This window comes from Sceloporus occidentalis, unplaced genomic scaffold (genome assembly GCF_023333645.1).
Source record: "Sceloporus occidentalis isolate IW3139 unplaced genomic scaffold, rSceOcc1.0.p SCAF_60, whole genome shotgun sequence".
Taxonomy (NCBI): domain Eukaryota; kingdom Metazoa; phylum Chordata; class Lepidosauria; order Squamata; family Phrynosomatidae; genus Sceloporus; species Sceloporus occidentalis.
In genome coordinates, this window is record NW_028317040.1 from 2,605,213 (window position 1) to 2,677,301 (window position 72,089).

The 72,089-nt window shown below is 40.9% G+C and overlaps 1 protein-coding gene across 1 annotated transcript; it reads left to right on the forward strand.

Annotated features, from left to right (window-relative positions):
- Window positions 1-26,161: 26,161 nt before the first annotated feature.
- On the forward strand, window positions 26,162-45,342 carry LOC149287474 (heat shock factor protein 3-like). Its single transcript, XM_089492819.1, has 12 exons — window positions 26,162-26,272; window positions 30,564-30,672; window positions 30,763-30,890; window positions 31,999-32,123; window positions 34,367-34,442; window positions 34,660-34,721; window positions 35,155-35,190; window positions 35,749-35,958; window positions 43,547-43,652; window positions 44,238-44,303; window positions 44,408-44,468; window positions 45,053-45,342. Exons 1-12 carry the CDS (start codon window positions 26,162-26,164, stop codon window positions 45,340-45,342), a joined length of 1,380 nt encoding a protein of 459 aa, XP_089348945.1.
- Window positions 45,343-72,089: the final 26,747 nt, after the last annotated feature.

The following is a 72,089-nucleotide window of genomic DNA, read 5'->3' on the forward strand; positions in this document are numbered from 1 at the left end:
AAAATAAAATAGTTCTATTTATTTTAGTGATTCACTAAAATGAAAATTCTGGACCAAAACCGAAAATTCAGGGTTCACTTAGCCGAAACTGAAAATGACCCCCCACACACTCTTAATAAAAGTAAGTTACACACCAAAATTGTACAAAAAATTATATATTATGATTGTTAACAGCAATCTCAGCCATACCCAGATTCCAGCATGTACTGGTTGGCTTGGCATTGTATTTTTTGTCCAATTTTAGTGTGTAACCACACTTTTATTAAAAGTAACACACCACAATTGGACAAAAAAAATCAACAATATGACTTGGCATGATAGGAGTGTGATTGCTTTTATACCCAGGCAACCAGTAAATGCTGGAACCTAGGCATGATGGGACTGTGATTGCTGTTAGCAGATTGCTGTTAGCTGTTAGCAATCACACTCCTATCATCCCAAGTCAGCCAGTACATGCTGGAACAGGGTGGCTGTAAGTGCAGACTCCATACTGCTGGCAGCATCAATACACAAGGGGGACAGCTAGCCAGGTTTCAGCATGTACTGGCTGACTTGGCATGATAGGAGTGTGATTGCTAACAGCAAACACAGTCTTTTTATACCCAGCAAATGCTGGAACCTAGGCATGATGGGACTGTGATTGCTGTTAGCAGATTGCTGTTAGCTGTTAGCAATCACACTCCTATCATCCCAAGTCAGCCAGTACATGCTGGTATAGGGTGGCTGTAAGAGCAGACCCCATACTGCTGGCAGCATCAATACACAAGGGGCCAGCTAGCCAGGTTTCAGCATATACTGGCTGACTTGGCATGATAGGAGTGGGATTGTTAACAGCAATCACAGTCCCATCATGCCTAGGTTCCAGCACTTACACATCCATGCTATCACACACACATAAATTCATTCATTCACAGATTCATTCCCTCAATCAGGCATACTCATTCAAACACCCTCCCCCCACCCCCTTACCTGCACTACAGCTCTCTCAATGCCGATCACAGACTTCAGCAGGGGGCGCGGCCTCCCTCGTTCTCCCCACAGAGGAGGCAGGACTGGAGCAGAGAATAGACCCTCCCACAAGTAAGCAGCAAGGCTCTTGTGATCCTGGCTGCCAATCTCACGCGGGCCGCACCTCGAAGTCCAGCGGGCCGCATTTGGCCCGAGGGCCGCATGTTGGACGCCCCTGGGCTAAAGTAAGCGTATGCAAGGGTTTTTTTTATTTTGTGCAACTGCTAATGCAATTTGGCTTTCGTGAATTTGCAAGTTGGACTCGCTCTTTAGTGAATAGACCCACATGCTTTTCCTCACTGTCACCCACTTACCTTCTGCTGCTTCTTCGGGAGTCCACCTCCGATCGACGCAAAGCTCTGCTTCGAGTCCAGCCACAACTAAGATGGCCAACCGTCATCTCTAACTCACTGCGCATGCTGCAACCAAGATGGTCGATTGGGAAAACAGACGACAGGCTGCGCATGCGTGAACCACAACTAAGATGACCGACTGGCAACTCTAACTCACTGCGCGACCAAGATGGCCATTTGGGAAAACTAATAACAGGCTGCGCATTCACGAACCACAATTAAGATGGCCGACCAGCACAGCTTGCAACTGATTGCACATGCCGCAAATTAAGATATCACCCTTATTTCTGCTCACCCTGGTAATAAATGGAAGGCAGGTTTTCTTTTGGTTCTGGGGATATTTAACGACACTTTAGCTGTCTTCCAGTTGCCTGTCAAAGAGTTTCTACCTCTAGTACTCTGGGCTCTGTATATCTGCTTGTGCTTTATCCATGTTTTGACCATTGGCTTGGTCCTGACTATCCTGCCTGCAGTTGCCCTTGCCCTTGGCTAGTCTTTGACCTTGCACCCATATTGATGTTTTGCTCTGCCACTGTTGCCTGTATCTGGGTCGTCTCTTTGGTGTTGCACTGTGGATCCACCGCACTAGTCTGTCTCTCCCTGCAATTAATTACACTCACCCTGTGCACAGTGGGATGGGTTGGCTAAACTAAAGATTGGGTAAAATAAACCCAAAAGACTGATGTCGCTTACCTGGAGAACACCTGGAAATAGGTAGCCTGGTCTAATGAATCAAATTTTATTTTACATTGCAGGGTGCGTGTTGCTTACCTGGAGAACACATGGCACCAGGATGCATCCATGGAGGCCCCAACTTGCAACTTACAGGACTTAAAAGGATCTGCTGCTAACGTCTTGGTGACAGATACCACAGCACACATTCAGAGGTCTAGTGGAGTCCATGCCTCGACGGATCAGGGCTGTTTTGGTGGCAAAGGAGGGACCTACACAATATTAGGCAGGTGGTCATAATGTTATGGCTGATCGTGTATATGACAATAATAGCATTTTGTGCTAGTTATACTGCCAGTGTATGGTGTATTAATTGCTTTATTTAGAAGTGAAAGCCCACAATATACATCTGTCCAATAAACTAGATTGTTTCTGACAATAATTTATTATGTAGTTGATAATGAAATGTACCACATATTGCACTTGGAGTATAACATTGTATGTAATACATTTTATTTCTGCAGTGATTTTTTTCAATTTTGGATACAGTTTTCCAATGATATATACAGCATAAGGAAATTGTACACTCTTGGTTGATTTTGGAATTGTCGGAATACGTTCTTTGCTTGGAAGAGAAATGAAATTAAATATATTTATACATAGTGATGGGTCCCCTTTAGTAAATTAATCATACAGATTGTGAAAGTACAAATGGTAGGTGTGCTAACTTGCTTAATGTTATACACCCGCTTTGAGTTCCATGGTTTTATATATCAGGACATAACAATCAAATGTTATCTAGCAGGCCTAGCAGGTGAACAACAACGCATGACATATTACACTGTGTCATTATTTATTCAACAAAAACAAAGCCAAAATGGGGAAGCCATGTGTGAAAACCTAAGTACACCCTTAATGCTTCAATAGGAATTAAGATGCAGGTGCTGTTCATGGTCGAATCAATTACTACAAGGTTTCCAGGTCTTGTGGCTCTTACCATGCTTGACGGTTTGCATTAAGGGTGTTTGTGCTGATAATGCTGTTTGGTTTTTGCCAAATGTGGCGCTGTGCATTATGGCCAAACATCTCCACTTTGGTCTTATCTGTCCAAAGGACATTGTTCCAGATGTTGTGTGGTTTGATCAGATGCAACCTTGCAAACCTAAGCTGTGTTGCCATGTTGTTTTTAGATAGAGGGCTCTTTCTCCTGGGAACCCATCCAAACAAACCATACTTGTTCAGTATTTTTCTAATTGTACTGTCATTCATTTAACATTTAACATGTTAACTGAGGCCTGTAGAGTCTGAGCTGTAACTCTTGGGTTTTTTGCAATTTCTCTGAGCATTGTACGTTCTAACCCTTGGGTGGATTTGCTAGGATGTCCACTCTTGGAAAGATTAGCAACTGTCTTGGATGTTTTCCACTTCCGAATAATCTTTATCACTACAGAATGACGTACTTTAAATTATTTGCAAATGGCCTTATAACCCTTCCCAGATTAATGGGCAGCAACAATTGTTTCTCTAAGATCATTGCTGATTTGTTGGAATAAAGGAGAAGCAGCTCTAGAGCTGCACTTCAACTTGAACTCCTCCTTTATTTGAATTCTTTTTTACAGGTTTATTGAACCTTAAGTATCATAGTAGTATCAACGTACTTTAATACATATTATTTGTTGAGGAGGTTGTCTGGACCATTAGAGTTTTCTTCAAGCAGCCAACCAGTGTGAAGAAAGCAATCATATTGAAAGCAATAGGAATACTTTCTGCACATGCGCATATCGGTCTCGTTAAGGCCCCTGACCACTCATCAAACTGGCGCTGGAGGTCACTGGCTTTAAGTATTTCACGTGGCCAGAAATGTCAATGAAAAAACTTCTAATTTTTCATAGGTTTTCTTATTGTTATGCTGTCAAAAGAGCAGCAATTTTGTTGTCGGTGACCTTATGAGTGCCCTTTTCAAAGTGAAGACCAATTTACAAATGAATATCAAAATGTTGACGCTCCAATACTTCAGTAGATATTCAAACATGAAAAATAAAGCATATAAAAAAAATATAGTGTATAGTGTCCTGATTTTGGAAATGCTGTCACGCACAGCGTAAGGTAGAACCTGTAATCAGGTAGAACAGCGTGTGCAAGTCCCAAAGACCGAACACCAGAGTCCAGTATAGAATAACCAATGAGCAAGCCAGGGTCAGGAAGCCAGAAGTCAGGATCGTTGCAGGGTAAGCCGAGGTCAGGAAGCCAGAAGTCAGAATAGTCGTAATGTAAGCCGGAGTCAGATGCCAGGAATCAAATAACAGGAACGCGTACTGGGATGACACTATACAAATAGGTACAACCATCAGAAGGCAAGGTGAATGGTTTCTGAGGCTCTTAAATAGAAAGAGGAAGTGCAGACTTCAATTAGCATTCTCCCGCCATAAATTCAAAATGCCGTTACGTCACTTCCGGTCTGCGGCCATCTTGGGGTTGGCGAGACCTCAAATTACGAAAAGGACCGGTAGTACCGGCTGGCGCCACTAGGTGGCGTGCGGAAGAGCGCGTACGCGCGGCAGGACCAGACCAGGATTCAGAAGGCGGCGGCTGCCGTGTGGAGTTGCGGGGTCTTCCCCGTCCTCGCGGCGGCAGAAGCTGTCTTGCGGAGGAGGGGGGTCTTCCTCTCCTCCGCGGCGGTTGAAGCTGCTGTGGTAGGGCGGGGGGTCTCCCCCTTCTCCTCGGCAGCTGTGGCTGTTGCGGTAAGGTGGGGGGTCTCCCCCTCCTCCGTGGCGGCTGAGGTTGCTGCGGCAAGGTGGGGGGTCTCCCCCTCTTCCGTGGCGGCTGAAGATCCGCGGACCCGGAGGGACCGGCAGCCAGGTACGTTACAGTACCCCCCCTCGAAGGGGCGACCACCGGGCGACCCCTGGCAAGACCCACACGTCTCCTAGCAAGGAAGGCACGTACCAGACGGGGAACGTTGAGACGAGCAGCGGGAACCCAGGAACGACTCTCCGGACCAAGTCCTCTCCAGTGAATCAAATATTGTACACTCCCTTGTTGTCTGCGCGTAGCCAAAATCATTTGAGGACAACGTCGAAGGGAATCTGCGACAGAGGTGCCCGCCGGTGGTGGTCTTCTGGTAGTAAAACGATTGCACACCAAAGGCTTCAGAAGAGAGACGTGGAAAACTCGAGGAATTCGGAGTGTTCGGGGTAACAGGAGTTCATAGGCCACCGGATTGATCCGGCGGATTATAGGAAAGGGACCAATGAAACGTGGAGCCAACTTCATAGATGGCACCCTCAGCTTGAGATATCTGGTGGATAACCACACCCTGTCTCCAGGCAAATACGCAGGGGCGTGATAACGTTTCCTATTGGCTTGACGTTCCTGTCGCCTGCCCGCGAGTCGTAGCATCTCCTGTACAGACGACCAAGTAGCCCGGATGGCAACCAGCCTTTCTTGTAGGGCCGGAACCGTAGAGACGGGAAATGCCCCAGGGAAAGGCTGAGGGTGTAAACCGTAGAGACAGTAGAAGGAAGAGACCCCTGTGGACTCTTGCACGGAGTTGTTACGGGCAAATTCAGCAAAGGGTAGTAGATCAACCCAGTTGTCTTGGTGGTTATTAATGAACAGGCGTAGGTACTGTTCCAGATGCTGGTTAGCCCTTTCAGCTGCCCCGTTAGATTGGGGATGGTACGCGGACGAGAAGGCCAGAGTAATGCCCAAGGCTTTGGTGAATTCACGCCAGAAGCGTGCTATGAACTGTGAGCCTCGGTCGGAAACAATCTCGGTAGGTAGTCCATGGAGCCGGACGATCTCGCGTATGAAGACATCAGCTAGTGTAGCAGCAGAAGGTAACTTCCTCAACGGAATCATGTGAGCCATTTTGGAAAAACGATCCACCACCATGAGTATGACTGTATGCCCTCTGGAGTTAGGTAAGTCAACAATGAAATCCATAGAAATGTGAGTCCATGGTGTGGAGGGAAGTGGCAAAGGGTGGAGCAACCCGGCAGGCGCCCTCCTGGAGGACTTGTTGGCTACACACTTAGTACAGGATCGGACAAACAAAGCCACATCCTCTGCCCAACCTGGCCACCAAAAAGTCCTGGAAACGAGATCCCTCGTGCGGGTAACCCCCGGGTGACCTGCCGTTCTGGAGCCATGGGACAAACGGAGAACCCGGGACCTGAAACGGACTGGAACGAACAGCTTGCCCGTAGGTAGAGATCCTGGAGCCTGAGACTGCAACCTGGCAATACGATCCACGAGGGGAGTGAGACAGGTGAGGTGAGTAGCAGCTAAGACCTTTGCTGTTGGCACAATATTCTCGGGTTCGTGATTCTCCTCATCAGGAAAGGTGTGCATCCGCGAGAGAGCATCGGCCTTGGCATTCTTGGACCCCGGACGGTAGGTCAATACGAAGGGAAACCGGGACAGGAACAGGGACCATCTGGCTTGTCGAGGGTTCAGACATTTCGCGGACTCAATATATTGCAAGTTCTTATGGTCCGTCAGGATCAAGGTTGGAACTTGTACACCCTCCAGAAGGTGTCGCCACTCCTCTAAGGCCAAAATGACAGCCAAAAGTTCTTTGTTGCCGATATCATAATTTCTCTCCGCCGGAGAAAATCTTCTAGAGAAATAGCCGCAAGGGTGTAGTGGACCGCTGTAGGAGGCTCGTTGGGAGAGGATCGCCCCCACTCCAGTCTCAGACGCATCTACCTCCAGGACAAAAGGTAGTAGGGGATCCGGGTGTCGGAGTACAGGAGCTGTGGTAAACTTCTCCCTCAATTGAGTGAACGCGGAGACAGCGGCCATCGGCCATACCATCGTGTCGGCCCCTCTCTTAGTGAGAGCCGTTAGGGGCGCCGCGATCTTAGAATAGTCTCTGATAAAACGTCTGTAGTAGTTGGCAAATCCCAAAAAGCGTTGTAGTGGTTTCAGACCCACAGGTTGCGGCCAATCCCTGATAGCACGAACTTTAGCAGGGTCCATCTCAAACCCCTCTGGGGTAATGACGTATCCTAAGAATAGCACCTTGCGAACCTCGAATTCGCACTTCTCCAACTTGGCGTAGAGCCCGTGTTGCCGCAAACGATCTAGTACTTGAGCAACCTGTGTGCGATGGGTGGAAAGGTCTGAGGAGTAAATCAAGATGTCGTCGAGATATACTACGACGAACTGTTGCAGAAAATCCCTGAGGCAATCGTTAATGAACTCCTGGAAGACAGCTGGAGCATTGCATAGCCCGAACGGCATAACCGTATATTCGTAATGTCCCGATCGTGTGTTAAATGCCGTCTTCCATTCATCGTCCTCGCGAATTCGAACAAGGTTATAAGCACCCCGCAGATCCAGCTTAGTATAGATTGTAGCTCCGCGCAGTCTGTCGAAGAGCTCGGAAATCAACGGAATGGGGTACGTGTTGCGTCTGGTGATTCTGTTCAATCCTCTGTAATCGATGCAAGGGCGAAGTCCCCCATCCTTCTTTTTAACAAAGAAAAACCCTGCTCCAGCGGGTGACGTGGAGCGGCGAATAAATCCCCGACGAAGATTCTCCTCAATATACTCTTCCATAGCTTTAGTCTCTGGAACCGAAAGCGGATAGGTCCGACCCCTGGGTGGCATGGTACCAGGGAGCAGGTCAATGGGGCAGTCATACGGTCGGTGTGGGGGTAACTTCTCCGCCTCCTTCTTGTTGAACACATCCGCAAAACAACGATACTGATCTGGCAGCTTTGAGGTTTCAATGGAGCTTAGTGTCACAGGAACAGTCTTTATAGGTGAGAGGCAGTGGTCCATACAAGTGCTGCTCCAAGCCGTAATCTGGTTCGTAAACCAATCAATCGTAGGGTTGTGATTGCGCAACCATGGATACCCCAAAATGATCGGCACCGAGGGGGAGTTGATGACCAATAACTGTACTGATTCACTGTGAACCACTCCCACCAAGAGGGTAAGAGGTGATGTGTGAAGAGTGATGTGCTCCTGAAGGAGCGGTCTCCCATCGATAGCCTCCACAGATAACGGGTCGGGCAAGGGAAGGGTGGGAACCAGGAACCGGTTACAAAATTCGGAGTCAATAAAGTTGCCGGCGGCGCCGGAATCCAGGAAAGCCACGGTATCCACGGAGCCCTTAGCCCAGACTATTCGAACTGGAACTGTCATACGGGTGATTTTGGTCTCAGGGGATGGTCGAATCACACCTACAGTAGGTCCCCTCAGCCTACCTAGGTGCGAGCGTTTCCCGGCCTCTTTGAACAGTTCTTCAGGAAATGCCCCGAAAGGCCACAGTACAGGCATAGCCCCTCCCTTCTTCTCCTGCTCTTCTCCTTTTCAGTGAGTCTAGCTGCCCCCAGCTGCATGGGTTCCTCCGTGGAATCAGGCATAGTGGATGGGGACGGAACTTGAAAAAACTGATGCACGGTGTCCCTCGCTCCTCTCTCCTGTCGTCTTAATCTTTCTCGTTGGGTTTGTCTTTCGCGAAGACGCAAATCCACCTGGGAGACATACTGAATTACCGCGTCCAGATCCGTAGGAAGGTCTCTAGCCGCAATCTCATCCTTCAGAGATTCGGATAGTCCATTAAGGAATGCAGCGACTAGTGCCTCGTTAGTCCAGTCAACTTCTGCCATCAGGGTACGACATTCAATAGAATACTCCTGGAGAGAACGAGAACCTTGACGGATGGAGAACAGTGATGCGGATGCCGTACTCCTCCTCCCAGGAACGTCAAATACTGAGCGCAGTGTCGAGACAAACTCAGAGTAGGACCGAACCGGAGGAGCATTTCTCTCCCATAGTGGAGAGGCCCATGCCAGAGCCTTGTCGGTGAGCAAGGAAATCACATAGCCCACCTTAGCCCGTTCAGTAGGAAAGGCGTAAGGTGAAAGTTCAAAATGAATCTCACATTGATTCAGGAATCCTCTGCATGCTGCAGGCTCACCACCGTAACGTTGAGGAGGAGGTAGATGAGCAGGTACAGAATGAACAGTTGCAGATGGAGGTGGATGGACCGCAATTGACGGAGGACCTTGTAGCGCTGGGTCGGTGCGTTGCAATAACGTCTGGAGAGCTTGGGCAAACTGATCCAGACGGTGATCCATCCCATCCAAACGATCCTCCGTGGAGCTCTGCTGTCCTACCGATGCAGGTCTCATGGTGGCCTTCTGATTCTGTCACGCACAGCGTAAGGTAGAACCTGTAATCAGGTAGAACAGCGTGTGCAAGTCCCAAAGACCGAACACCAGAGTCCAGTATAGAATAACCAATGAGCAAGCCAGGGTCAGGAAGCCAGAAGTCAGGATCGTTGCAGGGTAAGCCGACGTCAGGAAGCCAGAAGTCAGAATAGTCGTAATGTAAGCCGGAGTCAGATGCCAGGAATCAAATAACAGGAACGCGTACTGGGATGACACTATACAAATAGGTACAACCATCAGAAGGCAAGGTGAATGGTTTCTGAGGCTCTTAAATAGAAAGAGGAAGTGCAGACTTCAATTAGCATTCTCCCGCCATAAATTCAAAATGCCGTTACGTCACTTCCGGTCTGCGGCCATCTTGGGGTTGGCGAGACCTCAAATTACGAAAAGGACCGGTAGTACCGGCTGGCGCCACTAGGTGGCGTGCGGAAGAGCGCGTACGCGCGGCAGGACCAGACCAGGATTCAGAAGGCGGCGGCTGCCGTGTGGAGTTGCGGGGTCTTCCCCGTCCTCGCGGCGGCAGAAGCTGTCTTGCGGAGGAGGGGGGTCTTCCTCTCCTCCGCGGCGGTTGAAGCTGCTGTGGTAGGGTGGGGGGTCTCCCCCTTCTCCTCGGCAGCTGTGGCTGTTGCGGTAAGGTGGGGGGTCTCCCCCTCCTCCGTGGCGGCTGAGGTTGCTGCGGCAAGGTGGGGGGTCTCCCCCTCTTCCGTGGCGGCTGAAGATCCGCGGACCCGGAGGGACCGGCAGCCAGGTACGTTACAAATGCCTAATTTACACACATTTATTGATTTCTAACAATTACACTGCTGTTTTTTTCACATAATATGGAACAAAGAGCTCATAAAGATGCCACAAAAGTAATTTATTTCTGAAAAGAAGAAATCCCGTAAGTTGCCAGGTGAATCTGGACATTAGCCAGTAAGATACATCTTTAGATAACATAAATACCTCACTTTCTGTAAAGCAGACCACCCAGAGCATGCTGCAAGGAGCTTCAGGACACTTGTCATGCAGTCATTTGGGCACTAACCCCTTAGGGACAGAGGATGTATCCTTCCCTCTGCCTTTGGTTCTTCAAAAAATCTCTCAAGACCAACCCCTTACAAGTTAACGCTCTTTCTCCCATTTTTCTTAGCTCATCTTTACTAGTCCCTCTCCTGCATAATGTTTACTAGTGTGGCTGATCCATCCCTGTCAGTGGCACTTTTATACACCACATACAGTAATACGCCCTAACTTCCTATAGATTGTAAGTTTATTTGAGCAGCACCCTCCTCACCTGTTGTTTCTGTAAGTCAAATTGTTAATACTATTTACTGCTAGTTATGTCTTGTCTATCCGTTGTTCAGCGCTACGGAGTATGATGCCACTATATAAAATATAAATAATAATTTCACAATATTTATTTTGTAAACTTTTGGAGCCTAATAAATTGATATGTGATCACTGATTAATGACCAGTCTGACCAAAGGCAACCTAGAATGAAAAATGGAGTGTCCTTGAAATCTTGGAGAGGCATGCTTTTATTGAATCTTAAGATATTGACATCCAGTAAAAAAAGGAAAAATAAATACTTTAACCCTACACCAACTGCAAATCACAAAACATACTTGCACATAACCTGGGAAAGAAATCAAAATACTGCAATGTTTGTTATACTTAAAATCCACTGCAATCCACAGCACAGATTTTTTCATGTTATCAGCCTTTTTTCCCCATACAAAAGGATGGCTTATTTATATATAATATACACCGATCAGCCATAACATTATGACCATGTCAGGTAATGTTAATAACACTGCTAATCTTGTTTTCATGGCACCTGATCCACACTATTTTTTCATATTTAATAAAAACTATGATTGAGAGAAAGGTATTTCTTGTTTTTATTTTATTTTATTTGCCAACCCCCCCCCCCAGTAGAAAAGGGGCCAATGTATTAGGGACCCAGTTTCTTGGAAGGATAGGTCATTCGCAGATGTGATGTAGAAAACCATAGCTTATATCCCCTTCATGCTCTGTGGGAGACAGCACGTCATTGGTTAGCACACCATGTTTGTATACTAAGGGCTCGAAGGAGGTTCCTTTTGAAGTAAGTCATTGTGTGTTTTAGCTGATCCAAACAAGTCTTAGTTTCAGATAACGATATGAGGAGAGGAAAATCAGACATCACGGTTGGGTGAAATCTATAAGATCCAAAAAAGGAAGACATGGCTGTAACTTGATGTACCTGGTTGTTAGAGGTTAAGCAATACAAGATAAATCTCTTATAAATTTCCTATAGAAATTTGCAAGATCTATAAATCTTTGTATGTTTTTCACACACCAAGGTATAGGCCAGTTGGTTATTGCAGTTACTTTTTTGAGATACATTTGCAGACCCAGGGGTAACCCAAAAAAACAATAATGTTGAAGACACATTTCTCTAGTTTAGCAACGATTAGCCATAACATTATGCCCACCTGCCTAATTTTGTGGAGATCCCCCTTTTGCCGCCAAAACAGCCCTGATCCGTTGAGGCATGGACTCCACTAGACCTCTGAAGGTGTGCTGTGGTATCTGGCACCAAGAAGTTAGCAGCAGATCCTTTAAGTCCCATAAGTTGCGAGGTGGGGCCTCCATGGATGCATCCTGGTGCCATGTGCTCATCCACGTAATGTAAAAGAAAACATGATTCATCAGACCAGGTCACCTTCTTCCATTGCTCCGTAGTCCAGTTCTTATAGAGAGGTCACCATGTGCACCCTATCTGATCTGCGGCTAAGCAGCCCCATATGCAACAAACTACGATGCACTGTGTGTTCTGACACATTTCTATCAGAACCAGCATTAACTTTTTCAGCAATTTGAGCTACAGTAGCTAGTCTGTGGGATTTAACCACATGGGCTAGCCTTTACTCCCCCACGTGCATCAATGAACCTTGGCTGCCCACGACCCGGTCGCCAGTTTACCGATTTTTCTTCCTTGGGCCACTTTTTATAGGTACTGACCACTCCAGACTGGGAACACCCCATAAGAGCTGCAATTTTGGAGATGCTCTGAACCTGTCATCTGGCCATCACAATTTAGCCTTTTTAAAGTGACTCAGATTCTTACATTTTCCCAATTTTCCTGCTTCTAACAGACCTTTGAGGGCAAAATGTTTGCTTGCTGCCCAATATATCACACCCACTATTGTTATTCACTTCACCTGTCAGTCGTCATAATGTCATGGCTGTCACTGTGTATTTTCTCTTAGCCATTATAGAATATAATAGATAACGACAGATGTTCAGGTAACCATGGAAAGGATTGTTGAGGAACCTCTGGAAAGCCCTTTTTGTTCCTCTATGAGATTGTAGGGGCCTTTCATAAAGACTTTGGCTGCTTGCATATGGTCTAGAAATATAAGCGGAAGAGTCTTTTACTGGTTTTTTTATTTAATGCTCTGTGATACACATAAGGACCAACACCAAAAGGTGCTGGCAACTGGTGAAGATGTGGAGGGATCGCTGAAATCTTTGTTGAGGTTGTCATCTATGCATTCTCTGAGGAATACAAGCTCTTGTCCTAGTAATGGATATATATATATGTATAAAACATCCAAAATTAGTTACCGGCACTCCAGGGACTTCTTTAAATAATCATTCGAGAAACTGCAGTTTTCTAATCAATGTTTCAGTCTGTTTCATGTCCTGATGAAAGTCTAATAAACAGACTGAAACGTTGATTAGAAAACTGCAGTTTCTCGAATGATTATTTAAAGATGTCCCTGGAGTGCCGGTAACTATTTTTGGATGTTTTATGATTTGCTGTTGCAGCTACTTGGCACCGGGCTAAAAAAGTGGTAATTGGTGTGCAATTGTTAATTTTGGACTTTATATATATATATATATACAGGTTTGTGTGGTCATAAGTTGGTAAAGGAAAAGAAGGCTCTTTGCAAGTCAGAAATATGATACCGTGACAAAAAGACACTTTTTAACACATTAGGCAGAGAAAAACCCTGTGGCCTAGTTTATTGTGGGCTCATCTTTTCTGAGCCAGGGTATACCTAATATAACAGAAAAAATAGGATTGGAAACCAAATCAAAAACGAGATATTCTTTATGATCAACCTAACACCATTTCCAAAGGAACTACCTCTTTTTGTATTAGGCATGTCTTCAATGGGCTCTTTTAACACTTCTCCTCCTTTGAATTAAACTGCCCTCCTGCACTTTGTTAAATCCCTTTGTGTATTTAGGTGTTTCTAAATAAAATTTGATGTCTGAAAATGGATGGCCTAAAAACAAAATGAAAAAGCTGTTGAGTTGTTTTTGGTGTAATATCTTCTATTTCTACCTGGTCTATTATTTTAGTCACAGAGTCAAAAAATATACTAATTAATTTGAAAACACTCTCAAAATCCTAAAGAGGGTGAAAAAAAGTGCACAGATTCACTACCTTATTCAAGCAATGTACATCTTGCACACTACAGAACTGCGAACATGAAATTAGCATAGACCATGGTCTATGATAAAGCATAATTTTTTTGCATAAAAAAGCACTTGGCATCACGGATCTCCCTAACCAGCCCAACATTAAGGAAAGCATCGTAATGCATGGGTACCAGTTGCCCAGGGGCCCAGCGTTCTAGGGGCCCCGTGGTGAATTACATTGCTGCTAGCAATGTGATTCACCACGAAGCCCCGAAAAAAATAGTAGCGATCAGAGAGGCCACCTCCCCTGGGGCGTTCTTTAGGGGAGTGTAGAGGCAGCTGCACGATTGTGCTGTCCTCAACCAGCCCTGCTCATCGGGCGCCCCGTGGACAGTATGGTGGTCTGGGTATGAGGTGTCCGATGAGCAGTGCTGGTTGGGGAGATCACAATCCCACTCTATATGCACCAACATTAGGGAGTGCGAGGTCTGTCAATTCAGACCTCGGCTTCCGTGCTCCCTTACCAGTACGCGCCGGCAAATGATGCAGAGCGCGGGGATATGACGTCACCCCCGCGCCCTGCATCAATAGCCGGCACATAGTGATGAGGGAGTACTAAAGCAGAGGCCTGACAGACCTGTGACAGACCTCACGCTTCCATGACAGCATGGAAGAAAGATGATGATGTATGATGAGAAAGGTAAGAGATGGGGAGAAAGGGTTGTAAGGACTGTGTATATAGATGGATAGTATGTAGAGGGGAGGGGGGGTAGATAGTAAGAAAATGGGGGGTGTAGATAGTGAGAAAAGGGAGGAAATGTAGCTAGAGAGAAAGGGGGTGTCACAGAGCTGGATAGTCCGATCGACTACCCCTGCTGACTTGTGCTCCCTTAGCCTGGGACACACACTTTCCCTGGTTTCCCAGTCACTAGCCGAGACTCAGTGTAGGGTATAACCAAAACGAAGACTGATTTATTTCTCACACACAGGGGTGGATATATCCAGCGAAACACACATTAACCTAAAACAAGATATTGGGATACAAACCACCCCTTAATCTGCCTCCCAGAGACAACAGGGGCAGTAAAGGGATTAACAATACAATAGGGTCCCAACCTCCACTATGACTAGTGATGGGAAGTTCGGATCATTAAAGTGAATCGGATCATTTCGATTCGTTCACTGAAATGATCCGATTCATGATCCGGATCTTCGGATCACTCAGTGTGCCTGCACGGAGTTACTGTTTTCCAGTAACTCCGTGCAGGCACACCAACGATTGGCCCCGCCCCTTTCATTATGAATCTCCCCCCCCTGCCTCCAGTGATGTCAATGAAGGCAGAGAGTCGTTCAAAGATTCGGATCTTACAGGGATCCGAATCTTACAGTGATCCGGATCACTGTAAGATCCGGATCATTGTAAGATCCGGATCATTGTAAGATCCGGATCTTTGAACGACTCTCTGCCTTCATTGGCATTCTAATCATTCAGAGAATGTCTCTGAATGATTAACCCTTAACCCTTAACACCCCATTAACCATAACTGCCCCCAAATTAACCCTAAACACCCCATTAAGCATAACTGTCCCTAAATTAACCCTAAACACCCCGTTAAGCATAACTGCCCCTAAATTAACACTAAAGACCCCATTAAGCATAGCTGCCCCTAAATTATCCCTAAACACCCCATTAAGCATAACTGCCCCCAAATTAACACTAAAGACCCCATCAACCATACCAATTTATTAGGTAATTTATCTGGAGTACATGCAATTAATTTAGGGGCAGTTATGGTTAATGGAGTATTTAGGGTTAATTTCAGGGGCCGTTATGGTTAATGGGGTCTTTAGGGTTAATTTCAGGGGCCGTTATGGTTAACGGGATCTTTACGGTTAATTTCAGGGGCAGTTATGGTTGATGGGGTATAAGGGTTAATTTTATGCTGATGACTGAGGGTTAATTTAATTAATTTCATCAAGTTAACTGTAGGTGCAGTTATAGGTAAAGGGGGGCAAACTCAGGGGAATCTAAATCCTGGGGGCAGTGTGAACATTATTAATGTATTTATTTATAAAAGTATGGTATCAGTAATATTCTCTGAATGAATAATTTGAATCTTCGGATCATTCGACTCTTCGGATCATTCGACTCTTCGAACGACTCTCTGACTCTATGAGTCATCGTTCCTGTGTGAATTAATGAGCTGTAACCTGACCCCAGAGTCTGTGTCTGAGTGCTCTGCAGATGACTCACAGCTCTAGGATCAGGTTACAGCTGCATGATTCACAGACTGAACCGCTACAAATGAATCGTTCAGTCTAGTGAACCGATTCATCCGGATCACTAAAAAGAACCGGATCAAATGAACGATTCGTTCATGATCCGGACATCGCTAACTATGACTGGCCAAATCAGTTCCAAGGTTTGGCCGGGGTAAATGTCTGTAGTGGTGGAACAGGGGGGGGGGGGACTGACTTATACAACATTAAACTAAAACAATGGTGGTCACTCCCTGGTTGCAGATCCTAGCTGTCTGCCGAAGATAATCCTCTCAGCAAGTGATGGGATGATATACTGCTGGGGGTAGTCACAGAAGTCTTTACAAAGTCAGGGCCCATAGTCAATAGGGAGGATGCTGACAGTCAGGCCTCTCCAGTGGCCCCAATGACGGAAGGTTCCGTCACAGGGGATAGTAAGAGTACTGAAATAAAGAGTGAGAATGAGTGAGAGAAGGAATTAATGTGTGGATGAATAGTGTGAATGAGTGAAAGAATACATTATTGTGTGAATGAATTATGTTTGGGGACAACGATGGCAAGCCCTATGTGTGTAACCTGGGTGCTGGTCAGGTCCTGCGTGGGCAGCGTGGACGCCAGGGATGGCTTTGGGGTGTGCAATCTGTGAGCTATACCTGTAATTTAGGGGGTTTATCTATACCTTTAATGCTGAGTTTTTATGTGAATTTCAATTGATCTATACCTGCAAAGCTGGGTTTGTGTGTTATTGTAGGGTATGCAGGGTTTGGAGCTTAGCGCAGTGAGACACCAGATATGCAATAGAGGCAAACAGGCAATATAAGGAATATCAGCAGGTTTATTCCAATGAATAGTAAAAGGCATAAACGGTACCGTGTAGCAATCCTGAGGTCAAGGGTAGAAGAAGTATATCAAAGTCCATAAACATGCCGAAGTCAAGGGTAGGAGAAGTATATCAAAGTCCATAAACAAGCCGAGGTCAAAAAGTCCAGTAAATCCAAAAGGGGAATCAGCAAACAGGTATCAGCAAACAGGTATGCAGGGACTTGAACAATCAAGTAATGAGGCATAGGTGCTGTGGGTTAAAATAGCCCTCTAGGAATCAGCTCCTCCCCACCAATAACAGACCCATCCCTCCTCAATATGTCCAATGGAGTAGTGATTGTCAATCACTACTCGTCCCGCCCCTAGCCAGGACCTTCTTATCATTGGGGGGGCAGACCACACCTCCCCGCCATCACTCCACGTGTGGCGGTTCTCCTGTGCGGCCTACCATAGGTGTACGCGGACAATGTCCCGGACGTCCCGCGACTCCACCATCAGACGGAGACCTCTGCTGCCGCCGGGGGATTGAGGTAGGACCCTGACAGTTATTCAGTTGATCCATATGTGCAATGCTATGTTTCCATAGATTATTTATGTATACCTGCAAATAGAGGTTTGCATGTCTTATTCAGTTGGTCAATACCTGCAAAGCTATTTCCGTTTGTTTTTTATTTGATCTATACTCGCAACGCTGAGTTTACATGTGATTCCCAGTTGATCTATACCTGCAATGCTGGGTTTGTGTGTTCTATTGATCAAAACTTGCAATGCTATGTTTCCATACATTATTATTATTGTATACCTGAAAATACAGGATTTGTATGTCTGATTCTGTTTGTTTGATCTATACCTTAAATGCCGAGTCCACATGAGAATTTAAATTGATCTATACATGCAAAGCTGGGTTTATGTGTTAATCTGTACCGGCTATGTTTCCACACATTATTTATGTTTACCTGCAAATATGGGTTTTGTATGTCTTATTCAGTTGATCTATACACGCAAGTGCTGTTTTATGTGTTTATTTGATCTACACCTGAACTACAGGGAGTAGTGAATGAGGGGACAAAGAGGTTCTTTGGATGATTACGGGGGAGAAGACCTCTCAATGTCACGGTAGGGTCAGAAGCAGGGAAGACTGCACTGACTCTCAGTCTTCCCCTAGTCTGTAGTGAGTGTGGCAAATATTTTTTATGGTGTGGTAGTGGAGGGAATTATTGCATGGGGTCCAATTATTTCAATATAAAATTGACAGCAGGGTTTAATATTTATATATATATTGTCAGCAGTGACTAATATTCATATACATCGGCAGCAGGATCTAATATTAAATAATGAAAACTAACTGCCAGTTCAGCTGTTCAATCACAGTCTTTACTTTAAGGAGATAAGTATATATTAGGTAATAATGCATGTCTAACTTGTGTGTGTGTGTGTATATATACCGTATTTGCTCGATTATAAGACGACCCTGATTATAAGACGACCCCCCGAAATCTGAATATTAATTTATGAAAAAACAAAAAGCCTGAATATAAGACTACCCTATAGGAAAAAAAGTTTTACTAGTAAATATTAATTCATGTAAACAATATTTTCATATTTAATAAAAGCTATGATTGAGAAAAATATATATTTTTTTTATTTCCTTTTATTTGCCAACCTGCCCCCCCAAGTTATGCACATCTGCCCCCAGGGTTGCCACTCTGCCCCCAGAAATGCCTTATACCCCCTATTTGCCACTCTGCCCCATGATGTGCCTTTTAACCCTCTATATGCCACTCTGCCTCCAGAAATGTCTTATACCCTCCTATATGCCACTCTGCCCCATGATATGCCTTTTAATCCCCTATATGCCAGAGTGGCATATAGGGGGTTAAAAGGCATATCATGGGGCAGAGTGGCATATAGGGGGTTAAAAGGCATTTCTGGAGTTATATATATATAACTGCTAACAGCAATCACACTCCTATCAAGCCAAGGCAGCCAGTACATGCTGGAACCTGGGGATAATAGGAGTCTTAGTACAGCCTCCCTATGCCATGCTACCACCACCACCCCCCTTAAACATCCATACTAACACACACTCATTCACAAACATTTAAATACTCATTCATTCCATTAATCACACATACTCAAAAACCCTCCCCCACCCCCTTACCTAAACTGCAGACTTCTGCAGGGGCCCGGCTGTGCGAGCAACTTCTCTGGCCCCGCCAGAGAAGGCAGAGTTATGTGACACTCTTCTAGCTTCCTGTTCTCCTGCTGCTCGCGACCAAAGCCCGGTAAGCAGCATGGCCCCAGCGGACATTTTGAGGTCTGATTAAAGACGACCTCGATTATAAGACGAGGGGTATTTTTCAGAGCATTTGCTCTGAAAAAAACCTCATCTTATAATCGAGCAAATACGGTATATATATATATATATATATATATATATATATATATATATATATATATATCTGTGTAATCTCATGCGCTTCCCTCAATGGCAGAAATAAAATGTGATCACCTTAGTGTGTGTGTGTACGGGCAGTGTATGTGTATGGGCAGTGTTTGTAAGCTAGTGTGTGTGTATATATGTGTGTAAAGGCAGGGGAGTGTGAGGGCGGTGTATGTGTAAACATGTGTGCATGGACAGGCTTGTGTAAGGGCAGTGTATGTGCATACGTGTGTATGCGCAGTTTGTGTGTAAGAGCAGTGTAGGTATTTGTATGTTTGTAAGCTGGTGTGTGTGTAAAGGCAGGGTTGTATAAGAGCAGTGTATGTTTATATGTGTGTTAATGGGCAGCAGGGCCAGACTGGGAACGAAAAGCAGCCCTGGAAATACTTGGACACCAACCCCAGGTATTGTATCGCGTGGTCGAGCTCTTGTGCCCACACACCACACCCCTTACACATGCCTATCTGAGCCACACTATTTATCATCCAAAAAGCTATACATCATTCTTGAAAATATAAATAACATTTATTTTTTAACAGGAAATTGAAAAAAAATATTTTTTTCCCATTTCCCGTTGAAAAATAAATGTTATTTAGATTTTTTTAACTCTATTTGTGACACGGATCAATGATATAGCAATCCAATAGAGAAGTTTTTTTCTTCATACCTACTCCACCATAAAGAAGATATCCACCTACCTTACTTTTGAAGTGCCTATTGAATCTTGGATTACACGTGAGTGCATCTGTTGCATATTTAAATAATAAGGATTTCTGGAATACTACACTATATGTTTTTTCTTGTTTTATTTTCTCTCCTTTTATGAGCCGGTTTATCAAAAGGAATTTGCTTTCAGAAACAGGTTCAATATTTTTATTTTGATCACTAATAAGCACATGAATCACTTTTTTGGGCTTTTTTGTATATCTTTGAAGGTGTAATGAGGGGTTACATAGGTTCACATTGCAGCTGGTGAATAGGTTTAGCGATGTGTTGTTTTCTTTCTTTTTTTTTTAGTATTTAACACTAACAAAAAAGTCATGAAACACCTAAGGCCACAATTTAGTGCCAATAATCCTTTTTAATAAGATATGCAGATTCAAACAGAGTAAATAACAAAAAACCTTTAGTTTTCCTCTCACTGATTTCTGGTAATTCTATTTATTCCTACAGTAAGTATAGTACCAGGAAACAGATGACCAAATACACAAACCAGGACAGGCTCTGCCACACCGACACCCAAACACACACACACCAGGACAGATTCTGCCACACCGACACCCAAACACACACACCAGGATAGGGTCTGCCACACCGACACCCAAACACACACACCAGGAAAGGCTCTGCCACACTGACACCCAAACATATACACCAGGGCAGGCTCTGCCCCACCAACACCCAAACACAAACGCACAGGACAGGCTCTGCCACACCGACACCCAAACACACACGAACACACCAGGACAGGCTCTGCCACACCGACACCCAAACACACACACCAGGATAGGGTCTGCCACACCGACACCCAAACACACACACCAGGAAAGGCTCTGCCACACTGACACCCAAACACATACACCAGGGCAGGCTCTGCCCCACCAACACCCACACACACACACACACAGGACAGGCTCTGCCAAACCGACACCCAAACACATAGTAAGAGTATGGTCCAAAAAATATACCGTATTTTCCGGCGTATAAGACGACTGGGCGTATAAGATGACCTCCAACTTTTCCAGTTAAAATATAGAGTTTGGGCTATACTCGCCGTATAAGGCTACCCTTCTACCCAGTATACAACCAGCTATTCACAGCAAGCGATGTACCTTACCGGTGATTGGCTGGTTGTTGTATACAAAGCCTGCTTGGATTGGGTGGGTCAGCTCTCCCTAACATATGCCTGTCCACACACACACATGTATAGACATACACTGCCCTCACACAACCCTTCCTTTACACACATATACACGTACACACCAGCTTACAAACACACATATTGTTAGGAACTCAAGAGGAGCTCCTAAAAACAAATACAGGTGGAGACCGGAAAGCAGGAAGCAGGCTGAGGAACAGGAGCCGGGTCTGGTATACGAGGGGTTAATCACCTACAAGCCGGGTCTGGTACACAGAGGGTCAATCTCATACGAAGCCGGGTCTGGTACACAAAGGGTCAATCTCATACGAAGCCGGGTCTGGTACACAAAGGGTCAATCTCATACGAAGCCGGGTCTGGTACACAAAGGGTCAATCTCCTACAAGCCGAGTCTGGTGCACAAAGGGTAAATACAGGAACGAAGGGCGAGAACACACGAACTGCACAGCACAATAACTGAGCACTGAATGAGTCTCAGTGCTCAGTTTTTGAATTACCCGCTCGTGAACGCCACGCCTACGTGCGTGACGTCACTCAGGCGCGTTCCCCGCCGTCCGCGGCAGGGAACGCATAAAGTTTTGTTGTGACGCGCGCGGGCGCGTCTAGTAGCTGGCGTGGAGGAGGCGCGGCGAACGGCGCGGGACCTGCCGGATTGGACGGGCGGGCGTCCCGGTAGGTGCCGAACCCCGGGACCTTTGCAGTGCCGAACCCCGGGACCCTTACACATATACACATACGCTGCCCTTACACAGACCTGTTCATACACATAAACTGCCCATACACAAACACATATATATATCTACACATACTAACATACAATTAACACCAGGTGACTGCGCTAAATTAAATCCAATCAGTGAAAAAAGTATTGTATAAATAAATGGATACTACCTAATAGGTGTGTTGAGCGATGTGTGAATCTCACATGAAAAATATAAAAACAGAAATGATTTTAAATTAACAAAATTATGGGAATTCCTCCAAAAATTGAATAATAATGTTTTATGTATCTTATTTATGGAAAGTACATTTTATATACACATGTAAATTAAGTGTTGGATTATTTATACATATATATGAGTTTTATATATTCATACAATTTTTATACATATATTTTTATATATTCTTGTTACATTTATTGGAATATATGGATGAATTGTGATATATTTTGATACATATTAATATTTATTAAAGGGAATTAAATTGCAATTCTAAATGTATTTAAAGTTTTGATACATATGTTTTTATCTATTTATGCATTTATAAAGTTTTTTTATATATTGATGTGATGTGAGTGTTAGCACTGAACAGACATTTGAACTTTTACATATACCAATCTGAATAAAGAGAATAAAGGGTTAAATATGGACACTCCATCAATACCCACCTGGAAGAACTCTCATCGTTCAGATCCCTTTATAAGGAACTCACACAAACGTCAAGCATACGTATCTGAGGAAGCCTTAAGGCGAAACGCGTAATACGTGCTGATGTTTGCAGCAGGAGGAGATTCTCTCTATTGTCCCATGTGCAGGACAGATTCAACTACAGCAGGACGCGGGACGCCGCGAATTTGAATCTGAATCCAAGACTGCTGAGAAAGGAACAAGTGAACCTTTTTACTCTTTACCTACTTCCACATTGTGGATTGTATTTATAAAGAAGCTGAACCATAACACCTTGTTTAAGACCACCAACCTTCATTATTATCTCCTGATTCTGATGAGATAAAGTCTGGATGAAAGGCAGCACCTTCACTCTGGAATAGGTGCATTATATGGGCTTGGGGAAGCCCCATCAAATGTAAGAGTCCACTGATCCAAATTATTTTTGAATAACTACATATTGCACTATTTTTTGTTTCTGTTTTTATATTTTTCATGTGAGATTCACACATCGCTCAACACACCTATTAGGTAGTATCCATTTATTTATACAATACTTTTTTCACTGATTGGATTTAATTTAGCGCAGTCACCTGGTGTTAATTGTATGCTTTTATGTTTATTGGAACAATTGTGGGGTTTTGTTTCTCTGGTTGACTTGCAGCTCAACAATTTAGCAACCTAATTTTGTTTTATGCACTGTGCGCACCTATCACTTTGTTTTATTTTTCTACACAATATTCCCCACTGTGAAGGGTAGCAGCAAGAATATTATTACCGTGTCACTATTTGATTTAAGAAACGATTTTGCACACAAAGTTCATGATATATTCAATAATTTTGATTATAGGGATGGGAACACATCAGATAATTTAGACATCACAATGACCAATTTAGAAACACTATTGATTAAAGAAACTAAAATTAGATGGGAGGTGGCCACTTTAGAAAAATATATCAAAGAAGGAATAACACCTAGCATACGCCTGTCCATACATACACTTTTATACACTACCCTCACCACACACCCCTGCCTTTACACACACACACACATATATATATATATATATATACACACACCAGCTTACAAACACAGAAATACTTACACTGCTCTTACACACACCTGACCATACACATACACTGACCTTACACACACATATATACACATACACTGCACTTACACCCCTTTCTCCCCATCTCTTACCTTTCTCATCTTCTCTCTTCCATCCAGTTGTGGGAGCGCGAGGTCTGGCATCAATAGCCGGCGCGTAGTGATTAGGGAGCACGGAAACCAAGGTCTGTAGTGCCAGACCTCGAGCTCCCTAATGTTGGGCTAGTTAGAGGAGGTCGTGATCTCCCAAACCAGCCCTGCTCATCGGGCGCCCGCTGATCAGGGCTAGTTGGGGAGATCACGATCTTGCACCTACCTCGGCGCGGCCCTTTAGACCGGCCCAGGGGAGGCGGCTTCTCCGCTCGCCCCTCCCCTAGAGATACGTGGCTTCGTGGGGAATCTCCGGCTCGGTAGGTTTCGGTACCCGGTGTATAAGACGACCCCCGACTTATGAGAAGATTTTCACGGGTTAAAACGTCGTCTTATACACCGGAAAATACGGTATTTGAAAGCATGTAGCTATTTGGTGTATCTAGTAATGAAAGTATAAAGGGCAAGCATAATGAAAGTATTTTAAGAAATAAAAAAGGTGATCAGTGGTTATAAAATTGAGTAAAATAACTGACAGACATCACTTTAAATTCCTCTTGGAATATAGTTTAAATCCATTAAATATATATTTTATTTTAAAGGTAATAACTTAGTGATTGTTATATTTTCTTATTCTTGTTCTAGGTCGAGGCCTCTAAATCAATAAGCTTTCTATGTGGAAGCTGTGATACAAAATTACAAGTGTAATATTCCTCTGATTGTGGGACATGTCACTGCTTCATGTGTATATTACCAGACCTTCCAGCTATGTTGACAGCTGTCCAGGGCCGGACTGGGACTGAAAAGCAGCCCTGGAAACATTTGGAGACCAGCCCCATATAGTTTATCTCACTGTAAAGCTCTAGTACCCACACGCACCACTCATACATACCCGAGTCACACTATTTGCCATACAAAAAACATTCTTTTTATCACATTATTTGTATTAAAATGCCAGAAAGCACAAGTGTTAAAAGGCCATGATAAATGAAATACATTAGACATAAAGGGGGTTAAGATGCATTTCTAGAGGCAGAGTAGCATGAATGGGGTTAAAAGGCATATCATGGGGCACTCTGCCTCCAGAAAAGCCTTAAGCCCCCATATAACACCCCCCTCCTCCCCGACTTACCACTGCTTCTCGTGTCTGGTAAGGGCAGCGGGTGGAGGCCGGCATTCATGAAGTTAAAGGGGCCAGTGTTCACGCACCGCGCCGCCCAATGGTCGTGCCTCAGCTCTTCATCCCACCCCTTTTAAGACGTGGGACAAAGTGCTGAGGCACTGCCATTGGGCCGCAAGGTGTGTGCACCGGCCCCCTTCATTAGGTGCCGGCAAGCGGGAGGAGGCGGCCCGGGTGCCGCTTTCAATACCGCTCGCAGCCGCTTAGCAGCTGTTTTGAAGGTTTGTCTCCTGCGACCGGCCCACCGGTAAATTTCCCGGTGGGCCAGTCCGGCCCTGATGGGCAGGCGTGTGTAAAGGCACTGTATATATGTATATGTGTGTTTATGGGTAGACGTGTGTTAGGGCAGTGCTTGTGTATATGGCTGTCTATGGGCAGTGGTGTGTAAGGGCAGTATATGCGTGTTAATGGGCAAATGTGTGTGTAAAGGCAGAATTTTCCATTCTTGCCTCAGGCGCAAAAGAAGCTAGCTACGACTCTGCTTGGCATTTCTATTTTGCTTCTTGTGGCTTTTTGTATAGATACTGGTGGTGGGACGATAAGGCTGTTTTTCTTACACGTCATCATGACATTTCTGGTCCAGTGCCACTGGTTTCCCTCCAAAAATTGCAAACATGCAAGGATGACACATTGTGATACAGGATGACACACTGTGATTTAACATGTCCCCTACATTAATATCCCAATTGTGAAGGGCACCAGCAGAGTAAAATAAGTATCATTTGTTGAATTTGTACTTTTTCCCTGGATTGTATCATTTCGTTTAATTGTGGCGTTTAACACCATATTTACATATATGAAAAGATGAAGGAATTTGACATAATCTAGACTGTAATAATGCAATAATAATGATGCAGCTGACATAGACAAATGCTGCAATCATTGCTAATGTTCACACTACATGCTGCAAAATGTGAGAAAAATGTCAGCATAAATATACACCGACATAAATGTATTCATTACTACCCCAGAAATCGTGGAGGGTAGGCAATATCCCATACTCCGTTTTAGGAATAACATATACTAATACGGTGACTAGAGATCCTCATTAGGAAATGTGACCAGAGACACTACGTAGGTGTGTGCCATTTTTAGAAAGACATAAGAATACGTGGCTCGGCCGATTGAGGCCGTTAACGTACTGTTGTCGTAGCTTTCTACCGTTACATTAAGTCGCAAAACCCCGGAAAGAATCCGGCAAAGGGGGCGTGGTAAACGTTAACAGCGTCCATGCAACCAATTGGGCCTGAACGCTTCTTGTGATGCCGGAAGTAGGTCGTTGTGTATGTGGACACGCAGTTTAAGTTTCCTTAAAACTAGGCCCAGCCTGTATCGTTAGCGAACTTCGTACGTTAAAGAGCTAAAGTATAAGAATGAAAGAGCCCACTGCACCTCCGTGTAATTCCATTGTTCCCGCATTTTTGGTCAAACTCTGGACCCTTGTGGAAGATCCGACTAATGTTGACGTCATCTCGTGGAACTGGGTAATTGTAGAACCTTTGTTTTCTTCTAATTAACCCCGAGACGAAGATTGTGTAGAATAACATCACTGGAACTAATACCATGTTGTAAACGGGCCATAATAATGTCATCAGACATTACATGTACTTATGCAATATAAAAAGCCACTAACATTGAGTGGTCATTAATATTTGTAATACGAGCAGAATATTATTTGCAATCGAGCTAGGGATAAGAATACAATAGTTAACAACGGAAAGTTGACGGCAAGGCCTTCAATATTACACTTATCGCACTGGGATACATTATCAATGGGGGTCAAACATGCCTCATGGGCTTTGGGTCTGCTGGTGAGTTCCACCTTCTTCATAAAAGGGCCTACGTATGTTTAGGAGACACGTTAATATAGTCTCTATAGTGGTGTAATACACTAAAATATGTGGCCCTAAAGAAAAAGTTTGGATCCTCAAAACTGTTGCAGGCGATGTTGGCCCACCAAGACTGGAGTTGGAATATAGCTCTTAAGAGCTTCTGGTACAAACAGATACTTGTGTTAGACATTACTGATAAAAGAGAATGTTCATGTGAGATATACATACTTCTTCATCACTTTCTATTCTGGCTTCAGCAACTGTTGAATAATCACATTTTTAGTATTTTGGCAGGTGGAGGCATGATTTAAATTCTTTTAGAAACACAGAAGGAACATTTGTGGGTTGTCATGTAACAGTCCTCCCCTAGGCAGCACTGGAGTCAAGCTATCAGACACTTTCAAATCAGTGGTCATGCCATCAGATGCTTTTTCTTTAGATTAGCAAAAGGTGCATTAGACCTGGAAATGTGATAATAATCATATAATGTTACAATTTTTAGTGGATTTTGCAGAGTTCTCACACAAATATATCTCCCTACAAAATTGGATATGTTTATTAAACAAATTAAAGGTAAAATTAGATACGTTTATTAAACAAATTAAAGGTAAATATCCGCTCATATCTAGCAAATTACCTTTTATAACATTTCTGCATATATTACAAAATTCCACTGTTGGACCAACACATTTACACTGCACATATCTCACACACACACCCCTATATAATATCTTACAATATGGTGCATTTTTACTGTGGAAATTTAAAGATATAGCACCCCAAATATCAGCGCAGTACTTGATAAATATCATATTTCAACATTCTACATGGGGTCAAAAAAAAATTCCCCCATTGGACCAATACAGTTACACTGCACATATCGAAAACACAACCCCCTCTATTATTTCTGAGAATGTGGTGCATTTTTACTGTGGAAATTTAAAGCTATAGCACCCCAAATATCAGCCCAGTAGACAGCAACTGTCATTTTTCAACATTCTACATGGGGTTAAAAAAAATTCCCCCATTGGACCAATTCAGTTACAGTGCAAATATATCAAACACGCCACCCTCTATGATTTCTGAGAATATGGTGCATTTTTACTGTGAAAATTTAAAGCTATAGCGCCCCAAATATTAGCCCAATTCATAGCAACTGTCATTTTTTGACATTCTACATGGGGTTAAAAAAAATTCCCCCATTGGACCAATTCAGTTACAGTGCAAATATATCAAACACACCACCCTCTATGATTTCTGAGACTATAGTGCATTTTTACTGTGGAAATTTAAAGCTATAGTGCCCCAAATATTAGCCCAATACATAGCAAATGGGATTTTTCAAAAATCTACAGAGGGTTAAAAAAAATTCCCCCATTGGACCAATTCAGTTACAGTGCAAATATATCAAACACACCATCCTCTGTGATTTCTGAGAATTTGGTGCAGTTTTACTGTGAAAATTTAAAGCTATGGCGCCCCAAATATCAGCCCAGTAGGCAGCTAATGGGATTTTTCAACATTCTACATGGGGTTAAAAAAAAATTCCCCCATTGGACCAATACAGTTACACTGGAGATATCTCAAACACATGCCCCTCTATTATTTCTGAGAATATGGTGCATTTTTAGTGTGGAAATTTAAAGCTATAGTGCCCCAAATATCAGCCCAGTAGACAGCAACCGTCATTTTTCAACATTCTACTTGGGGTTAAAAAAAATTCCCCCATTGGACCAATACAGTTACACTGTATATATCTCAAACACAACCGCCTCTATTATTTTTGAGAATATAGTGCATTTTTACTGTGGAAATTTAAAGCTATAGCGCCCCAAATATTAGCCCAATACATAGCAAATGGGATTTTTCAAAAATCTACAGGGGTTAAAAAACATTCCCTCATTGGACCAATACAGTTACACTGCAGATATCTCAAACACATAACCCTCTATTATTTCTGAGAATATGGTGCATTTTTACTGTGGAAATTTAAAGCTATAGGGCCCCAAATATCAGCCCAGTAGACAGCAACTGGCATTTTTCAACATTCTACAGGGGTTGAAAAAAATTCTCCCATTGGACCAATACAGTTACACTGCAGATATCTCAAACAAGTGCCCCTCTATTATTTCTGAGAATATGGTGCATTTTTACTGTGAAAATTTAAAGCTATAGCGCCCCAAATATTAGCCCAATACATAGGAAATGGGATTTTTCAAAAATCTACAGGGGTTAAAAAAAAAATCCCCTATTGGACCAATACAGTTACACTGCAGATTTATCAAAGACACCCCCTTCTATTATTTCTGAGAATATGGTGCATTTTTACTGTGAAAATTAAAAGCTATAGCGCCCCAAATATCAGCCCAGTAAAAAATTTAATTTTGCAGGGAGATGTATTTGTGTGAGAACTCTGCATAATCCACTCGGAATTGTAACATTATATGATTATTATCACGTTTGCAGGTCTAATGCACCTTTTGCTAATCTAAAGAAAAAGCGTCTGATGGTATGACCACTGATTTGAAAGTGTCTGATAGCTTGACTCCAGTTAGGCAGCTCCTTAATAAAAATTACAGTCACCTGCTTTATTTAATTTGTTATCCGCTTACTGGTTTATTCAAGCAGAGATTTAAAGCATTGAATTTGGTTCAAGAAGTAAAAAAAAAAAATGTTGATTTTACTATGTATCATGGGGGCCACCTCTGACAAGTTTGTCCCTTTACATAGAAACATAACAACACAGAAAGTGACGGCAGATAAGAACCAGTAGGCCCATCCAGTCTGCCCAACCTCTGAGTAATTTGCTTTAGTACTTGCCCTTATCCTATATATATGCCTATCCCATGCTTGCTTAAATGACTTTACTGTATTAACATCTACCACTTCTGCTGGAAGGCTATTCCATGTGTCCACTACCCTTTCCGTAAAGTAATATTTTCTGATGTTACCTTTAAACCTTTGCCCCTCTAGTTTATGGTTGTGTCCAGAGGCCTATCTAGTGAAAATAGCGCCTATGGCAAGCACTGAAATAGCGCCCCTGTCCAAATATCTAATGCTGCTTCCACACACTAATTCACACTCTTTACTACCCTCTCTCCCTCCCTTGTCACTTTCTAACCCCTTTCCCTACTACCCTCTTCCTCTCCCCCTTTGTAGTTCTCTCACCTTGAGGTCCAGCGACGGGAGTCTTCTGTCTTCCTGCATTGCTGTGGTGCCCGCTGCTTCACTGCTGAGCGCCCCTCGTTCTCCCTTGCATCAAAAAAAAAAAAGACGGCGTTTAAAAGCCACTCACTGGCGCCCCCTTTTAAATGGCCCCTATGGCACGAGCCATAGCTGCCATACCCTAGATACGCCTCTGGTTGTGTCCTCTTGTTGTGGTAGTATTTCTCCTTTTAAATAAACTCTCTTCCTTTACCTTGTTGATTCCCTTTAAGTATTTAAATGTTTCTGTCATATCCCCCCTGTCCGGTCTTTTTTCCAGGCTATATAGGTTAAGATCCTTTAACCTGTCCTGGTAAGGTTTATCTTGTAATCCATAAACCATTTTAGTAGCCCTTCTCTGCACTTTCTCCAACATTTCTATATCCTTCTGGAGATACGGTCTCCAGTACTGTACACAATACTCCAAGTGAGGTCTCACCAGTGATCTGTACAACGGCATGAGCACTTCCCTCTTTCTACTGCTAATACCTCTTGCTATACAACCAAGCATTCTGCTAGCATTACCTGCTGCTCTACTGCATTGTCTGCCTACCTTTAAATCCTCAGAAATAATTACCCCTAAATCCCTTTCCTGACACGTTGAGGTTAGGACAGTATATATATACTCTGCCCTTGGGTTTTTATGCCCCATAAACAAGGACTGTGCTGTGAAATATGTCAGATGACATTCAAGAAAAGCATTTTGTTCATTTTTGTTGTTTTGTTTTTTATTTTACAGAATGGACAGAACTTTTGTATTCTGGATGAGCAGCGGTTTTCCAAAGAAATTCTGCCCAAGTACTTTAAGCATAACAACTTGTCAAGCTTTATTCGGCAGCTTAATATGTGTAAGTGCTCGTGTGCATTACTGCGCCTTTACCTTAAATAGTATGGAATAGTTATAGTTGTGTGATCCCAATTCTACTTTAAATTCACAGATGGTTTCAGGAAGGTAATGACCCTAGAGAGTGGGCTTGCAAAATCAGAGCACGGGACACCCATTGAGTTCACTCATCCTTGTTTTAAGAAGGGAAAGGCAGAGTTGCTGGAAAATATTAAGCGCAAGGTATGGTATTGACGGCCATGCTGATTTACAGGCAAAATGTAATGGTGTGAAAGAATATTAAAAATAGGGACAAGAGTGTCCATGTAAAAGATATTAAGGGATTTAATGTGTGCAATTGTATTCATGGCATTTGCTCTGGAAAAAAAACGTGTCTTATAATCAAGCAAATACGTTAATTGTTTTGCTTAAAACGCTTGGTCTGCTATGCCTGTACATGCACACGGCTATCAGAGATGTAGTCCAAATTTTATTAACCGCTGTACTACAATCACATATGTCATAAGTTGTTGGCACATTGAAGCACATTGAAGCCAGGATGCCCATCTTGTATCTCATTATGTGGTAGTGCTGTTAAGGGTCCCTGTTCCAGGAATTATTTCAGTATTATACCAGGGCTGTCAAATGTTGCCAGCTGATCTGAGCTGAACTTCTTGGTTTACCACTTATGGGGAAGAAAGTATATTATTTTTTGAGTTTTAAGAAACTACTCTGGTTCCTGCTTTGTGGATCAATGTGTTAGTGGGGCTCTATAGTGCTCCATAATATTGTAGAGTTATTACTGACCACTAGTTTGGGAGAGTTTAACCATTTATTAACTGTGTAAATATATAGAAGTCTCTCCCATAGTATTGTTTTATATAGCATGATCATATTTTGTAGCGCTGTAAAAAAGGTAGACAGAACATAAGTATATAACAACAATTTGACAGAAACACATGAGGAGGGCACCGCTCAAACAAGCTTACAATCTAGAGGATAGGAAGCTCATGAAGGTTTTTCACCACCTTATTTCTATGTTGTTTTAAACCCATTAAATTATTGACTAAGGGATACATTTACTATTAACCGTGTTGTGTGTGTGTGTGTGTGTGTGTGTGTTTAGGAGATATACATATATATTTAAATATAATGGTTAATCAAACGTATGTAAATTTCTGAAGCTACATCCATTGTGTTTACTTTAACGTTCTATGAAATGCCTGATGTTAGCTGTAAAATAACAGCCAGGCTCATGAAATTATGTACCTATATAAAAAAAAAGTGTGTGAATTAAATGGACTTGTCATGTAGACAATAATTATTACTCCTATATTTGCATATCTTCTAGATGTCTTCAGTAAAAACAGAAGACCCTCATCTGTCTCAGGATGAGTTACAGAAAGTGTTTTCTGAGTTGCAAGAGTTAAAAGATGCTCAAAACGATGTGGATACAAAATTGGAAAACATGAGAAGGTTAGTTCTGTATCACACAATATCTATCTTTTCAAATAGCATTTTTTGATCATATCTTATTTCCGATATATATAATATGGTGAAAACTTGAAAAAAATCACTTACCGTATTTCCTCATGTATAAGACGCACATTTATGAGTCTTATACAGTGGTTGTAGATTGCAGTTACTACTTCCCAGTACCTCCCTGCAGTCACACTGCTGATTGGCTCTGCCCCTTTCCTTATAGTGTCCACACTGTTCAGACAGCAACTCATCTAACAGTAAGTATAAAATTTATATTTGGGCTGCTGAAAGTTAGGGGAGGTGGGGTTTAATTTAGAGGCAGTTATGGTTAATGGGGTGTTTAGGGTTAATTTAGGGGCAGTTATGGTTGATGGGGTCTTTAGGTTTAATTTAGGGCAGTTGATGGATGGGAGTGATGAGGATGAGTATGAATTTTATGATACTACTTTTTTTTTCAAATTTCGATCCCCAAAATGAAGGTGCGTCTTATACATGGGCAAATACGGTAATTTTATGTAAAAAAAATATTTTGCTTGTCTACAAAGCTAATGAAAAAACCTGCTAAATAGTTTCTACTTGTATTTGTCTGTATAGATTTGTCCTGAGTTTATGGGGTTTTTTTTTTTTTTGGTTTTTTTTATATGTTGCTAGTTATAAGGCAACAAGTACAAGTGGCGTTTTTGCTATTTCAAAACAGTTTTCCCCCCAAATCTGGTAATCATCTCCCCATGTCCTGTTGTGGAAATCTTTGAAGTTCAATTCAATCTACTCTATCAAACCATATGCATATTAAAACTAGACACCCCAGGGTATTTCAAATGGTGCTATTTTAACGCTTTACATGCACTAGTTCTACTACCAGCCTTTGTCAAACTGCATGATAGTATTTGTGGGGTTTTTTTTCACACAAATTGTACTTTAGGAAAAAATTACAGCTTATGGTATATGTCACTTCAAAACAACATCTCTGGAGTACAGCGATACCACCCATGCAAGGGCTTGTTAGGTTATCTGGAGGCTAAAATTTGGACATTTAGTTCTTCTGCCCCCATGTCCTATTTGGGACATCTTTGAAGCTGGCTAATTTAGTTTACCATATCAAATCATATATGTTTGAAAACTAGACACCCCAGCGTATTTAACACTTTCCATGCACAAATTCTACCACCAACCTTTGCCAGGTTTTTTTTTTGAGTCCCAAATGTGGCCTTTTAGCCCCCCAAACAACCCAACAAACCCATGCATGGTGGTATCACTGTACTCAGGAGATGTGCTGAACACATATTGGAGTGTTTTAAGACATATACCAGGAGCTGTAAATTCATACCTGAAGTACACCGTGTGTGGGGAAAAAGTGTGAGCATTTAAAATACCCTGGGTTGGTTTTATTGTACATATTGAATTGGCCAGGCTCAAAGATGTACCAAATAGGGCATGGGCACAGGATCACCAAATGTCAATGTTCAACATTGAAAAATGCACATGCCCCAAACGTGGCCCTTTTGCCCCCAAACATTGAGGCAATCCCATGCATGGGTAGTATCACCGTAGTTAGGAGATGTCACTGAACGCATATTGGGGTGTTGTGTGACAGTGACATATACCAGGACCTGTAAATTCATACCTGAAGCAGGGGGGGAAAAAACTCCAAAAAATGACTACCACAAAGTTTTAAAAAGACTGGTGATGGAAAGAGTTAAAATACTAGCATTTGAAATACAGTGTGGTGTCCAGTCTTCAAAAATATATGGTTTCATTGGGTAAATTGTCAGCTTCAAAGATGTTCCAAAGTGCATGGGGCAGAATTACCAGATTTGGGGAACAATGGTTTTGAAATAGTAAAAGCATTGTGTATTTCAAAACTCAGGACAAATAGTAGAATCTGTTTAGCAGGTTTTTCATTAGCTTTTATAGATGAGTAATAGGGTTTTCAAGTAAAAGTCAGAAAAAGTCCCCCCCCCCATATTTTATACTTTTTTTTTTTTTTTTTTTTTTTTTTTTTTTTTTAAATAGTAAATGATCTGATACAATCAAAATGAGGGAATCTAAAGAAAGCCCTTCTTGTCCTGGAAAAAACAATATATAACTTGTGTGGGTTCAGTAAATGGGAAAGAAGAAAATTACAGCTCAACACAAGCACCGCGAAATGTTAAAACCATTGTCACGAAAGGTAGAAAAAGTAAAATCAACTATTGTACAAAGGGGTTAATATTCCAAATAAAAACTTCTATTCGTAGGGAAAATGAGACTCTTTGGAAGGAGGTGTCTTCACTCAGAAGAAAGCACAGCCAACAGCAAAAACTGCTTGCAAAAGTGAGTTAAAATGCAGAACAGTCATTTGTTGCCACTCTATCACATGTATTTTAATATCTCCATAATATCCGTATCCCTTAGTTCACATATTTGGTTCTTTATGTTACTTCACGCAGTTGTATTTGGTAGTTTTCTAATTCAATCAGCCATACGATACCTTCTTGAATCAGGTCTGTGACATATTTTATGATGTGTTTATTTCCCCCCCCCCCCCCAGATACTTCAGTTCATTCTGAGTCTCATGAGAGGAAACATTGTGATGGGAAACAAAAGGAAAAGGTATTAACAATTTTTATTTACTGACTTCTTTTTCATCTGACTTGGGCACATATGTCACCTGTAGTTTTGGCAGTGCTGGAGGCTAGTCTTTTAGAGCACACTTATTTGTTTTAAAACTTTTTACATTTGTCATCTGATGAGACCTCCAGAAAAGAGGTTTCATCCAAAAAATGAAAATCTTCTTAAGCTTTTTTGATCGGCTGCCAGCACTGCTGAATCCTAAATTCTGCTATATTGGAAAAAAATTTTTTTTTTGCTTCCCTGATGATGGGGTGGGGGGGAATTACTACCTTTATAAAGATGACCCTAAAATCATGACACTATAAATAAGCTTGCAGGGCTTCCACAAAATGTTTTGCACAACAGGATATAGTTTTGAGGTATATATATTTTTTTAACCATTTGGGTTCAATTTCTTTTGTTATTGTTATAGACCCTTAACAATTGAAGCATCCCAACCACCTTCAAAGTATGGATGTCATGTCTTACACTTCCCTGAAAATAAGAGGAAGCGGGTGAGTATTTTGAAATTAATTTGTCCTATTGAATCTGCTCCCCACCCATCTGACATTTATCTATTGTTTGTGTATTAATTTGCAAAATTACTGTGATGTTTTACCCTGAAAACAGTTGTTTATGCGTTTAAGACAATTTTCTAGATTTGTGTATAAATATGTATTAGTAAACAGAAGGATCATAAAATGTGATTTTATTCTTTTCCACAGATGAATCTCCACTCTCAACATCCTGGAACCTCTACTGACGATGTGTTTATTATCCATGAAATCTCAGGTCCAGGGGAGGGAACATCAGATGTCCCCCCACCCGCTATAGAACAACCACAAAACTACATAGTTCCGCCTGTAACACCAACAAACACTGAAAAGCATCAGTAAGTGCAACAGTCCTTCCCATTTGTACATTCAGAGTAAACAAGCAATGTTTTTTTGTGTGTGTGGGGGAGGGGTACTAGCACTTGATATCAGCAATATTTCACAAGAGCTGACTGTTTTTTTTCTGTCTGCAGGAATGTAGAAGAGGTTATTCTGGTGGGTGATCCAGTTTTAAACTCACAGCTGCCCAATCCAGAGCAGCCCATGATTCCTAGTGGCTGTTTGGATGAAGATGGCCTGGCATTGGATATATGTCACACAAATTCTAGTGAGGATACTGATAGTGTCATCAATTCAATCCTCAATGAAAACATTACCCAAAGCAGTGCAGACATGCTAGACTGGTGAGTAATTTTTGCTGTCCCCCACTTTTGTTTTTTTATAACTGTAAAGTAAATGGCGGTGTGAAATATGATAAAGTAGGATATTTTATATAGTCAGTGTACACACATTCCTGCATTGTGTTATCCAAAAAGTCTCCTATAGACATGTGCCAAACATCGACCCAAGTTTTGATAATATACTAGCTCCTGGTTAGAAATATGCTTTTTTTTTTTTTACCTGTAAAGCACTTTGATATAATTCTACCTACTCAAATGCAGCCTCAGTAGATTTTCTTTTATATGGAAAATATATATCTTTTATAGGGAAGTAACTGTTGCATTGTTGGTTTGAAAGAGTTGATAGATACGTGAATATATATTAATGAATATATTACAGGTAACTCGAAAAAATAACAAGCAGTTCCTTTTAATATGTAAAAGTAGCTTGGAGTGGCATAGTGGTCATTTTTCTTGACGGAGACACAAGCAGAGATACAGTTGTTCATGAAGTCTATATGATCAGTATACCCTTTTTTGATTAATGATGGTGTCGGGTTATGTCCTGTCCTAGCACCATCAGGGGCAGAATAAGTTGTCTGAGGGAGCAGAGAAGAGATTGGTATCTTGGAGGCATATGGATTACAATGGCTTTAGGCATCTTAGTCCCTGCTCTGCACAACCTGCATCCTTTCAGTAGGCAAAGTGCTCAGCCGATGGAGAGTAACACACCACACATAAACCCCCTCCCAAAATGCAGGTGCCCCAAAGACATATGGTTCCTCTGCGTTAACTGAGATTCCCAAGGGAATCTGTAAACAGTGTGCAAGTAAAATACTTTAGTAGGGAAACCCTCTGATTTCTCTACAGTCAGACCACACTGGTAAATTTTTCAGTGACATCACAGGGGGTTCTCTCTGCCAATTGAAATCCATAAGTTATGGCAACATATAACTTTTCCCCTTCACCAAAAACACAGCAGAATCTATGAATAATGGCAAAAAAAACAATATTCTATATCATTTGTATTTGAGGATGCTGAATTGCCTTGAGTTTTTCTTGTGCACCAATTAAAAGAAGGCCTGCAAGTCTTAAATTTGTTAATAAAAGATAACAAATCCCTGATTGTTGGGTATCTTGAAAAGAAAAAAATCAAAATGTAGCTGTGCCTGGGCTGTCTTCCTGGTGCCTGAGCAGGTAGTCCGTTTAGGGTTATGCACAGAAGGTTAGAAAACTCTGACAACTAAAGGTCCGAATATAAAGCAATGATGTTGATATCGAATGCATCTTTAGAATAACATTTTTATTTCAGCACATAGGGACATTTGACATCTAGGACTTGGAACTGACATAAATTTTTATTGCTCAGCTGTTCTTAAGATCTAGAATATTTGATAGAAAAGTCAAGTGCGCTAAACTATATAAAATAATGGGGAACAATAAAAATGAGTTCCGTGACAGGTATTTTCCTTCTTTCTTTAACGATGTCTTATCCTCGCATTCTGTTGAGCTGTGGAGGTTCTGGATAATTCCTAGATTTAGATGAAGACATATTTGTGTTGCCTACATCTAAAATTTTACTAATGAAATATTTTTAGTTAGTATCTCGCCTTCCTATTGTACTGTACAAGAACCCAAACATAGTATTTCTCAAACTAGGTTTTATTACCTAAAAAAGTTTTACTAGTAAATATTCACATGTAAACAATTTTTTTCATATTACATACTATGATTGAGAAAAATGCATTTCTTGTTTTTATTTCCTTTTTTTCAACCTGCCCCATGCTTCCCACTCTGTCCCCCAGTTATGCCTTATACCCTCTATATGCCTTATGCCCCTGTGCTCCCTGATATGCCACACACACACACATTTGAATCAATTCAAATACAGTATATTATCGATAGTTATCAATATGAATTATTTTATGAGTCTAACACACAATTAATTTCCAGTCCACTCAGCAACCAAAAATTGATAATAATCAGGGCAGTAATAAAAATATCACTATCTCTCTAATACTAGTTCAACTAATATAACAAATTAAAATAATTTAATTGTGTCTAAGAGTATTAGTGAAGTTCCTAATAGATGCAAATAATGTCAATCTTCATCTATAGGTAAAAAATACCTTTCATTATTGTTATTATCACGGGTTATAAGCTGCAGTCTCACAAGCCGTCATATACAATAATGTAATATACTATTTCACCTATATATATACTATTTTACTATTTTTACTATACTAAAATTCACCTCTATTCAGAATAATAAAACAATTATAATTACCACCACTTGTTGCTGTTGTCCAACTGGTCCTTGTAGAAATTAATCCAGATTCATTGTCAAGAAATGAAGTAGGAAAGAATATAACTTTCTACAAGTTATATAGGTTAGGACTCAAAGTAACTCTAAGAGTGAAATATGGTGCCAGAATCTTAAGATTCCAATTCTCTGGGGTAAATTTGGTAAATAAGTCCGTCAGGGTCTGTCTATTTCAGGGTGCGATCTTTTTCTTTTTTCTCTTTTTTTTTTTTATTATTAAAGACATACGCTTTTAAAGACAGGGCTTATTATCATAGCCTCCACCTTTTGATTGGAATTCTCCAATCATAACGGTGGGTTTTACCCATTATAATTAGGATTTTTACTCATTTACACCGTTGTAATTTCTTAATTTACCTGTGAGAGACGCTCTTGTCTAAGAATTAACTTAAAACCATTACATATGTGTTTGGAATTTATCCTTGGTCACCCTAATCGCCAAATGTTACTTCCTATATAGTAACTCAGGTCTTGGTAGTCTTCCCATGTATCCCCCATTCCAAGTTACATTTCTAAAGATATGCAGTGTCTACTCCTTAACTTTCTCATGGAAGATAACATTAATTGTATCATATATATACACTGAAACATCATTATACATGAATACTCCTTTGTTCTCAATTATAGAGGGAACAAGGACAAAAAGAAATAATCACTATATGATTAAATAAAATAAAATTTAACTCCATTTTGTGTAAAATCACAGAATATAGAAATACATGTTTTCTGTGATAAAATATCTGACAACGTCCCTTCATAAAGTATGAGCAAGCTTGGAGATTTCACTCAGTGCATATCATGCCATATGTATGCATGCTTGGAACAGCAGTTCCTGGGTCCATATCGCTGTGGCAAGTGTGATCAATTGGTCTCTCTGGAAGCTGAGGTTGGTGCTCTGAAGAGGCATAATAAAACACTGAGAGAGATTGACAATCTTGAGAGGAGTCTCTCACTCACTGAGCAAAGTTTAGATGGGGCCCCTAGCAATGAGGGAGGAGATCAGGCAGAAGGGAGTCAGGCACATAGCTGGGTAACAGTAAGACGTGGTTGCAGTGAGGGAGGGAGGAGGGAAGCCAGCCCAGAGTTTCTCCATCCCAACAAATTTGCCCTTTTAAGTGAGCATGTTGGGGAGGCAGGCTTTCCGGAAAAAGCTGTTTTCTCTAACAGCCGGGAGAGCAGCTCATCCAATATGCAGGGGATCCGAAAGGAAGGAAAGCCCAAGCAGGTTGTGGTGGTAGGGGATATTCAATAATTAGGAAAACAGACAGGGTAATCTGTAGCTCTGATCGCAGCAAACAAATGGTTTGTTGTCTCCCGGGTGCCCGGGTTCGGCATGTTGTGGACAGAGTGGATAGATTATTGGGAGGGGCTGGCGAGGATCCAGCTGTCTTGGTGCACATTGGCACCAATGACATAGTAAGAGGAAGATGGAGTGTCCTTAAAGGTAATTTTAGGGATTTAGGTAGTAAGATTAAGAAAAGGACCTCCAAGGTAGTATTCTCAGAGATACTACCTGTGCCATGCGCTACAGCAGAAAGGCAGCGGGAGATTAGGCAGCTAAATGCATGGCTGAAGTCTTGGTGTAAGAAGGAGGGCTTTGGGTTTTTAGAGCACTGGGCTGATTTTGCTTTGGGGTACAATCTCTATAGTGGTGATGGATTGCACCTAAAATGCAAGAGGGTCCAATGTGCTTGGGGAGAGAATGGCTAGACAGTTGGAGGAAATGTAATTGGCATTACTGTTAAACCCTCAGCTTTGTGTGGTATATGAAGCTGGAATGCGTCCACAGTCACACATGACGACCTCCAACATCAACAAATATAACAATGGAGTTATTTGAAACAAAGCACCCATTATCTTCTGGGCTATTCTGCGTTACTGTATACAACCCCGTAATTAAAACTCAAAATATGTAATTTTTTTCATGAGGCTTCCTCTTTTACATTAAGCTTTTTTGGCTTGTTTCTTAACTGTTCCGCCAACAGTTCTTATGTTTTCTCTTGGCCTTTATGGAAGAATGAGTCATTCCTCTCTATATGCCTTATGTTTTGCAAGTGTTGGCTTCTGTACTTACATTTTGTATTTAATGTTGTATAAGGGTGACACAAGCATTCTTTCATTGCCAAGTTTACTATGGTTTTTAATTGTTGGGCTTTTTTTTTTTTGTCTTTTTCATCATTTTACTTACCCCCCCCATATTAGTCCTACAAACTGGTACCATTTGTCTCTGCACTTTGTCTCCTCTGTATATTAAAGGGTTCTTATTAAGATTCATGGTGTCAAACTGACGCATTGTTTTTCTTCTTCTTTAGGGCCATATATGTTTTTCCGTGGCCCAGATGCCTTAACAATGGTTCGTGGTCAGAACCAAAATGTTAAGTTTTACTGCCTGATACATATTTTTGTTTAAGACTTATTGTTAAAGGGAAAATAAACTTATTGCCTGTACTGTCTGTGTTACAATATTTCAAGTATTTGCTTTTTTTTTTATTATACCTACCTGCAATGGAACTCATAATGTGGGCATTTAGGGCACTATACATATAATAAATTAGAGACGCGCACCACGAAAAAGGATGCAAACATCCGAAATCCACGTATTCGGGTTAAACATATGCAGTCGTATATAGATTGTGTGTATGTATGTATGTGTGTGTGTGTGTGTGTGTATGTATATATATATATATATATATATATATATATATATATATATATATATATATATATATATATATATATATAATATAATGTGTGTATATATCACACACTCACACTTGTTTGAAAAAGAAAGTACACCCTCTTTATATTCTTTGGTTTTACATATACGGATATAATAGCAATCTGTTCATAAGCAGGTCTGAAAACGTATTCAACAAAAATAAAGCCATAATATAGAAGCCATGTGTGAAAAAGTACACCTTATGATTCAAAAAGCTTGGAAAACCACCTTTAGCAGCAATAATTTTCTGTATAACATTGTTGTGGAGGAATTTTGGCCCACTCTTTACAACATTGCTTCAGTTCATTGAGGTTTGCAAGCATTTGTTTATGCACAGCTCTCTTAATCCCTTAATGACCTTTGCCGGTTTAGAACCGTCATGACATAACGGTCACTAAATGACCTTTGACGGTCCAGAACCGTAAAAAAATTAAATAAGCTTAGAAAGTGCATTCAGCAAGGCCGAGATCGGCATCGGGGGCCCGTTTTAAAAGAGTTTAGGAGGCGATCAACGATCACCTCCTAAACTTAAATGGTGTCGCTGGAATGCCTCGATCAGGAGGCATCCAGCGACACCAAACACTTACCTCTGGATGGGCTGTGACCGCTCCGGAGAGCGGTCACAGCCGCAGCTGCAGGTGTTCTTCGCCGTCAGCAAGATGGCGGCCGCCCTGTAAAAAAAAACAATCAAGTTTTAAAAGTTCGCTAGATGGTCTCCAGACCCTCTAGAGAACTCTGGCTCCACTTGCAGGTTGAATACAGGTACTGCATTCAACCATGCAAGTCAATGGAGCCCAGCTTTCTAATCACAATGTGATTAGTAAAATATTTAAAAAGGAAAAAAAAAAGTGTGCTAACATTTAAAAATAATTATGCAGTGATGTCACTAGATGAACCATCCAGTACCAGCAAAATGTGTAAAAAAAAGTATTAAAAAAAATTAAAATTTATTTTGAGCAAGTGCTAAAATTTCTCAAAAATCTCAACAAAGAGTTAAAATAAAAGCACTTCAAATAAGGGGTGTCTAATATAAAAAAAAAAAGTGGCTGATGGGGTAAATTGGAGTGGCCGAGCTCAAAGATAGGGCATAGGTACAGACTTTCCAAAATGGAGAAAAAAAGTGCACTTCCCAAATGTGGCATTTTAAATCTCAAACAACACGACAAACCCATGCATGTCGGGTATCACTGCACTCAGGAGATGTTCCTGAACACACATTGACGTATACCAGAACCTGTATATCTATAACTAAAGTACAATTTGTGTGAAAAAAATTAAAAAAATTACTATTACAAAGTTTGACAAAGTGTAGTTGTATAATTGGTGTATGGAAAGGTTTAAAATAACAGCATTTGGAATACCCTGGGGTGTCTAGTTTTCAAAAATATATGGTTTGACGGAGTTAAATTGAGTTAACCGGCTTCAAAGATGTTCCAAAGAGGAGATGGAGGCAGACTGACCAGATTTGTTAACAAAGATTTGGAAATCATAAAACGCTGCTTGTACTTATTGCCCTATAACTTACAAAAAACAGCAAAAAAACATTGGGTATTTCTAAACTCAGGACAAGTAGGAGAATCTATTTAGCTAGTTTTTTTACTTGCTTTTTTAGGTGAGTAAAAGATTTTTCAAATAAGTCATAAAATGTGGGGGGGTTTTTTTCAATTTTTCACCGTGTTTTTTTTATTTTTTTTATAGTAAATAAGATGATATGATCAAAATAATTAAGAAATAATCTGAAGAAAGCCCATCTTGTCCTGAAAAAAACAATATATAACTTATGTGGGTACACGAAATAGGTGAGGAGAAAATTACAGCTGAACACAAGCACCACAAAAGTGTCAAAACAGCCTCGGTCCCACAGGGTACAAAACGAAAAATGAGCCCGGTCCTTAAGGGGTTAAGGTCCCGCCACAGTATATCAATTGGGTTGAGGTCTGGTCTTCGTATGAGTCACAGCACAACCTTGATTCTTTTTCAGCCATTTTGTTGTACATTTGCTGGTGTGTTTGGCATCATTGTCCTGTTCCATGACCCAATTTTGGCCAAGCTTTAGCTGTCGGACAGATGGCCTCACATTTGACTGTAGAATACTTGGCGCTGTGCAATATGGCCAAACATCTCCATGTTCCGGTCTTCGATAGTACTTAGGTTTTATTGCAAGGTGCTAAAATATTGACGTCAGGACACTGATAATTTAACTTTTTTTTTTTTTTTTTTTTTTTAATCAACGTTCTCAACTTACATGCTGTTCACTCGAAATTCCTTTGAACAAGGTAAGCATTTTCTTTGGACTCAAGTGAACGTCACATGTTGTTCACTGTCCCAACACCAGTTATTAATTATAAAGGTCAACTTGGAGGCAGGAAGAGTATGTGCAGATCTATTGAGTCTATCAAGTCGACTATGTGCTTTTCTACTAACATCTACGGTTGTTTGTGCCATGTAAACCGGCTTTTGCATTAAACTGTTTCTTGAACTCTGTAAAGGAGCATGTGTTGTGACCAAAATGTAATAACCCCCCTTTTTTTTTCTTTAAATCTAACTGGTTGTTTTCATTATCTCTGTAGTGAGGAGATCCAGGACTTCTTGAGCTGTATTGATGCCAGTCTAGAAGATCTGCAAAGTATTCTGTCCAAGAAGAGGCTTAATGTGGAAGCTGATTTTCTTGAAGGGGTAAGTAAAAAAAGAAAAAAAACTTGTCTGCGGTTACTAAAATCTCTTATTTACAAGTAGTGTTATAAATAAATGGAACATGTTTTGTAAAGATAGACGAGTTCTGCATGAACATACTCAAAATGAAAGAACCATCTTCAAAGTATTGAATCTCTAAGGCTTACCTTCATATACATAGGCTACTGTTAGCAGATCAAGGCAACATTAGCCACTAGAGACATCTTTTTATGTATAAATGGCATTGGTGCATTTTTCATTAAAAGTAAACCCCAATTTGTTTCTATTTTGTTAACATATTTTATGCACCTAAAGTCAAAGCTCTAATACATTGCAACGAGAGAAAAGTGACACATTTCCAAAAGATTATAGAGAAGCTTTATAGGGAAAAATGAAAAACATGAAATCCACATTTCCAAAGTGAAAAGTGTTATGTATATGGTGATGGGAAACAGCCCAATAGTTTTAAAATAAAGCTTTTTAAGTCATAAATTATAATCTCAGTCCGATCGGCCTAATTGTACTCTTGTTTTGAAGGTATAGAACCCGTTTACAACCAAATTACTCTCTCCAACTTACTTTTTGCAGCTGTTTAAACCTGACTTGTTGTCCTCAGATAATACAGTGACTGAAAACAATGCTGGTCCATTGAGTGTGAGTATTCCGCTTAATTCAGTAAAATACTGCTCAGTCAATATATTGTTTGGGATTCTTTTTGTTATAAACTTATATATAGATATATATATATATGTATGCAGGAACTTCAAGAGAGTGACAAACAAGTTACATTACCTGATGATAAAGACCTTCTGAATAAAGGTATTCCTTTTTTTCCCCTTCATTTTATTAATATTAATAAAAATGTTTCCAGGTCAAAAGGTGTGAGTATGTCAAACTGCTCATGATCGGATCACTCCTATTGGTCAAGAGTTATCATGGCAGCCTCTTGATCACCCTTCTCATCGGTGACACATGTCAGAGGGAGGGGATCATCCAGGACATTAAAAGTTGTACATGGCATAAAGTTTTAAACAAACACGTTAATAAAAATATTTTTTTATTTTTATTATGTAAGTGATCGCTGATTCACTGGGCAGTGGCCTAAATTTGTCTCTTACATGTGAGCAGATTTTTTTTTTTTTTACAAATTAATATTTGATTAGTAATTAATTACCCTTTAGAACCCTGATCATTGATCAGTCTCACTGGTCATCAGCTAGTGACCTAATCTGGTAGCTGTGTATTAAACACGGGTGCATATTTTACCGAGATTTTACAGTAGGTCATTTTAACGGCAAATTCCTCCTTGGTATGTTTTACTTTAGTATGAGTAGCAGCAATAAGAGGCAGATTCAGAAGGACATTTCTTTCCTAAATGTGATATTCAAACTTTGTTTTCACAGGCAAACAATTGATGCAATACACAGGGAACCACTTGCTCTCCTTATTTGGTGAGCTGACAGCAGCAAATAGCTGTTCCCCATCTGATCCAATAGATCATCTTGCAGGGACTGCTGAAAGTATCCTTCCTGACAGTTCCACTGAACAGAGGGGCAGTGCTTTAAAAGAGGACGCATGCAAAGAAGTAAGCTTGCTGGTCGAGGATTTCAATGGCTCCCATGGATTGCCTATTTTTGTCCTCAGTCCAGTTAATAAGTTAATTGATGAAGCCACAGAGACTGATAATGTCTGAGGTTTAAACTATTTCTTCTACTGGATGCCATGACTTCAGACTTACATTTGAAACCTGTAAAATATGACAATGTAAAAACATTATCTCTATCTCCAAAGCAACTTTATTTTGCAGTCTTTAAAAATCTCCTCATACCCATCCACCTTGATTGATGTATACATGTTATACATGTATACATGTATAACATACACAATATCCTTTTTTCCTGGAGTGAGTTTGTCTATTAAAATGTTAGAATACACAAAAACTGTCATCTGTGCTCCGTAAAAAAAAAAAAAAAGTGATGTATAACCCTACATTTACAATCAGATGTACATGTTTTAATATGCATTCTAGGTCAGAGTTTGTGTATGGCGAAACACACCTAAATTTTCAAGAAAGAGATATCTTAAGACAGGCAGGGATTTGGTTATTAACTCTTGAAACTTGAGATCCCCACTTCTGGGGCAGAATCCTTGATCTTCAGTGAACTATCAACCTCCCCTTGCATCTGAGAATTCAAGAAAAGAAAATACCAGCAATGTGCATTTGTGTCTTAACAAAATTCCCATTTAATATCAACATTATTGTTTACACATCTATACTTAGAAATTACATCTACAGACCCTTATATCAGTTCTTATATTAGTGTAGATAGTGTTTTTTTCAGGACCCATATATACTTTATATGTTGTCAGCTTGTATACTGTGGAAAAGGGGAGTTTATGCAAAGTTGCATAAGGTGTTTTTGAGACTCATTATTACAAACACATTGTTCTCAATTATTTATACAAAATGAAAATTCATTTAGGATTAGTTTTAATACTATATTGCCTTTCCACTTCTTGATGTTTGCAGTTTCAGTCTATAATTTAAGACCAGGCACCAGGCAGCCATTACTTTTTTATAGAAGTATCCATAAGTGAGTTTAAAGAACATTACTTTTTTTCCATGGATAATTCAGTAAAATCAATTTTGCTTATAATGCTTGTGTTTGTGCATTCTAGTTCACTAGTTTTGTTCATTGAACTTACAGTATAAAGTGAGAGCCCGGGGTGTAACTGCTGATGGAACAGTGGGCATTAATGAATAGAGACCAATTCCAAAGTCTAAAAAAGTAGCAGCCAGTGGAAAGTCCCATTCTTAAACTTCCCATGTTTTCTTAGGATGGTTTGTACAGGTAAGCAGGAGCATTTGGACACTTATGCAACCAGTTGGTCACCTATGCCTGGCAAAGAGCGCCATAACATTCATTTTCATTGCTTTTCTCAAAAAACGTTGCATTTTTTTTAGTGTTGTTTGCTCAGATTATATGCAATTGCAGAGAAACGCACAAAAAATGTATTCAGCTGCATCTTATAATTAAAAGAATACCCTACATTCATAGGCTTTTGTATATTTGTTTTTTTAATCTACAGGACGCAGTACATTACACGCTCACAGAATAGGGTAGGCAGAAACACAGAGAAAAAAGGGTTAAATGACAATACACTATACAAATGCAGGATAAAACAAAAGATGCATTTTCACCCCTATCAGTATAGCTGGGTGATGAAAGTTATAATCCACAAAAGCAGCTACACAAAAAAGCAAAAGGCTGGCCATTCTTAAAAAAATAAATAAAAAAAAAATGTGGGTGTTGGATATTTTTTCTTATTTTTCTTATGTGTTTTAGTTGTGTTTTTTTTCCTCTAGACATCAACACAAAAACCCACCCACCCCCACCAGATTGGCTTTGATAACTTTTTTATTATATGGTAATTGAAAAAAAAAATTGACAGGGCCTTTAACTTTGACGTTCAATGATTGTCTTAAACGAAAGAAAATTATTGATCAATTAATAAGGGCCCGTATTATTCCTATAATTAAACAAGTTAAAAACCCAGAGAATAATGCCATCTCTTTTTATTGAACAGAGGTATAAGAATGTATGCATCTGTTTTAGCTGGAAAAAATTAAAACAATTATCCATGATATAACACACAGCGACCCAAGTAGGCTTTGTTCCGGATAGATCTGCAGTAGGTGAGTTCTGGACATCCAACATCTGGTCAGAGGACCTTAGTCCCCATATTGCTCTTATCTTTAAGATAATTTCCCCACTGTGTCGGCCTTCACTACCTCCATAGGGAGACTGTTCTGTTGATCTAGAACCCGTTCAGTAAAGTAGACAGAGAATGGTAATTCTGACCCTCTAGTTTTACACTATGAACTTTTGTTCTAATATTTTGCCTCCTTTCAAATAAGCTTCCCTCCCTTTAGGTATTTAAATGTTTCTATTGCATCTCCCCTCCCTTTGCTTTCCTCCAAACTATATATATTAAGATCCCTTAAACTTTGCTGATATTTTTTATCCTGCAAACCACTTAACATTTTTGTAGCTCTCCTCTGAACTCTCTCCACGGTGTCAATATCCTTCTGGAGATGGGTGTCTCAAAAAAAGTACACAAATACAATAGATCTGTAAAGAGGCATAATCACCTCATTCTTACTGCTACTAATGCCTCTCAATTTTTTTCTGCAGTGGGCCACTTCATCAGAATTGTATACGTGCGCAGACCGCACTCATTTTTCACTGTGAGAAAATATGGCCTTTAATAAAATACGCAGATTAAAATAAAGTAAATGACACAAAACCTTTACTTTTCCTCTCACTGATTTCCGGGCCTAGAAAGTTTTGTGACTACAAATTCAGGATAATTAATAATAAAATAGTTCTATTTATTCTAGGGATGCACCAAAATGAAAATTCTGGAGCAAAACCGAAAATTCAGTGTTCACTTAGCCTAAACCAAAAATGACCCCCACATTTTTAATAAAAGTAAGTAACGCGACACAATTGGACAAAACAATTCACCAATATGACTTGCCATGATAGGAGTGTGATTGCTAACAGCAATCACACTCCTATCATACCCAGGCAACCAGTAAATGCTGGAACCTAGGCATGATAGCACTGTGATTGCTGTTAGCAATCACACGCCTACCATGCCAAGTCGGCCAGTACATGCTGGTACAGGGTGGCTGTAAGTGATGTGCAGACCCCATGCTGCTGGCAGCATCAATACACAAAGTGGGCAGCTAGCTATGTTTCAGCATGTACTAACAGCAATCAGTCACATCATGCCTAGGTTCCAGCACTTACACATCCATGCTATCACACACTCACTCACTCATTCATTCATATACTCATGCATTCACAGATTCATTCCCTCGATCACATATACCCATGCAAACAACCCACCCTCTTACCTGCACTGCAGCTCTCTCGACGCCGCTCACAGACTTCAGCAGGGGGCGTGGCCTCCCTCTGTGTTCTCTAGTACTGCAGAGAGGAAGCGGGACTGGAGCAGTAATGTCACGTACATTCACGTGACTCTGCTGGGTTCCGCTTCCTCTGTGCAGTACAAAAGACCCTCCCACAGGTAAGTAGCAGGGCTCTTGTGATCCCGGTTGCCCTGGCTGCTGATCTCACGCGGGCCGCACCTCATGTTGGATGCCCCTGCTATAAGTCATCAGGAATAATTCCTCGGAAGTCCCTGTTTTCTATTGTCAGTGACAGAACAGTGTCCTGAATGCTATATTCTGCCTTAGGATTTTTATGTCCCAAGTGCATTTTTTTTCATTTATCAACAATAAACTGCAGCTGCCACACTTGTTGTCATTCTTCTTATTTACATAGGTCATTTTGCATTTGATTTGTTCCACCCTGAAGGTCTACCCTGTTGCAGGCCGACCTTTGTATTATCTGCAAAACAACATACCTTACCATTGAGACCTTCTGTAATATCACTATTAAAATATTAAGACCTCCCTCTGAATATACACTATTAACTGCAACCTTCTGCCTCCTCTAACTCAACCATTAGCTTGACCTGTGATCTATATATCACACCAATAGGGAAAATCACTGTTACCAAGTTTTAAAGTTACCCAATAAAATTAATCTTTAATCTATTTTTTTTCCCTCATTGTACTGGTCCTCAGTAACCATCATTGAATCCACATTATCACTTGTTACCAATGCGGTATATGCAGGGATCACATTGCCAATGGTTGTGGTTTAGCTTTTTCCTGTAAACTGTAAACCTACACTATCCCTAATTCTACCCCCCCATATTCTAGTTTAACCTCCCCTCTAACCACCTTCTCCCCCAGTACAGCAGCCCCCTCATTGTTGAGGTGCAGCCCTGCTAGAGACCACAAAAGCTGCCAAGACCCTCCTTCCTACACCACTTGCACAAATTTAATTCCCCAAACTCCCACTGCCTCCCCAGTGTAGCACGTGGTAGTGTTCCTGAAAATACTACCTTTGAGGTATTTTCCCTAAGTTTGTCACCTAGTACCCTAAAATCTTTTTAAGGAACCCCCCCCCACACACACACACACACACACACACACACCTGCCATTGATTTTGCCATTAGTACTAACATGGACTATGACCACTGGATCATCACCAGCCCCTCAGAGAAATCTGTCCACCCTAGCTTCCCTAAATGTACTACTCCTACTTCCCAGCTTGCAACTTACCCAGCCCTATGCTCTAGATACCACCTCCTCCATATGTCTAACCTCACCAACACTGACCCCGGTAGGAGGCTCTCACCTGTGATTGCTGCCAAGAGATATGAAAGGAAAAGGTAAGTAGAATCCTATACATTTAACCTCTTCAACTCATCATGGCGTTATGTCAGGGTTAGGTATACCTAAACACCCTATGATGATGGCATAGAACATGATGTCTTCAGTAGCTGTGTGCATGTTCATTTATTAGGCACGTAAAATGTTTTATTATGATCAGGACCTTACATCGGGTTACTGTATATATATTTTCATCAGATTGCTTTTGTTCTAGTTTATGGGTTTGATGTCATTGTCAGGTTAATATAAGTGTATCTTCTGAGGATACAGCTGTTGCAGCATGAACAGTGCTGGATTTGTTTTCAGCATGTGATATCAAAGGGCCCTGCCATGGGTGTACACCTTTCTCATGACCCACCATGCCCTTGAAAAATAACTTAGAACATTAAAGAGTTGAATATCCTATTGATACAGTGCATTGCCATCCATAACTTTGTCTCCCCATTTACCCTTGTTGTAGGTGAGTCTAATGTTGTTATGTATTCCTTCCTGGATAGATATGCACAATATCTAAGCTGAGTGCCTATTAGACTTGTGCATTTCAATTTGTTCAAACTTTTTTGTTTTTATTGTTAATTTCGTGTATATCTGCAAATCACTAATAACCACAATTGACTCCAACATAACAAACGAAAATGAGAGGAAAAACCTTTGAAATTCGTTAATTTTCTGTTTTGGTCTGGTGCCTAGGGTGTAGCACAGAATAAAACTAGCAGAGCCACCACAACCAAAGAAAAGATGAGTCCGACCATTGCAGTAAATCTCTGCCTTTATTGTCAACAGGATTAAAGCACAACTTTTAATTAATCACTTTAAAACTATTTTAAAAACAATGTCAAGGTTTAATTTAGATAACTAATAAATGTAAAGGTATGCATAGTAATCCAAATGTAACACCCAAAGTATCAAAACACTAAGTGTTAAATTGTCTACTGTAAGTAGAAAATTAGCTGAAATAGAAATCCATTTGAATGTAGTCAGAAATGATTCTGCCTTGTAACAAGATTGTGATAATGTGACTTCACAATACCCGTAGCATCTGAAAAAAGGGAATTTGGCGTACAAAAAAGGGGGCTTATCAAAAAAGGGGGCTTATGTTAAGCATTTATTGCAGAAATCTATAAGTGTGTGTGAACTCCTCCACCCATCAGAGGAAAGAATGTTCGGTCAAATAAATCAGCTGTCAGTGGAACAGGTTTAAAAACACAAAAGCAGTCCGCTATTGCAGGTGGCTCCGTCAGAAATTAAAAGTGGAGGGGGGAGACCCAATCAATGGTTACATGCCCCCTAGTAACTACTAGTTGGTTGTAGAGACAGGGAGATGGAATCTGAGGGTGAGTGAGAGTTTTTACATTTTAAAGTGAGAGGCAGAGGTGCCAAATATAGGATCTGTCCCAGGTCCCAAATACATTCATTAATATACTTTTATGTCTTCATTGAACAGGGTGTTAAAAGTATTTAAATATTAATATCGTCTCTAAAAGCTAGTTGAAGTCTGGAGTCAGCGATCATGTAGTCCAATCAATAAGGTGAAATCTGAATTGGTCTGCTGAATTTTTAATGTGAATTATTCCTCAAACAAGATCATATCAAATGTTATTGCCAATAAATGCAGACATCCAGGAAATTCCAAAGGGTTCACATACTTTTTTCTGCAACTGCAAATATGGCAGCATAATAAGTGACTACTTTATTTCTGTATTTCCTGTTTCACAACTTTACTCATGACAATTCCTATTTAAGGAGGACCTGTCAAATTATGCAATTGTGGGTTCTCTTTTTTTGGTTTCTTCCTTTTATTTGCCATCGTCCACTGAAGCAATTTTTTTTGTTGCACCACAATCAGGCCACCAAGCACAGCAATGCCTGGAAAAACTTAAATCCCAAGTGATCCCAAGGTGCTTCATCTCCCAACCACCTCTAGTCTGAGGCAAAAGAGCACTCTAGTGGGGCACTTATGCGGATCCTGGCCGGCAAACAGTTTGGCTAAGACCTGGAAAGGTACAGGGCAAGGGAAATAAATATCCAATGGACCCTGGTGACACAAGGGTGGGATTATACTCCTGGGCACAACCAAAACAGGTAAACACAACTGAAGAAGGGGTTAAAAGTCTTCTGCAGCCCTGGTTCTGTGAAACCGCCAATGTGCTGAGCGCCGGCATAGAACACTATATCCAGAGGTAGGCCGAATCGCAAAGGAGTGATGAAGGCTAGTTGGAGGGACATCCACGATCTCTGCAACCGGCCCTGCTCCTCCAGCAGATCTGCGTGGAGGCACCTTCAATGCAGCGGACTGAAATGCCAGTCCACAGCAGAGGGTTTCCGTGTAAATTGTCACCCTCGACCGGAACCTAACTTGCCTATAGGTAGCACAGGCCCTGGTTGCATACTTATGTTATGCAGTATAAACAGTTTGTATTGTGTCGCTGGCAAAAAGCTGTAGTCACCATTGTTGTACAATTGTGAAAAAAAAATTATATTAATAATGAAGAACATTTTAACAAGATGTCACTTTGACCTCAAGCGGTATAATAATGATAATAGCAATAAAAAAAATAGAATGTTCTTTGATAAGAGTAAAAATTATGATACAAAAGATCTACCCTTACCTCATACATATTGTTAAATGACTCACTACTGCAAAATGAAAAAATAAGATTATGGTAAAGCAATAGGCTATAATTGTATGGAAATCATCCTATACATCATAGGCAAGGTAATTTTTTAAGCAGAATGTGCAAAATGAGTTACAACATTATAACCTACTCGCAGATGCCAAACATTTATATCCTTTGTATGTTGGCTTTTATTGTAATTGTGGCCTTATAGCTGGATATTGAGAGGCATTTGTAGCAGAAGGAAGTGGCCAGGACACTTAATGATTAACTGGTCATATTTCACCTAGAACACTACGTATAGAACTAGAGATTTCATAGAGAGGGTATGAAAAGAGCCACTAAACGGGTGTATTGTTTACATAAAATGTATAGTTAAATTTTATAGTTGGGGACGAGTCATCTTGATTCAAAGGATGTGAATAAGTGTCTGACAAGGAATAACATGCTGATGAGCAAAAACAGAAAAACAAGAAGTGTTTTACATGTCATGCTGAGGAAGGAAATTACATACACATAAAGAGCACTAATACACTATTGCAACATGACAGCTGACATATCAGTAAAAATAAGTGTGCCAAACTGCCAATGGATGAGATATCAATAAAAAAAGTATAATGCACAGATTAAATGCCATCATAATAATCATTTTGCTTATTGTAAACTATCCGCCAGACTTGCAAGAACATAAATTGTGGTAACACAGGCAGAGCCGGCCTTAGGCGTTCTGGCGCCCTGTGCGGACTACTCCTCTGGCGCCCCCCTCACTACCCCCCCTCTCTGCCCCTTCAAACTACCCGCCCTCTCTGCCCCTTCAAACTACCCCCCCATGCCCCTTCAAACTACCGCCCCTCAAACCACCCCTTCAAACTACCCCTCCCCTCTGCCCCCTCAAACTACCCCCCCTGCCCATTCAAACTACACCCCCCCTGTCCCTTCAAACTACACCCCCCTCCCTCTGCCCCCCCTCACTACCCCCCCTCTCTGCCCCTTCAAACTACCCGCCCTCTCTGCCCCTTCAAACTACCCCCCCATGCCCCTTCAAACTACCGCCCCTCAAACCACCCCTTCAAACTACCCCTCCCCTCTGCCCCTTCAAACTACACCCCCCCCTCTGCCCCTCCAAACTACACCCCCCCTCCAAACTACACCCCCCCTCTGCCCCTTCAAACTACACCCCCCCACACTTACCTTGTTGCCGGAGTCCTGCGGTGAGAGCGGGAGGCATCCGTCTTCTCGCTCTGCCGGCATTTCATGTTGAGAGCCGGAATAGTCCGGCGCTCAACATGAGATGCCGGCACAGCGACGGAGTCACGGAGAGTAAGGGGCGCCGAGCGGTTGCCGAGAACTTCACGAGCAACCGCTCGGCGCCCCTGACCGGGACATAGATTTAAGCATCGTTTTTTTTTTTTAACTTTATTTAACATGAATGATGTTAAATAAAGTTAAAAAAAAAAAAACGATGCTTTAATCTAAGTCCCGGTCAGGCGCCCCTGCAACCATGGCGCCCTGTGCGGTCGCACAGGTCGCACACCCCTAAGGCCGGCCCTGAACACAGGGACGTAGAGTCATAATACATTTGAGAGACATGGGCACCATATAAATTGCATTGTGCATATGTAGCAATATGCAAGGCACCATTATAAATGTTATGTAAAGCTTAATTTAAAAAATGTCTAGCACTTGCATATTACTTAAAATAACTTCATTTCTTTCTGCTAACCAAAGAAAAAAAGTGCCAGCAAGTTGATAATGCGGGTTGATTCTGCAGGTTGCTACAAGGGCACCACGTAATTTAACCTTAGTATCTTGCACGCTCTTTTCCAAGATTGATAAGCTGGTGCAAAACCACATCAAATGATTAAAGCCCAGCAGGATGTTTTGGAGTGATCCTCAACCAGCTCATGATTGCCAGTGTGGTAGCACCTGAAATCCAGGACTGCCCTTAAGACGACATAGTATTAAGGCATAGTATTGATGCCTTAAACCTGAGCTCTACACCAGGTATCAAGTTTTATTAGCTGTCAAGTGCCACAAAGTCCACGTGAGTCAAAACCAGTAACAGATCACGCATCCTGAGACACCTACAGTGCCTTGCAAAAGTATTCACCTTCCTTGGCATTTTTCCTATTTTGTTGCATTGTAACCTGGAATTAAAATTTATTTCTTGGGGGTTTGAATTATTTGCTTTACACAACATGCCTAAATTTGAAGATATTTTTTGTTGTGAAACATATATATATATTCATCCCACCCCTCTGTAGAGCTACCTTTTGCAGAAATTATAGCTGCAAGTCTCTTGGGGTATGTCTCTATAAACATCTAGCCACTGTGATTTTGGCCTATTTTTTAGGCAAATCCTTCAAGTTGTATGAAGTCATACCACAGATTCTATATTGGATTGAGGTCTGGGCTTTGACTAAGCCATTCCAAGACATTTAAATGTTTCCCCTTAAAACCACTTCAGCAGTACGCTTAGGGTCATTGTCCTGTTCTCTGGAAAATGCTCTGGAAAACTGAAACAAGTTTCCCTGTGTTTAGCGCCATCATTTCTTCAATCCTGACCAGTTTCCCAGTCTTTGCCGAAGGAAAAACCTCCCCACAGCAAGATGCTGCCCCCACCATGCTTCACTGTGGGGATTGCGTTCTCAGGGTGAGGAGGGGTGTTTTCGCCATACATAGCGTTTTCCTTGATGACCAAAAAGCTCAATTTTAGTCTCCCACCTACTTCTTCCATATGTTTGGGGAGTCTCCCAAATGCCTTTTGGTCAACAGTAAACTTGTTTTCTTAATTCTTTTCTTTCAGCAATGGCTTTATTTTCAAGCCACTTTCGTAAAGCCCAGCTCTGTGAAGTGTACAGCAAAAAGTGGTCCTATGGACAGATACTCCAATCTCCGCTGTGGAGTTTTGCAGCTCCTCCAGAGTTATCTTTGTTGCCTCTCTGATTAATGCCCTGCTTGAGTTTTGGTTGTGGTGCCATATTCTCTCCATTTCTTAATAATGGATTTGATGGTGCTCTGTGGGATGTTAAAATTGTTGGATAATTTTTTTTATATAACCCTGATCTGGACATCTCCACAACTTTATCCCTGGCCTTGGAGAGCTCCTTGGTGCTGTTTGCTTGGTGGTGCTGCAGAGTATGGGGCCTTTCTGAACAGGTGTATATACTGAGATCATGTGACATTTAGATTGCACACAGGTGGACTTAAACTACAGTATCTCACAAATATTTGAGGGGACAGCAAATTTACACTGTGATACAGGCTGTACATTCACTACTTTACATTGTAGCAGAGTCATTTCTTCAGTGTTGTCACATAAAAATATATAATAAAATGTGAGGGGTGTACTCACTTTTGTGAGATACTCTAATGTGACTTCTGAAGGTAATTGGTTGCACCGGAGTTTATTTTGGGGCTTCATAGCAAAGTGTAAATACATATACACGCACTACTTTTCAAGGGAGAGGGGTTCGAATGTTATATTCTTAATTTCACTTCACCAGTTTGGACTATTTTGTGTATGTCCATTACATGAAATCCAAATAATAAATCAATTTTAATTCTAGGTTGTAATGCAACAAAATAGGAAAAATGCCAAGAAGGGTGAATACTTTTGTAAGGCATTGTAGGTAGCGGTGGAAACCTGCTTCACAGTCACTGAGGGAGTATTTACAGACCCAGTGGTCTTAACATCCCAGCCTTCAGTTGACTAATCTTGTATCTCAATATCTGCAGAGGAGAGTTTCCCTCACCAGCCATTGCTTACCAACCCTGAGGAACTGAAAGCAATGTTTTTATAATTACTGTCAAAGGCAGACTTTACCATGCTGGTGGAAGATACGTAGCAGCAGAGGCGTATCTACTGGAAATAGCGCCTACGGCAAGCACTGAAATTGCGCCCCTGTCCAAATATCTAAAACCCATTTATTAGCCCCTGCTGCCCGTATATATATAAATATTAGTCCCTGCTGCCGATATATATACAGTATATTCCGGCGTATAAGACGACTGGGCGTATAAGACGACCCCCAACTTTTCCAGTTAAAATATAGAGTTTGGGCTATACTCGCCGTATAAGACTACCCCTCTACCTAGTATACAACAACCAGCCAATCACGAGACATGCTGCCACTCTGTGTGTCCCAACGAGACATGCTGCCACTCTGTGTGTGTCCCCCCCGAGATATGCTGCCACTCTGTGTCCCCCCCGAGATATGCTGCCACTCTGTGTCCCCCCCGAGATATGCTGCCACTCTGTGTCCCCCCCGAGATATGCTGCCACGATGTGCCCCCCCCCCCCGAGATGTGCCCCCCTCCCCTAGACTTACCAGTGCAGACTCCCGGGTGTCTTGCGGGGCCGGCAGGGAACATCTATTCTACACAGAACGATATACAGCTTCTGGCACCGGAAGTTGTATACCGTTCTGTACTGGTAAGGAGGATTGTTAAAGCTTACCGCGCAGATGTTCACCGGCGAGCGTAAACAACCTCCGCTGCCGGCACGTCTGCACAATGTGCTTTATTAATCTCCCTTGCCGGGACTCCCCCCGTGGGAATTCCCAGCAAGGGAGATTGTTAAAGCACACCGAGCAGACGTGCCTGCAGCGGGGGTTTACGCGGATCGCCGCTGCCGCTGAACGTCAGCGCGATGCACTTAGACAACCTCCTGTGCCGGCACTCCCCCCCGTGGAAAGTGCCGGCAGGGGAGGCTGTCTGAGCGTATCGGAGAGTAGGATGCAGGTCCCCTGCACCGCTGCAGGGGATCTGTATCCTAACCCTGCAAGACCTCGAGCTCCCTAATGTTGGGCTAGTTAGAGGGAGGTCGTGATCTCCCCAACCAGCCCTGCTCATCGGGCGCCCGCTGATCAGGGTTAGTTGGGGAGATCACGATCTTGCACCTACCTCGGCGTGGCCCTGAAGACCGGCCCAGGGGAGGTGGCTTCTCCACTCGCCCCTCCTCTAGAGATTCCATTCCGGCTCGGTAAGTAGTAGTAAGTATACCCAGCGTATAAGACGACCCCCGACTTTTGATTCGATTTTCACGGGTTAAAAAGTCGTCTTATACGCCGGAATATACGGTATATAAATATATATATAAATATTAGACCCTGCTGCCGATAGCAGGTATAGATCAACACACAAACCCAGATCAATTGAAATTCACTTGTGATCTCAGCACTGAAGGTATATATCAAATAAACAGAATCAGACATACAAATCCTGTATTTGCAGGTATACAATAATAATATATGAAACATAGCATTGCAGGTATAGATCAAATAAATACATGGAAACAGCATTGCAGATATTAATAAACTGAATAAGCCATATTAACCCTGTATTTGCAGGTATACATAAATAATGTATGGAAACATAGCATAGCAGATATGGATCTACAGAATAACACAAAAACCCAGCTTTGCAGGTATAGATCAATTGGAATTCACATAAAAACACGGCATTAAAAGGTATATTTAAAAACCCCTAAATTGCAGGTTGCACACCCCAAAGCCAGCCCTGGCATCCACACTGCCCACATAGAACCTGACCAGCACCCAGATAACACACATAAGATTTGCCATCTTTGTCCCCAAATAGCCCAGCACAAGTCAACTTTGTCCCCAAACAGTCTGGCCTGCGCCATATTTGTCCCATATAGACTCTGCCTGTGCCATCTTGGTCCCCAAGGCTCAAACCTCCTGCTAGTGCCATCTTCGCCCTTCCACAGTTATACATCTATGAAACACACAAACACTTTTACAGTCACCCACTAATCCACTTTCATTCAGACAACTCATCCACACATTAACTCATGCTCTCCCTCATTCAGACAATTCATCCACACATAAACTCATGCTCTCCCTCATTCAGACAATTTATTCACACATTAACTCATGCTCTCCCTCATTCAGACAATTCATCCCCATATTAACTCATGCTGTCCCTCATTCAGACAACTCATCCACATATTAACTCATGCTCTCCCTCATTCAGACAACTCATGCTCTCCCTCATTCAGACAACTCATCCACATATTAACTCATACTCTCCCTCATACAGACAACTCATCCACATATTAACTCATGCTCTCCTTCATTCAGACAACTCATGCTCTCCCTCATTCAGGCAATACATTCACATGTTAACTCATGCTCTCCCTTATTCACTCAATGCATCCCCACATTAATTCACACTCTTTACTTATATCTACCCCCTCTCCCTCCCTTGTCACTTTCTAACCCCTTTCCCTACTACCCTCTTCCTCAATATATATTCCCTCTCCCTCCCTTATCACTTTCTACCCCCTCTCCTTCCCTTATCACTTTCTAACCCCTCTCCCTCCCTTATCACTTTCTAACCCCTCTCCCTCCCCTACTCACTATCTACCCTCTCCCCCTTTGTAGTTCTCTCACCTTGAGGTCCAGCGATGGGAGCACGAGGCTTCTGTCTTCCTGCACTGCTGCGGTGCCCGCTGCTTCACTGCTGAGCGCCGAAATATGACGTCATATAACGGCGCTCAGCATGAAATGCCGGCACCGGGACGGAGGTAGAGGCCTCGTGGAGGAGAATGAGGGGCGCTGAGCGGTTGCTAGGCACCCCTCTCTCTCCTCCGCATCAAAAAAAGAAAAAAAAAAGACGGCGTTTAAAATCGGCTCACTGGCGCCCCCCTTTCAAATGGCGCCTATGGCATGAGCCATCGGTGCCATACCCTAGATACGCCTCTGTGTAGCAATGCATGAAGAGATTGCCATGATAACAGTGGACATGGAGGCAATGGATTATCTCTTGCAAGCTGTTGAAGGACCATCATCTCAATAACTGGCAGATTTAGGATCCCTCATGTCCCAACACATTATGCTACCAGGATAATAGAGGCAGACACCAGTATGAGAGGTTTTGAGACCCACAAGAGACAGAGGGTTCTTAATTATACTGTACAGTGCTTTTAACCTGATTCTGTGTCATTCTGTTTAACAACAGGTACACAGGGCCGACCCGACAATGGAGCCGAGTGGGGCAACTGCTCCAGGCGGCACTTCTGGACGGGCGGCACTTTGCCGCCCCAAGCGCTTTTTTTTTTTTTTTTTTTTTTTTAAAGCGGAAGAGAGAGAGGGGTGCCGAGCGGTTTTCGCTTACCAAGTTGTCAGTACCCGCTCTGCGCCCCTCTCGCTCTGCGCCCCTCTCGCTCTCTCCTCTGCGAGCCCTCTAGCTCGGTCTCGGTGCCGGCTTGTAATGCTGAGCGCCGGAAGATTGTGTCATTTCCGGCGCTCAGTATTACAAGCCGGCACCGAGATCGAGTAGGGAGACTCGCCGCAGGACTGCTGAAAGGTAAGTACAAGTGGAGGGGTAGATAACAGGGAGGGAGAGTAAGGGTAGAGATTACCAGAAAGTTTTCGGGAATTACCCTATGAACTGATAAATAACAAATAAGTAGGCCCCTGATTAGTATTTCAAAAAACCCTACTTGTGCTGAAAAAACCCCAATATATATAATGTGTGTGGGTGCACTAAAAGAGTTAGTGGGCAATCACAGTTGAATAAAGACATAGAAAAAACACAAAAACTGCTCTGGTTATTTAATGCCAACATCGTAAAAAAAAAACATCCTGAAGGGCTTAAACAGGATCTTACTCCTGTAAAGGGAGTACACTTTGAGAGGAAGCAATACAATAATGATGACAATAATGTCATCCTCCCTTGCAAACTATGGTATGAAATGAGGAAACACTACTTCCCTTCGAACACCCATTACCTTGAATTTTAGCTTATGTCAACATTTAGCTGATGTTAACCTTGGGTTGACCTTGCTTGTAGGTACAATTGGATGGGAAGCCTTATTGGTCAAGTAGCATGCTGAACACCAAGATACCTAAGTGCATAGCTGAAAAACATTGAGCCATAACAATTCAATTAACTATTTTATTGTATTGTGTATATAGATATAAGTATCTTATGTTTAACTAAGTACAGATAGCATCATCTTTGCTGTATATATTAAAATAATCTAGAAATATATATACATTATATGGACAAAGTATTGGGAAACATGACCGTTAAAGCAAAAGGGACTTTGATGACATAACATTCTAAATATATATATATATAATTATGTAGTTGCCGCCCATTTGCACCTATTAACCTATTCATCCAGTAGAGTTTTTGAGAGGTCAGCCACTGATGTCATGTGATCACTGTAGCATCCATCAAACAGCCAGTCAGTAACATGAAGAGCTGGACAGTACCTGATCCAGACATGGTCCATACCAACTGGCTGAAGAAACTGTCAGTACTACATTAACACCTGGCACCACAAGTGAACCAGCTGCTAGAACCTGGTCTCACCCAGACTAGCTAACACGTGTAACATCAGTGCTGATCATGAATGACCCTCATAAATACCGACCAAAAACCTACCTCTTCACAACATGGAAAGTACTATCGGACATTATATCCACCAAGCTACAGGACCACATAGGCCAGTACATGAGTACAGCTCAGAAGGACATTAAGAACAAAACCAGAGGCTCCAAACACCAGTTGCTCACTGTTTCTTCTCAATATTTTGAAATGCTTTATATATTTATATTGCATTAGATCATCATATTAGATTTGTTTGTATATATTTCATACTATTGACTAATAAAACCATAGCTATGTAAGCCACTGACATTCCTAGAATACACTTTCAGAATAATCAAAGCAAAAAACAAGAAGTACATAGATGTATGGACTGAAGAAGAGGAAACACAAGAGTTAAAAAATTAAAGCGATGGGTAAACTGGCAAAGTAAGAAATTAGAAAAGACAGGTAAGGAAATAAAACATTTTGCAAGCACCAGATAGGGAAAAGACAAGTAGACAGGCTGCCACATTTCTTGTAACAGTTAAGGGTGTCTGTAAATATGTGCCTGGGTAGGGAATATGCCACACCAGAATCTGTTAAACAGTGATGGTATCACAGAAAATTCATTAAGGGGCCTTGTCAAATATCAGGATTCAGGGGACAAATAAGACAATAAACAACTTCAACTTTATCAATTGCAAAAACAAATGTTACTACAAAAACAAATACCAATCACTCAAGTAAAACTGCAGCCATCGATCTCACTATTCATTGCATGTTCTTTATATTGACAACTGAGACTCAATTAAAGCTACATGACAAAGATTAGAAAATGGCAAATTTCGGTCATCTTCAGGATTTAGTGCACCAAGGGCTTATTGCTGATTTTTACAATTTTTGTTAAATTAACCTTTTCATTCTCCTTAGGACATACCTGAACGTCCTTAAAACTTGTGGCAAGGAGCCTGTTGGGACGTACAGGTACACCCTGACTTTGTTGCAGCAGCAGGAATATCTCTCTGCTGCTACATAAGAGTTGAGTCTGCCTATTAACAGCTTTAACTCTCCCCTGTTGGCAGAAGACAGCACCTCTGGCTTTCTGATTGTGTGTAATGGGGCTTGCCCCTAGCACGATAAACTACCATTCAGGGAATGCCTGATCGCGTGATCGGGCAATCCCTTATGGTAAGTGTCACGGCCGACACCCATCAGAAGTTCACTTGAGGATAGAGAAGCCTCAGCAGGGTCTTTCTAGACCCCGCTGGACTTTCTCATTGCTAATCCTGCTGGCTGATTGCAATTATTGCAGCCTGCAATGCAGGGTTATGTGATAAGCACAAACACATAAGGAGGAGGAGAGGGGAAAAATTGTAAAAAAAAATAAGTTTTAAAAAAATTAAACAAAAAACATTAAATATAAATGAAATAAATTATAAAATTAATAAAATCGATTGGGAGCCCAGTGAGGTCACCGTGACATCACTGGCATAAATGTGTATTAGAGATCCCAAAATTGGATCTTGAGCAATACTGCACTGGGAACAGTGCAAAAACAAATTGAAAGTATTAACACAAAAACTGTCCTCTTGCCCTTCCCCTATAAGTAAAAAAAACAACAATACCTTTTATACTATTAGTATATAGTATGAAAAATATGTAATAGGGGGTAATATGTAAAGCATGCATGAGGAACGTAAAATAAATGTGTGGGGTATGTAGTTATGACTGTAATCAGGAAATGTTGATGAACTATGTCGAAGCGAGCCCCCCTCAGGTTAGTATAGGGCCGTTTCAGGGTACAGAGTGATTTTTCTATTTTAGTATAGTTTTTTAATCTAGTATTACTAATAATTATTATGTTTTATGTATTTCTATTATTTTAAAAGAGGGCCCTGCTTCTCCTGAGCAAAATGATGTCAACTTTGTGCTGATTCATCAAATATGGAAAAGAGAAATTGTGGTTTAACAAACATATGGTAAAAATGACAAAAATATTTTGGTCCGTTGTTTATGAAAAGCCCTGGGACTGAAGGCCTTAAACTAGATTATAAAAAAGTAACTGAACAACTAGTTCTGCAATCTAACTTTCCTCTTGACGACAATGGAATTGCCAGGCACGTTACGGAAATGCACCTCCTTAACAACAATTGATGTGCCTGGCATGTCATGGGGTTAAATGAGCAGCTGGTGTTGCTGCAATACTTCGACGTTGAGGTATCCAACAACACAAAAAAAAAAATACAGGCGCCTCGTACAATTGCTTCTAGGAGCGATCTTATTCATTATTATGAAAGGCTTTATGCCCCTTTTATGGTTTGCAAATAAAATAAATTTGCTGGTTTCAAAGATGTCATAAATAGGGAATAGGCACAAACTGACCAGATGTTATTTGTTTTTAAATTGTGCAGCTTCCAAAGGTGCCTAGGTGGTATCACTTTACTCAGGAGATGTTGCTAAACACATATTGGAGTGCTGTTTGACAGTGATATATACTAGGAGCTGTAAATTCATACCTGAAGCACAATATGTGTAAAAATAAAAACACAAAACAATACTACCACAAAGAGTGAAAAAGGCTGGTAGCAGAATTAGTGCATGGAATTAGTTTAAATATCAGCATTTGAAATACCCTGTGGTGTTTAGTTGTCAAACATATGGTTTGATGGCATAAATTGAACTGACGGGCTTTAAATATGTCCCACATAGGACATGTTGGCAAAATGACCAGATGTCAAAATTACAAGCTGAAAAACTGAATCGCGCATGTCCCAAATGTGGCCTTTTACCTCCAAAACAACCTGACAAACCCATGCATGGGTGGCATCATTGTATTGATGAGATGTTGCTGAACACGTATTGGGGTGTTCTTTGACAGCAAGATACCAGGAGCTGTAAGCTAATACCAAAATTATGTAAAATTAGTACCACGAAGGTGTCCCAAACTTAGCACATGGGGCGGAATGACCAGTTTTGAAATAGCTGGTACTTACTGCCCTACAATGTGCAAAATAAAAGCAAACAAACATAAAAACATTGGTAAATTGAGGACAAATAGTAGAATCTATTTAAAGGGGTTTTTTTCATTTGCGTTTGTAGACAAGTAAAATATTTTTCAAATAAAAGTAAGAAAAACATTTTCTTTTAATTGTTTCACCCTATTTTATAATTTTTTTAATGGTATATTAGATGATAATAAATAATTGTATCTAAAGAAAGTTCTTCTTGTCCTGAAAACAATATATCACTTGTGTGGGTACACTAAATACAACTAAACACAAGCACTGCAGAAATGTTAAAACAACCATTGTCACAAAGGGTACAAAAAATTAAATCAGCCATTGTCACAAAGGGATTATATTTTGTGCATCATTGAGATTTTTTTACATAGCACAGATGATTCCAGGAAATTCCTGAAACATAGTTATATAATATTCAATTGTTCGAAAAACAGAACTAAACAATTATATTGCTTTCCAAAACTGGTGAGTTGTCCATGGTTTATCAGTGGAACAAAGCCTCTTGTTGACAATTTACAAAAATAAAGGAACAAAAGTCATCAATGTAACAATATAGAAATCAAGATATTTATATTATTACATAAAATACATATTTTAACAGCTAACTTTAATTTATTATTATTGAACTGTTTTTAACAATGCATTTAATAGCTTGGCAGCAAAGACTGACTACACCTACAGCTGTACTGAAGGGGCTAAAGGGAATAAAACCTCTAGTGCGCCCTATGTCGTATATTCCTGGAAGTTGATGCCCTGAGCTTCACCTTATACTGCCCCCTTGTCCCCAGGACCTACTGAAAATATGTGTGGCCTGCCCTCTCGAGCACCCCTATACTCTTACCCACCCCCTCCACCTCCACTATAATCCTTCCAGCCCCCTCTGCCTTTACCCACCCCCACCTACTGTCTTATCCTCCCAGCTCCTTCGGATTCCAACCTTGTGTCATATAATGATTGTGGTTGAGGGGAAAGGCTAGTCAAGTATTTCATTGACCCTGCCCTGCCTTATTTGTTACCATATTTATCAATTAAGTATTCTTTTGCATTGTCCACAAACTAGAGGTTTAGCTGTGTTACATGAGAATCAGATGATGCAGGGATTCGAATGAGGGTCACAAGATGATAAGCAACAGTTCAATAGAATGGTCAAGCAAGCCGGGTCAGGAATGAAGAAATCAACGTAGTCAAACATACAAATATCAGCAACGGATTGTAGATAAACTACTGCAAGAGTAGTGAGCCCAGCCAATACAACAACCGCTAGAAGTGGGTACTCGGGAGACTGTGGCATGGACCATGACAAGCTGGTAGAGTAACTAACCGGGCAACTGCCTTAATATACTCTACTCAGAAACAGTATTTTAACAGCTAAAACACAAGCACAGTGAAATGCCTGATTTTGTTACTGATATTTATAAATAAATAAAATTATTGTTTTGCCGTTTGTCGCCCACATACTAGAAGTTTTGCTGGTAATGTAAATGTGCAATTGTTTTAACCCCAAATCAGGAAAAGTATTTCAACAATTAAAACACACTGTCTGGAATACACACATTGCATGATACCCTGCGTAATTTGTCACCAATATTATCAACAAATTATAGCTTTGTAATTGTAACTTTATTTAACATCCTCCATTTAAGTCCCGGGCGCCGACCGGTTGCTCGTGAAGTTTTCAGCAACCGCTCGGCGCCCCTCACTCTCCGTGACTCCATTGGCTGTGTATCATTTATATACATGCAAAACTTAAAAAAACACGGACGCCTCCCGCTCCCACCGCAGGACTCCGGCAACAAGGTAAGTAAGGATAGGGGGTAGATATAGTGAGAAGGGGCATGGGGGGGCAGTGAGAAGGGGCAAGGGGGGGCAGTGGGAAGGGGCAGGGGGGGAGGCAGTGAGAAGGGGCAGAGGGGGGAGATTTTTTTCCTTTCTTTTTTTTGGGATGGGGGGGGCGCCAGAGGAGTAGTCTGCACAGGGCGCCAGAACACTTAAGGCCGGCTCTGACTGAATTGACTTGCAGTATGGTAGATGAGTTTGGCGACCACATTTTATAACTGCTATTCAGGGACACTTATTTTTGAGAATGCATTGCATCAAAGTGATGACAGGCACATAGTCGATCTGTATGCCGCTTAATAAAGCTCAAATCCACAATACAACCCACCAATAAACCCAGAAACAGAATATGATGGAAAAATGTTTATCAGTCCACAGCTTAACAATAATTTTATAAAGTAATTGTCACACAAAGTAAACATTAATTACCCGGTACCACCCAACCCATGACAATGACCCCCAAAGAATAACTTAACATTTATTAAACCACGAAACAAAGTGCCATACATTTTCCTTGAAAATTCATAATTAGGGGTATACCCAGATACCCCTACACCCCCAGGTTCTGAGCCACAGGCCAGCTCGAAATCTACCAAACCAACATAACAACCAGCAACCCTTCGGTAACCTTCTCACCACATCCCCCTTCTACTAACCCATCTTGCCTCTCCACCCCGCGGCTGTGACAAAACGGGAAAAAAACCCACCCCAATACAAAATTAGGGAGGGAGGGTGGTAGGGTAGGGAGGGATAACAACAGGTTAGAGAAACAGATTAAAACTATTGGCTACCACTATTTATATGACCCAGTCCCTAGCATTAACCACCAATAAAATTAAATACAAATCTCACCTATGGCTACCTCCTAGCTCTGTCAGGCCCCCCGCTGCTAAGCTGTGGTTGTCCCAAGGGCTTTATGCTTGGGACTGGTGAAAACATATGCGCCAGTGCATTTTTCAGTGTTTATGCAATCATTGGCTACAAAATTTACCAACCATATATAACAAATTGCAAAAATGTTTACACATTTCTTAATGTATAAATAAAAGATATAATGGTGTAAATGTATTCTTGAAAATAAAATACTAACCATACAGTAATATAAATTATCTTCTCATTGCCAACCATGTCCCAAAACCACCTTCCCTTTGCCAACTTTGGCCAAACAAACAAGCTTCCTATTATCAATCTTGTCCCGAAAAACAGCTTCCAATAATTTGGAGCTGACCTTCATGTTTTGAGATAATATTAAGAAGTATTAAAGAGAAACATGGTAGCCAGAGCGATAACATTATCATAGCTTCCTCCAGGCTTCCATAGCAGCATCACTTACATCCTTTCATATACGCTGCAGCCCATCTTCTCCACAAGCACCCAAAACACCACATCTCTCCTCACAAGAGAGACGAAAAAATAAAAAATTATAAAAATGAAATAAATAAATAATTAACAGATGCTATATAACCATTAATATATAACATATAACCCTTAGCATTACACGAACAACAAAATACATTGTCTTTTCTTTAGAAGAACTAGTTTGATGACTTTTTCTCTGCAACACGTCAAGAGGAAAAGTTTCTTATTCGCTCATTCAGCTGTAACCGCTCTGGCAGTTTCCTTAACCGACAAGGTCTAGTAGTCAAAGTTCCAGATGTCTCTTTTCTGGAATCTTGGCATTCTTCTACCTCTTGGAAAGGCTGATTTGATTCATTTTCAAGTGGTTCTGGATGTGTATTGTTGTCTGGATCCATTGTTTGTCTAAGATTGTCTGGATCGTACCAGATGCCTTGCCAAATATCCATGATACACTGCCTGTGAGATTGATCTTGGGGGAGCGTAAGGTCTCTAACATCCACCAGCTCTGTGATGTCATCATGAAAGAGTGGAGGAGGACTCCAGTGGCAAGACATTCGTGCAAGGGTATGAAGTAGGTTAAAAATGTGCACCTAAATATTTAAGGAAAATTGTAATGCATTACTTAAAAGTGGTGTCCACAACAACTATACAACAACAGATTAAATACAAAGAGGAATGGCACCCCTAAAGAAAGTAGACACTCAAGGTCTACAATAAATACAATATTTAAATTGGGTATATTTAAATCAAGGGTATAATACCCTATAAAATAGATGTTTTACCACCATTTTCCCTAGATCTGTAGGTGTTACTTGGGATTTTTTTCAGCCACCATTTAATCTTTTATTATTGCCATACAGTATTTTTTATCCTTTCTGCAGTAGTGTTTCTTCAGTGTGGCTCAGCTCATGCATGGTTCATGAGCCAATCAGCTCCTTACTACTTCCTATTAGCTTATAGTCTAAAAAAAATATATATATTTTTAACTTATCAGAGTTTACAGTTAAATACAATGGACCCACAACCAAAACAAAACACCAACTTTGTGCTTAAAAACCAGTTTTATTTCTTTCTTTTGGGACTTCCAGTAAAAAAAGGAAGTAAATAGTGTAACTGTTCCTATTTCCCAAATTATATCAGAGGACACTAAAGGGAGGTTTATTTCTTCTTTCTCTTACAACGAGGTCTGACACACTAGACAAAGTGCCACTGATCACTGGCAGGGATGGTGTGGCTAACTGCTATTGCTGTGGTCCTGGTGGCAAAAAATGGTGAGTTTTATTTATTTATCAATTATTCAAAAAATTTTCTATCTCTTATAAATTACTCCCCACAACACAATAAGTTATTTGATAAGGCAATTTTGAATCCCTTTATGACAGAGAATTGGCACGCATGTAACTATTTTAAAAGCTTGAAATTTTATTTTTATTTACAATTAGCACAGAAAGCATTAGCACATAAGGGAATACATTTTAATAGCCCATATTTCTTGACAATGTATGTTGTACAGTGCCTCAAACATTTCATACTACATACATAAGGAATAGGCTATATTATATATTGGAAACCCTGTTTTAGTTAGGCAATATATATATATTAGATTTGTCAAAGCAAGCTATCAGTTTTTGTTTATGCTTCATTCGTTTTCGGGCTACAAATTTGTTTCCTGGCCACTCATCTCACTTTGGGGGCATTTTTTTGTTTCCGGTATGACATTCTGGGGACATTCCCAAAGGGGGCATATCAGTAGTAGCAGGCCACTGGGAGTAGGTTGACACTGGTTGACACTGGCACATATGCGGTATGGAACACTGAATTTTGCACAAAATTTGAAAAATATTTATCGTTCAGAGTAAGGAAGTGCAGCAGACCAAGCAAAGCTGGGCACAGGGCAGGCACTGGCACACAGTCACATCCAGTCATAAGACTGATCACCCATCCATATTACAAAAAAAAAAAATGATTCACCATAGTAAGGAAGGGCATTGGCACAAAGGGCAGAGCACAAGCCAGGCCAGGCACCGTCAGACAAACACATCCAAGGGTTAATAATACCAGCCCTTTGGTCGCTCACTTAAACACACCACAAATACCACACCAGAGTGGTAATATGCTGCCACCACTAAGTTATGTTTTAAGCTGTCTACAGTTTATTGACTCACAGAACCATTCAAAAATGTATAAAACCAAATTTAAGTAAAACAATTAAGTAACGTGGTTTATTCCGGCTTTCTCGGAATGTAGAGTTCGGTTAGAGCACAGAGATGGAAACTGGATTAATTTATAGTTTAATCTGATAAATGTCACAGTGCTAATGTACAAAAATAATATGAACAAAAGTGATAACAATTTAGACACAAAGTTATATGATACAGTTTGTAAAAATAAAACCAGGAGAAACACAGAAAAAACTAATTATACAAAACCCATATAGGTCATCTGCAGGAATCTCTATGTCTTTGTTAAGTTTAAGAGTTTTCAGTGATGTTCCAAATCCATAGAATGTTCCAGGAGCATACCTCAATTGTAAGAGGTTGTGAGATGTTTCCCCCCCCCCCAGTGTCACCGAAAGATGTCCCAGGCCTAGCCCTTAGTATCACACGCATATCAAACTACATCTTAACATACATTTGTTAAGATTGACAGATCCCAAGGTGTCCTCAAGATGACCAAAAACCCGACAAAGGCAAGCTCTAGACTGTAAAATACATCTTGCTAGGTAAACCCTTCCTTTGCCAAACCCCTGCATTAGCCCAACACAGGCTCTGCATTCCATAAGCAGAAGTGAAAGTGGATGCAGAATTTTCGTGGCTTTGTATGAATTGACCAATTTACCAAAATTCTGTAAATTTGTCTGTCTGTCTACATGCTCATAAATTGTGCAAATAGCTAGAAAAACAGGATCCTTGCTGTTTTCCATATCCTGTCAACATCTCAACATCCTAGGTTCTTGAACAATATAAGATGTTTTGCCGGCACCCAATGAATTGTAATTGATAACAAAGTGTATTTTGTAAACGTATAAAGCAGCTGTCTCTTTTTGCATATATATTCACTTGGTTTGCAAGTTGTCATTTTATGTTGTCCTTTGTCACCTCCTATTGCCAAAATTTGGTACTAAAATCACATAGTAGTACAGTATTTATAAACATAGTGTGACAGCAGATTAGTTTTCCTGTTGTAGTAATATCAAACTTTATTTGGCTCTTGTATTCAAGATATCCTTGTATTCGAGAAACATGACTGTTTACATGTCCTCAATCTACTAATCCATACCACTTAATTTAAAATGCTGCTACACCCTACCACCATCTCATGTAAAAAGCGTGGGACTGGTTGTGGTTCAGATCACCAAAGCTTTAAGTACAATAATTTCTGTATATCATTGCATCTTCCTAAAAACTATAAATGTTTGGGAGCATCATTATCAAACAAATATTGAAGCATGGTCTTCTCCCCATGGCAACCAATGGAATGTTCCTTCTGATCAGTATCCCATTTTATACACACTACCTCAATGTTTTTTTGTTTAAATGTTCCCACCCTATAAAACTGTATAGACTAGACAAATGGGCCAAAATAATTCAGACAAATTGTTTTGTTTTCTGGCAACAAATTACGTTCCCTGCATGTTTTTGTTGACTTTTTCTGATTTTACTAATTAACTTTTCTTTCTGTCCTTAGCTTTTTGTAACATTTCCCTGGATATGCCACACCAGGTGAAAGGTGCAAGAGGTCGCTCTGTCATCATACCCTGTACTTATGAACCTTCTGATCAGTACGTCCAGAAAGACGTTTTGTGGTTTTTTGGTAGTAAACTTGTTTTTAACCGCATCTCCTCCGAAGATCACATTTTGCTTGTAGAGTACAGGAATAGAGTATCAGTGTCAAAGACTCCTGGTGATGTATCACTGACTCTAAGTAACTTGAAAACATTTGATAGAGGTGACTATAAATGTAGAGTTACCTGGAAATCAAATGCTTATCCAAACCAATATGTCACTAAGGAATTAATTAGTAGCCTGGCTGTGTTAAATGGTAAGTTTACTGTATAGTTTCGCTATAATTATATGTGAGTAATGATGTATGCTAGCTTCTGTAGAAATTATATAAAGTCTCAATGTCTTTCCTATTTTGTACTATCATGTACTGTAGATCATAATGTATCGTGTTACATCTGCATTCATTAAGTGCAATTAGAAGTCTTACTGCAGATTTACCTTATCATCATGTTGAAGTAGGTTATATCTCCAAATTTAAAACATGTTTGTAGGATTTTAGAATTAGACAATGTTTAAAATTGAAATAATTATTGCAGTTGTCATACAGCAATTTTAATTTCTTGGACACTGACATCACCTTGAGAGTTGCATGCTAATTTATTGTCATGCTTTTTTTGTCAATGAGTAGCTAAGTCAAATACTTAAGACACTAAATAAGTTAATGTTGTTGAAATACTTACTAAAAGGTACTTTCCATATCATTTGTCTGTAAGGTCTGTAAATGTTCACGTTTAAAATTGATTTTGTCTAGATCAACATATGCATTTTCATTTAAAAACGCAACTTCTCTACAACATATTCAGTGGCATGTTTTTATACACTATACTCACTATCCCTTAGAGCAACCTTGCTACCTTAATGAGTTTCCTTCAAAGCCTTCAAAGTCAGCCATTCTCGCTCTCTGGTGTGGGTCCCTTTTGCCTAGGCATGGTAAATAGGTATTGTTTTAATCACAATATAGTCACAAGCACATATGAGACTTATACCAAATATTCAATGTATAACTGTTTTTTGTTATATATATTAGAACCCATTGCAACTGAGAAACCTAAAGTGATGGTAACTACCAGGAGCCAATCAAAATCTACAACAAGTAAATTATTGTATTGTATTGATTCTTTTCACAAAAATACTTTATTCATCACCTTAAATAATTATATTGTTAGAT

Excerpts from the sequence above, each read along its gene's own strand:
- LOC149287474 (XM_089492819.1), top strand. The coding sequence starts at position 26,162 with ATGAAAGAGCCCACTGCACCTCCGTGTAATTCCATTGTTCCCGCATTT. Across the intron at positions 34,443-34,659 it reads AGCAAAAACTGCTTGCAAAA|ATACTTCAGTTCATTCTGAG; the intron begins GTGAGTTAAAAT and ends CCCCCCCCCCAG. Across the intron at positions 35,191-35,748 it reads GCATCCCAACCACCTTCAAA|GAATGTAGAAGAGGTTATTC; the intron begins GTATGGATGTCA and ends TTCTGTCTGCAG.